Source organism: Gastrolobium bilobum, unplaced genomic scaffold (assembly GCF_033153095.1).
Source record: "Gastrolobium bilobum isolate Gb01-03AN ecotype WA unplaced genomic scaffold, APGP_CSIRO_Gbil_v1 utg1608, whole genome shotgun sequence".
NCBI classification, from domain to species: Eukaryota; Viridiplantae; Streptophyta; class Magnoliopsida; order Fabales; family Fabaceae; genus Gastrolobium; species Gastrolobium bilobum.
The window spans coordinates 331,759-393,304 of NW_026898739.1; the positions used below are offsets into that span (position 1 = coordinate 331,759).

Sequence of the window (61,546 nt, forward strand, 5' to 3'; positions counted from 1 at the left end):
AGTAATATAGAAGTTCAACTTCATCAATCTAGGGTCCACAAACCCATAACTCGGTTCTGTATGAATAGTACCGTTACTATTCTCGAAAACCCAGAATATCCGGATGTATGTCGGGGCCATATCCGGATATGCATATCCGGATGTGATCTTCGGATATCCATATTTGGATATCTACAGAGCCCATATCCAGATATCAATATCTGGATATCTACAGAGCTCATATCCGGATATCAATATCCGGATATCATATCCGGATATTTCACGACAAAATGCAGTTTCTGCATTTCGCGGGATATCACTCTCAAGGTTCCATTTTTAACACTTCTAAACGTTAAGGCATGCATCTTTAAGCCTATTAAGTTCATATACTAGTTGGTTACTTAAACAACTCATTAAACATGCCAAGACTCCACTTTTAACCATTAAAACTCATGATCAAGGTGATGAAGCTTACCCAAGCTTAAAACAGAGCAACAAAGGCTCTTGGAGCTCTCACAACAGCTCCTCAAGTTCTGACTTGCAAGGCAAACGAAAATGGCACACCAAAGGTTGGTTCTTTGCACAAAAGATGACTTTTTGACACCACAATGCCAAGCCAAAGGTGCACACACTCACCAAACTCAGAGGCAGCAACAACAACCCCTCTCACAGCAACCCCAACTCAGCAAGAAGTGCCCTTAATCCTCTCAATCACACACCCAAGTGTTTGCTCATCAATGGAGAAGGGAATCCACAAGAAAGGAGGAGTTTTGTTGGGTTTTCTCTCAAGGAAGGAAGGAATCCACACATAAGAGGCTGAATAATGCCCTAAAAATCTGTGCCATATAGTATATATAGGCAGTTAAAGGTTAATCGCACTTTATTAGCGCAAATAGCTACGCTTAGCATTTTAATCTAAAACTTAGGATTCTGAACCTACTCATTTTTCTCAGATTTTTCATATTTTTATTTTATTTTTCGTAGCACCTTTTTGGTACGCGCTTTTACATAGCCAGTATCTGTTCTGGCACCAGTTCTCATTATTTTCACTTGAAACTTGTTTTACAAGTCCTATATATTATTCTAGGAATATTCATGCACTTATTATAATTTTTCGGAAGACTTCATCGGTACGCATTTATACCGAGGAACAGAACTGGTATCTGCACTATTCATCAAAAAAGCGACTTTCAACATTATTAATTACTTTCTATAATTAATTAAGCCTTCTCATAATTATTAGGGTCAATTATGAAATTATTTCCTAATTTCTCATAATTAATTAATTAACTTCCTTAATTAACGGTGCGAATTCTTACAATTTGTGTTTTACCTGGGATTAATTTTACATATTTTTGTATGAATTGATCACTCTTATAGGAATTTGAGGGTTAGAGTTCACAATAGATATATTGGAATTTTAATCCTGACACAGGTGAAACACCAATTATTACATGATCTAGACTTATGAAGCACCGACACTTCAAAAACCCTGACGTGTCGTGTCCGACACTTCCGGACACTCTCCGACACTCCAAAACGCGTTATAGAAATTCAAAAAAAGATTCAAAGGTTGCATTACGTTGAGTTTTTAGTTCCAACTATTAGGGTCGTTGGATTACACTTTTTATTTTATTAAGTTTAATATAAATATTTGGGATATCTTATGTTTCTTTACAAAATTGATGAATATTATAAGTTTAGTTTCATTTTTTTGTTAAATTATTGAATATTAAATATAATATACACTACATAAATTAAAAATATTATTTAATATCAAAACGTGTCCTAACGTGTCGAAATCTAACATTTTTTAGAATTAACGTGTCGGAGTGTCGTGTCATATCGTGTCGCGTGTCCCGTGTCAGTATCGGTGCTACATAGATCTAGACATAGCCTTGCAAGAATTATTAAGACATTAGGGCTCTAATTGGGTTAAAGGGTTAAAGTCACGAAGAAATTAGAATTTAACTAATTAATTAATTAGAAGATGAATAGTTTGAAATAATTGAGATAGTTTATTATTGAAATTAATTTAAACTACTCTAGAAGGATCAGAGGTGAGCTACAGTCTCCGTTATTAATATCAAACTCAGTTCTAATTCTCTGCGTTTTTGCCTTAGTTCTGAATTCTTTGCAATTGTCTTTATTTCTATTCTTATTTTAATTCAAAATCACTCTTCTCTACACCCATTGATCTATCCAAATTTAAGGGACTAGTGAGAATAGTACTTGGTGCATTTAATCCTCGCGGGACGATACTCTACCCATTCTTTATTACTTGTACGATCGATATACTTGTCGTCATTGGAACAAAACCAAACCTACACCAACATAACTAATTACTAATTGGAAAACCAAGATAGAGGGCAGTTAATCCAACACTAATTAGGAAACCAACACTAATTAATTACACCAAAACTAACCAGAATGATCTGTAATTAATCCTTTTGTTTGTTTGATGTTTTCCTTGTATTTCCAAAACAAAACAAAAAAAATTGGAAAACCATATATATTGCATATTCCATCTTCATGTAATGAGTTTAAAACAAAGATAACAGTGAAATGTCAAAATCAATACCATCAGAAAAGTACTTTCAAAATTTGCAAACTGTGAACTGTCACAAACTTTGCTTAATTTTATAAAATTAATTTTTGGAGAAATATTATATTTACAAATTTTTTGTTTACAAATTATACTATGTCTTACAGGTAAGACACTCTTGAATGAAATTTTACCAGTAAGATATAATGTAACTTGTAAGTTTGTAAAAAAAAAAAAAATTATCAATATAATCCTCTTCTAATTTATATATATCCTTCTCACCAAGCGATATGATTGGTGTAAAGGGAGTGTTATATATAATTAAATTAAAAATAATAATGAATCATATAGCTGAAGTAGTGTATATATAATAGAAATTTTACTTTTAAAAACACCGAAAAGAATTTCTCATTTTCCCTCACTTTTGCGTAGAAATATTGAAATTTGAGATATAATTAAATATTGAAAATTAGTATAACATCAAATCCATATATATCACAAATATTGCATATATTAAAAAAGAAAATGAAATTTTTCATGTATAAATTTCAAAAGACTTGATTATAAATGTGAAAATTTTGGTTTTTTTTTTACAAACATGAAATAAGTGGGACTCTTCAAAAAAATAAAAAATAAGTGGGACACCATCAATATTTATCAATATTCAAAAGATAGAGAAATATATGTAAACTAAAATAAATATATAATTTTCACAAACCAAGTCATATAAAATTTACACATGAGAAATCCATTCATGTGAAAATGAAAATTTATTATCTCAATTTGCTTCAAATCATTTAGTACGGCCAAGCCATACACGTGAAGCACTTTAATTATTTTATATATATATACAAGCACTTTAATGTTATGGTTCACTTTTTCTGCAGTTACTGTATATAAGTTATCTGCAGTAAGCTTAATACGACGTCATTTTGGGACAAAAATAATGTTATTTTTGTAATTTTAATTTATTTCAGGGTTATTATAGTCATTACAATTATAATTTTTTAATCTTTCAATTCTAAAACGATGTCATTTTAAAAATAAACGTAGATAACTTATCTACATAAACTGCAGAAATCTTTTTCTGTTAATTTTATGTACAAGAATAGCATGACTATACATGAAATAGGATAGAAAGTAGCTAACAATCATTTGTTGCATTAATTATATAAATAGAATTTAAAAAATAGCTTAAAAACTTACTTGCACCGGATATTGGACGAGATTTAAAAGCTCCTTATCACAATACCAAATAATTATTACATATATTCTGTCTTCGTGTACTAAGTTTAAAACAAAGGACTGGAAAATGGGAGAGGGGGCTCAATATGTGATGCTCAAATAGAAAGGTCACCACTATCAAGCATATGGATATTATGCCTTAACTTGAATAACTACTTTTCCAATATTAGAGCTAGAAAATAAAGAGCTAAAGCTGTCTAAAAAGCTTTCAATTCCGATATTTATTTTATTCTTGGACTTAACCTTGCCTTCTTTTATGTATCCCTCCATCTCTTTAGAAAAGTCTCCAATGCGAGTCAAATATGTTTCCACCACAAAACCCTCCATCCTCACTTCTTTGCCAACCATATTCAGAAGATTCCTGACGCCTTCTCTTTCAGTCCAAACCTACACCAACATTAACTAGTTACTAATTGGGCAACCAAAATACATATACAAGAAAAATTCTTGGAGTGAACCATGCATGCTAATAGGTTTAAGTTGCAATTCAAGAGAAGATCTAAATAATCACAATATTCTGGACTTTGGAACTAATCCTAAAGCAGTGAAATCAGGTTAGTTTGGTTGAACCACTTCAAGTCGGGCCTAGTATATTTTGTCAAAAATTTATGTCTAGTCCTACTCAATTCAAACTATTAGGTTGCTCCAACCCAAAGACCCAAATATTCTTTTTTAAAAAGCAATATAAAAAATCGAATCTTAAAAAATTTAAATAAATGAGAATATATAGTATAAAATTAGAGTAACTTGGCTTAGGCTAATGAAAATAAATTAGGGAGGAAAATTGACATAGTTGGCTCTTAGATGATAGTTTATATAATAAAATATAGAATAGATTTTTGGCTAATGGGCCCGACCCAAGATGCGTCAAGCTAGAATAAATTGGGCTAGAAAATTTTGGGTTGATTTTGTTAGTCTGACTTACACTTATATTTAAAAGCGTGTTTGGTATATGAATTTTTTTTTTTGGAATACTGTAAAAGTGAGATGGAAAAAATTATTTTCCCACGTTTGATAGGAGGAAGACTAAAAATAATCCCAAAAAAATCTTTTTTCCATGATTTTGTTTTACACAGGCTGATTCCCATCGAAGAATACTGATATGCCTTCAGCATATATATGATTTTAAGCCAAAAAGAGCAAGGATCTTGATTAATCTTGAATGAAAAGGCCCATAATTACCATTAAACTGATAAATCCTAACCAGGTATATTGTCAATGATTTTCTTATATTTTTGTAGGAAAAAGAACGAGAAAGGGGCCCAATTAAGAAGGATAGGAAAACACAAGATTGAATCCACTGCGCTACTAGTGCGGTACTGGCTCTATCAGCGCCAGAATTATCTTTCAGCACAGTGCAACCATGCTATCAGCGCGAAGCTGCTGCCTCCAAACAAAATTCCCAAGCTATCAACGCCATATATCAGTGCCAATATGGCGCTAGTTGCGCGGAAAGCACGTGACAATTTTAAACCCTACATCAAAGGGTATCTGGAGGAGATCTCAATTGGAAGATATGATCAGGATTTCAAAACAAGGGAACAAAGTCTATAAAAAGAGACTAAGCACCCTTAGGCAAGCATCTTTGGCTGGAGAGAATTGTGAGGATCAAGAAATCAACTGAGTTTTTGGAGGCTCACGCTGGAGATTAGAATTTCGTAGAATTTGAAGACTGAAGACAATTGATCTTTCTTCTTCATCTTCTTCTTTTAATTCTTTGTTATGAATTTTTTATTATTTTGAATTGCTAAAGTTAGATATGTCTGGCTAATTTTTTTTGTAGTTGGGATCACGGACCCAATGTGAATCTTTTTTAGTTTTTAAATTGTTTTTATAATTAATTTAATTAATTTAATTTTATTCTACCTGTGTTAATTATTTCTCATCCTTTCTAGAATTGATCGCTCTATTATAGGGTTTTGAGGGTTAGAGCTCTCAATAGGAATATTGGAGTTTTAATCTTAACAAGGGTAGAATAACAATATGTGCATGATCTAAGACATAGGCTTACATAGATTGCAGACTTTTAAATTTATTTACTTAATGCTTGATTCAAGAGGAATTACTAGGACTCTAATTGGGTTAAATGGTTGAATACACTAAGACATTAGGGTTCAATTATTTAATAGAAAAAGAATGAATTGTCGGAGCTAATAAGTTAATTAGTTTTAAAATTCAATTTAGAAATATAAGGGAGGATCGGAGGAGAAGTGCGTCCTAACTGCAGTTTTCTTTACAATCTTAATTACTCATCTTTTTCCGAATATTCTTGATTATTATTGAATGTTGTTGATTATTACTGTCTTTAAATTACAGTTAATAATTATTTTCTCAATTAAACAGAGTTTTCCAAATTAAGGGGAATAATTAAAGTAATAATTGGTGCATTAATCCTCGAGGGAACGATCTTTACTTATCACTTTATTACTTGGAACGAACCGTATACTTGTTGATTTCGCAACAAATTTTTGATTTCTGGCGCTGACAGCACCAATTTGGGAATTGGGGCGCATACCATATGCGATAATTGCTAACTGCGAAATTACACAACAGAGATGTCTAACAGAAGAAGAAAAATTTGTTAAAAAGGGGAGATACTTTAACCTTTTTCTTTTTCGTTTTGATTGATTTTTATTTTATTTTCTCTATAGTAATAGATTTTTGAAAAAAAAAATACAACATTCCTGGGTTTGAAAAAAGCTTAATCAGTGACTAAATTGATTCAATCATAAGAAGTATAGGTGATATTTGTGGAGCAATAATAGGAATTAATGTCATAATCTGTGAGGAATGATTGCTCGTTGAATAACTTCTTTAGCGAGGAATTTTTAAATAATGCTTGATGTGAAATTTTGAAATTAGATTCTAGCTTGAAATTAAATCTGTGAGGATTGAGCCTAAACAGTAAATTTCTTCAAAGAGTCCTCACTGTTTTAGTCTTCTAGAACTTGATCTGTTTCTCTAGCTTGCATGCATTGCTGATATGATAAAGACACATTTATTCTTATTAACCTTGAGCCAAATAGCCTACCTAGAAGAAATTTTCCATTGTCAGCCCTTTTGAGCCTTAGATCAATTGATTCAAAAACTTGATGAAAGTTACTTAACCCTGTTTCAATTGACACACCTTGAAAGAGATTGAAATGTTGATCAAAGGAAAAGTAAGGTACTTCTCAATGAAAAGTTAAGTAAGTGAAAGGGAAAAGAAGAATGGTCTGCAAAAAAGCAATTCAAAAGAGAAAAGAAAGAAAACATCTGCAAACAAGGAAAGAAAGAGGTAGTAAAAAAGGAATAAGAATCCCGAATTGACGAAAAGTGGCAGAATTATGAATTGAGAAGAAAGTATTGTTAGAAATTTCAGTGTTTCAATCTCAAATATTAATCAGCCTCTGTCCAAAAAATTCTTACCCCCAAACCAGGCCAAGATACAACCCTTAAAGACCTTTTTATTAGTTTATGCATGTCAAATGTGTTCCTTAATCTTAGGAACCTGAGAATACGATCAAGCCTATGAAATTACTACTACACTGATGGAATGAGTGTTGAAACCTTCAAACACTAGAGCGATGAGAGTTACATATATCTAGTGAGGAACATTCAAGTTATAATCTGAATTTCTTGATTAAACTAAAAAACATTGTTTCGAGTTCTCAACAGCGAAGTTATACATGCATAGCATTCTGATCTCTTAAGATGTCTGTGTTCCATATTTTTTCTCCACGTAGTTAATCCTTGCTATCTCCTTTTGATCCAGTTTATTGCTGAGGACAGTAATATCTAAATCTGGAAATTGTTTGATATGCCTCCAACATATATTAGATGATAGTTTATATAATAAAATATAGAATAGATTTTGGGCTAATGGGCCCGACCCAGGATGGGTTAAGCTAGAATAAATTGGGTTAGAAAATTTTGGGTTGATTTTGTTAGTCTGACTTACACATATCTTTAAAAGCGTGTTTGGGATATGAATTTGTTTTTGGAATACTGAAAAAGTGAGATGAAAAAATTATTTTCCCATGTTTGATAGGAGGAAGACTAAAAATAATTCCAGAAAAATCTTTTTCCCGTGATTTTGTTTTACACAGGCGAATTCCCATCGAAGAATACCATTGATGGAATGGTATTATTTTTTTCCACCTCGGTGGGAAAGGAGTCACACTTATCTCATACCAAAATACCATTTTGCTTTTTCTCAAGTACCAACTCTTTCTTTTGTTGCATCGTCTATATGTATGAATGATATTTGCATATGCAGATCTTTGTAATTCAACTGCTAAAATTCCTTGGTTCTTGCGGAGGGAATCATCATTCAAAGCATGGAATAATTTGGTTTTCTTTTTCTTCCTCCAAATTAATGCATATGTTGTAATTGCTCCCAATACTACAACACCACTAGAGACAGTTAAAATCACAACTAACCTTGTCTTCTTTGTATTATTTCCAACTTTGTTCAAAGTTGAGTTGAATTCCCATGACAGAAGATTATGGCTTTCTCCATACTTAATTGTTGCAGCAGAAAATTCGACTGTGACCCATTCCTGGTTGTAGAACTGTAGCCAATCCAAACCTCAGTAGTGTCTCCACTGTGTAGACTAGCATTCCAACTATTCAATACTGATGAAGAAATGGAATTATTTCGAGGGTAATTTTGTAATTTCGATTCAGATTCCCAACAATATTTTACAATCAACTACATAGCATCAGCAAAATTAAACTAAGGGTGCGCATGACAATCTTCCCGGAATCAATTTTTCTTAATTTATGTTCCCGGTAACAGAAATGGATAGAAAACTTGTTTGGTAGAACCGATTTACTTTTTTGTTCCCGGGATGAACCGGTTAAATTTTTGTGCTGAAAAATAGAAAAAGAATCAAAAAATTTCTACTTTTTGTTCTCGGACGCAAAATGAGAAAAACTTATTTCTCTTAATCACTCTCCACCACTATCATCATCATCACCACCACCATCATCCGACATGACCATCGCCACCATCGTCGCTGCTGTCGTTGTACCACCAATGTCGTCGTCACCACCACCACTACCACCATGACGAAGCCACCGCCACCATACCACTACCACCACGATGATGTCATCGCCACCACAACCACTACCACCAAGATAATGCCATCGCCACCGCCACCACCACCCCCACCGTCATCACCACCGCCACCACTGTCACCACCACCACCGTCACCAACCACCACCACCATCATCGCAGCCACTACTGTCAACACCACTACCATCGCCACCACTACCATCATCAGTACCACCACCATCATCCCGACATGACCACCGCCACCATCATCGCCTCCGTCATTGTACCACCAATGCCATTGTCACCACCAATGCCATTGTCACCACCACCACGATGCCACACAACCATCACCACCACCATCATCCCGACACGACCGCTGCCAACATCATTGCCGCCTTCGCCGTACCACCAGTACTGTCATCACCACCACGACGATGTCACCGCCACCATCAGCGCCACCTCCATCCATCGCCACCATCACTACCACTATGCCACTGTCACCACAGCCACCACCACCACCACCACCACCACCACCACCACCACTACCATCACCACGCCACCGACTGCCACCATCATCGCAGCTACAAATGTCACCACCACCATCGCCACCACTATCGTCACTGCCACCAACACCACCATTATCGCAGCCATTGTCGTCACCACCACCACCATGTCATCACCATTGCCGTCACCACACCATGTCATCACCATCGCCACCACCATTATTTTTTATTATATTATTTGTTGTGTTATCAAACGCTATTCTCATTTTCGGAATAAAAATAGAACATGTCATCAAACATTTTTTTTCTCCGAAACTGTTCCAAGGCCCAGAAATAGAAAAGAATTGTTTCTTTTCGGAAACAATGCCAAGAAATAAAATGGTTGTTATGCACACCCTAATATTATGGGGGGAATTTTGGCATACCAAACAATTTTTTAGTAACATTCCCGGGAAAAAAAAATTTCCACCATATTTTCAGAAATCATGAATTCCAGGTAAAAAAAAAACTATCCTCTACCAAACACCCCCTTAGATTAATTAGGCTAACCTGACTCATTCCATTTTACCAGTTTTGCCTAATCCTACCAAAACATATGTCTTTATAGTATGAGATTAATATTTCTCATGTTGTAAGAAATAAAATTTATCTTCTACGTACAAGTGTGTGGGGATCACATTTTCTTTTCTTTTTTCTTTATTCTTCTCACATTGCCCTACATGAGCCCCACACACTTTTATATGTGTGTAAGATATAAAATTATCTCCTGCAATATGAGAAACATTAATCCCATATAGTATAGGTTAAAAACTTCTCACGTTACATAAGAAAAATATCTTCTCCTACACACAATAAACATATGGGTCCCATTGAAAAGAGATAAGAAAAAAATTAGTGGGACCCACATATTTGCTGTGTATGTAGGAAAAGAAAGTATTATCATGTAATACGAGAAAACTTCAACTCATATAGTTGTTGGGTATGGCTCATACTACGCATTCAGATAAGGACTCTTGTTGGCGAGGCCAGCAGAAAGTCAACTGGGGTCTCGCTCGTAAAGGCCTGGAACTGTTGTGGGCCTCTGATTTATTATAATTTTTTCCTTAGTAGTTTGGGTTTGGGCTCATCGCTTATTTATATTCCCTTGTAAACCAAGTGACTTGTAATGAGTGGCGATTAGGTGAATATAGTATAAACAAGCTGAATGTAGTCTACATTGGATGAACCAGAGTAAATCACTATGTCAAATCTCTCTTCTCTTTCTCTTTACTAATTTTGATTTATGCGTGGATTTCCAACAATAGTATACACTTATATAATTACCACAATAAATATTGACTTGTAATAACACCAAAAATTGCCACTAATATAGGTTAAGAAAATTATGAATATATCTTCAGAAACCTATATTTATAGAAAGTCACTTTCATAATATTTGATTATTGATACGCACGAGTTTTGTCCAATATTTTCATCCCTTGAGTTAAAATAAGTTCAGATAGAATAAGATCCAGACATTGGACCAAAATAACCGCCCAACCATGAATAAATCTTTAATGTATCAAATGCACTAATTTACTTTGCGACACATCAAAAAAAATATCACATCATCTGAAAAAGTAGATGATGTGATATTTTTTGTCTACGTGTCACAAAATGAATGGGTAGATGTACTGAATTTTCGATGCATCTAATGCACTAAAGATTTATTCCACACACATATAGGAAAATATAAAAATCATGTAGGAAGGAAAATCTGGTTATGTTACAGATTATAACTATGTATTACGCGAAGTATATAATTGCAATATTAAAGTTATTTTTTCTCTTTCTGCCACATAACCCGAAAGCTTTCTGAGAAGAGAAAAAAATAGCTTTTAATATTATAACTATGTACTACTCGTAATACATAGTTATATTTTTTTGCAAAACCAAATTTCTTTTACGTAACATGACGGATTTCAATCCCATATATATATAGGGGTTTACATTTCTGCAGCTGCTGTACGTGCAGCAATCAAATACTTGCCATATATATACTTGAAAGCATTAAATGCGAGAAATTATAACCATACAAAGAATGAAAGCATTAAATGTGAGGAATCATAACCATACACATGTCGTTGTTGTACGTAAAGCGGCTGCAGAAATGATTTTACCATATATATATATATATATAAATATAATGAAGTGCGCAAATATGAGCCAGTTCAGTTCACCTTATTACAGTTCACCTTATTATACTGAGATATCATCCCGCAAAGTGGTATCCTGGCACACTTGTTGACATGGTTAAGTACAGCTTCAAGCATTTTACCTCCAACGTTGTCAAGGTAAACATCAATACCATCAGGAAAGTACCTGCAAAATTTGCATGCTATGAACTGTCACAAAATTTTGCTTAATTTCATACAATATATATCCTTCTGAACAAGCAATGTGATTGGTGCAAAGGGAGTGTTATATATATAGCAATATGAGAGGAAATGATAGTTGTGGGGAGGAGGGGAGAGGTAGATTACTTGCTTAAAGCGGCATCAAAATCTGCTTCCTTATTGTAGTTGAATCCATCATCATACCCAAATTCCTCTTTTATTAGCTTCACCTGAAAAATAGTTTAACGTAATTCAAAAGTACCTATAACTTTACTCAAAGAATAATAATAAGAAAGATAGAAGCATTAGAAATTGAAGTGTAAATGGAACAAACTTTGGTGCAATCGATGCATTAAAGTTCAGTGCCGTAGTTTATTTATCCTAGAATGTATAGGTAAATCTTAAAATTCTAGAAATTCACGCAGAATCTGCACACAGAAACTCTCAGGTTGTTTCCCGTATTCACAAATGGCTTGCTGAAGATTGGGATGTTCGTTGGGTCCACACATTTCGAGAAAATAACAGATATGCTCACTGGTTTGCTTCTAGGCATTTTGAGGATGATAATAATCTTATTGCTTATCATTCTCCTCCTTCTCCTTTGTTAGAGCTCCTTCTTCAGGATGCTTCTGTAGATCTTTTAATTTCTCGCGTCGTGTAATTTTTGTTTTGTTTGGGGCTTTTGCCCCTCTTTATTACAAAAAAAAAATAAAAAAATAAAAAAATAAATGAACTATTAATGTGAACTAAAGCTTGGTTCAACTACCACCTTTGGGAGCGGAGCAGGTGGGGTGAGAGTATGTGTTCGATTCTCCATAATATCACCTTTAAAATCTTAATCTTGAACCCGTCTTGAATCGGACTAGTCGCAAAACGATAAATCGATTGGAATATTTCGAAGAAAAAATGTTGTTCAACTTATCTTATGGATACACATGACTATAAATCATATCAGTCAATCGTACAAGCTGAGACCCGTAAGTTTGCTTTTTTATGATAATTAAGTACACACACATATATATATATAGAAGGTTATATTTATAAACTTTTTGAATTCAAACTCTTACAAACTACATTAAGTATGACTGGTCATATTTTAATCAAGAGTGTATGACCGGTCATACTTACTGTAATTTGTAAAATAAGTTTCTAAACGGATCCTTCCCCTATATATATATATATATATATATATATATATATATATTACTACTCAACTCAACCGTTGATTTCCGCTCATCCAACGGTTATAGCTTAAGAAGTCATATTAATTAATTAATTATTAAATACACTATAAATGACAACCGTTGATTTTCATCCATCAACGGCTGAGATGAGGAGTAAGGCTTAAAATTCTTACTCTGGAGTCAAAAGAACCCTCCCCATATATATATAATCATTGGATGAGCGAAAATCAACGACTAGGATGGGGAGTAAGACTTACAAGTCTTACTCTGGAGTCAAATGATCTCTCTCCATATATATATATATATATATATATATATATATATATATATACACACGCATATATATATACATATATATATATATATATTTGACACCAAATTTTAACTATTGATTTTCGCCAATCAATAGTTATCATTTATTGAGAATTAATAATTAATTAATGAGTTTGATAAGTTTGATTCTCAATAAATGATTACCATTGATTGGCGAAAATCAATGGATAGGATTTGGTATCAAATTTTAAAATTTGACACGGTTCAAAGAATCCTATATATATATATATATATATATATATATATATATATATATATATATTGGGAAAGATCATTTGACTCGAGAGTAAGACTTATAAGTCTTACTCCCCATCTTAACCGTTAATTTCCATCCATCCAACGGTTATAGTTTAGGAAACTATAATAATTAATTACACTATAAATGACAACCGTTGATTTTCATCTATCAACGGCTGAGATGGGAAGTAAGACTTAAAAGTCTTACCCTTGAGTCAAAAGAACCCTATATATATATATATATATATATATATATATATATATATATATATATATATATATATATATATATATATATATATATATATGGAAGGGGTTATATTTACAACCCAAATAGTTTATAAACTTACAATCATATCTTAATAGTTAATTTTCGTCAATCAACGGTTGTCATTTATTATAAATTAATAATTAATTAATAAATTTGATTTTTGAAAATCTTAACCGTTGATTGACAGAAATCAACGGTTAAGATATGATTGTAAGAAGTTTTAAACGAAAATAGGTTGTAAGCATGACCTTCCCCTATATATATATATATATATATATATATATATATATCCCTTTAAGATTTCTATAGTGAATGCAGATAAGTTATATATCCCTTTAAGATTTCTATAGTGAATGCAGACAAGTTATTTATATTTACTCCTAAAATGACGTTGTTTTAAGTTGAAAGATTAAAAAATTATAATAATAAAGAATATTAAAATATTGGAATAAATTATAATTACAAAAATACCTTGATTTTCGTCCCAAAATAATGTCATTTTGGACTGAATGAAAATAACTTATCTATATTCATTGCAGAAAAAATAAATCATAAATGTATATATATATATATATATATATATATAGTGAATGCAGAAAAAATAACTTATTTATATTCATTTTAAACTGAATGAAAATTCTTGGATATAACCGAAAACCCTAAACCGAAAAGCCGTAAGCCAAGAAAATTTTATATATATATAAGGGCCTAATATACTCAGTTCTTCCCGGTCTCCCTCTTTGCCTCGTTCTCAGCTTTCTTTTCAATCATCTTTTGGTAAAAGCAGCATATTAGAACCAGTAAGCACAGATCCAATCTTACCATCTTTGTTGTCTATTCGAAAGACTTGGAACTATTTAAACACTACCAAAGCGAATCAATCATAAAAAAGGAGGTGACCCGGTTTGTAGAGAAATCCGTTCTATCCCGAGCTGGTAATTAGAGTTAGAAGCTTCACAGCTTCCTCCCAATACCAACGAACCATGCGTAGAAAGATCGAATAAGACCTCGTGAAGATAAGAAAATGAGTCAAATCCGTTTTTGCATAGCTTGCATTCTCTTTATTCGCCAATGAACATCTACCTTTCGTCTGTAACGTGCATTTTTTGCTTTATTTAATGGATCACTTGAGTGAAAGCCAATGCGTTTTCCGAAAGGTATATATAAAATTTTCTTGGCTTACGGCTTTTCGGTTTAGGGTTTTCGGTTATATCCAAGAATTTAACTTGCCCAAAGGGATGAATTCATTTTGAGAATTATAATAACCGAAAATACACTGAAACTCAAAATTGAATTTGTTAGTATTTCAAACATCCGTTGATATCTAAAAAAAAAAAGAGTAGCTTTAAAAGAATGTTAACAAAATTATTTCATAAAAGAATTTTTTTTTTTCTAAAACATATTCAAACTCACTCTGAAATGAAAAATAAAAACGAAAGACAATTAATTAATTTTATTTCAATTAATTCTCTTTTTGAGAAAATTAATTAATTTGGTTCTGAATTCTATTCTCGTTTATGAAATTAAACAATATCTATCAAAACTGAAAACATACAAATTTTATATACTTTTTTTTTTGTAACTTACATAATTAATTACAAATTATTAAACTTTAATTATGTTGCTTTTATAAAATAAATTGATCAATTTTTCGTTTATATTGATTTGACGATGTTTTATCGAGTTTTTTAAGTTAATTTATTGTTAATTAAGTTATGAAAAGAAAAACAAAAATCAAGTTGACTATTTTTTAAACAAAAAAGTACTTGATTACGTTTAATTGTATCTGATTCGGTCTTCCAATATATCAAAATCAAGCTGATCTATTCCCATTAATTGGTATAAGAACTGTTTTTTTTTTTTTAGTTAATTTATCATAAACTAACCTTCCATTGAGAATAGCTAAGTATGATTTTATTTTATTTTTTAAAAAGTGAAAAAATAAACCCAAAATAAAATATTTAAGCACTTACTTTTTCGTCGGATCCTGTGCTTCCAATGACCCTACAACCTCTGAGCTTAGCCAATTGACCAGCAATCATTCCCACACCACCGGAAGCCGCAGATATGAACACATTTGAACCAGGTTTCGGGTTTCCCACCACCTCTATCCCCACCCATGCTGCAAACCCGGGTACTCCTGCATTGCAACACACCACAAGACGTTTATCATATATATGTAGGTACTCTTGCTCTCCGCTAATCTTGGATTTCTCATGAAAAAATTGAAATACAATACCCATCACCCAACTATTAAAAATATATAATATAAAATTATTCATGTATCTTTGCATTACAACTTTAGAGCCTTTATAATTAGTTAGTCTAATATTGGATCTATACTGTTTTTTATTTTCTAATAAATATTATGAAATTTCTTAAAATAAAATATGTGAGCGTGCGTATTATTTATTTTTCAAGTCTAAATCACTTTTACACGAGGATTATTTTAGAAATGCATAATGTAAAACGATTCATGTGTTTTCACTAGATAATTAAGTTGTTTTTGGAGAATTAATGACATCACACCTACCTAGGGAGCTTAGATAATCGGGCAATGAAATGCCACTTGCAGCATCGATTTTTCTAGCGATATGAGAGGAGGGCGTGACATAATACTCTGCAACGGGAGAATTTGGATTCAGAACAAGATCCCCCTCCTTATATTTACTGTCTTTTGATTGTTTTACCCTTCCAATCCCAAATGCTGTAATCACCTGCAACATATTCCTATTAATTAATAAATCACATATTCAAAAAAAATTATGTATGTTTGCACATATAAATATAACATATATTATTGGTTCATTTACATATGTATAAGTGGAATGTTATATTTATAAATTTTTTTGTTTACAAACTATGATCAGTCATATTTCAATTAAAAGTATATGACTGATCATACTTAGTGTAATTTGAAAAAAAAAATTATAAATAGATCCTTCTCTGTATATAATATACCTCATTAAGCTCAAATTGCTGAAAGCAAAGTCCGTCTATGGTTCCAGTGAGTCTGCTGCGTAGGTATGGATCTATGGAAATAAGCAGCGTCTCAATGGCAACATGGCCATCAGGAATTGAATCTGCGTCCATTGATAAAATGACAGTGCGGAGTTTAAGATGATCAGAAGTTGGAACACCGTGTGGAGCATAGGATACCATGTACCATTCTCTGCTTTCCACCATGAACATGTTCTCCTTTTCAGCCATGCTTATGCCACTACTACAGTCTATGGTTGTGGAGTTATATATTGATTCAGGTATGAGAACACATCTCCCATTCAACTAATATAATAATAATAATAATAGTACAAATATGCTAGTACAAATTTTGAACACAAAATATGCTTGTACAATTGTCCAAATATGCAGATACAAATATGCAGTTGCACCTAACACCTCTTCTTTAAAAAATTACATTAACATATTTGACCTTTAGTTTTCTTGCACCCTAAAAATCATTTTGTATTTGAAAGTTATTCTCTCTTTCTTTTTTGATGAATAAAGTTATTCTTTCTTTACTTACCTTCCTTTCTTTATGACTTCTACACCATTCCTCTTGTATATAGATTCCAAAATAAGGGGGGGTTCGCAATTTTCCAAACTAGAAGGATCTTATAATGTTGCATGTAATAAATGCTAATTTAAGATGATGTCAATAATATTAACCCTAATTTTGTGACAATATAAATTCAAAACTTGGCCCAAAAGTTTATTCAAGTCTTAAATTACTTGAAGGTCTTCAAATATGTTAGGATACTTAAAAATTTTAATGTTAAAATATTTATAAACTTTAATAAAATTATATATAATAAAATTACAAATTGCATATCTAAAAATTTAATGTTAAAATATTTTTAAAATTTATGTCTTAGCTTTTACTTAAACGGATCTTTTGATAAAGAAATTCCTTTTTTATTTAATAAAGTAGTCCGAGTATGGGTTAGGCAATTTGTTATTAAGAGAATGTTTGGTAGGTGAATTTATTTTAGATTCCTAGAGAATTGAGATTGAGAATGTTATTTCCCCACATTTGATAGAGGAATTTTGAAAATTTTACCGAAAAAATTATATTCTCGGGATTTGATATTACGAAGCAGATTCTCATTTTAAAATACCACTAAAATGGATGATATTCCTAAAATCCAACCGGGTGGGAAAATACATCAAATTTGTCAAGACAAAAATACCCTTCGCTACCGTCATTTTCTCTATGTTGTTCAACAACTCATCACACCTCTGCAATAGATTCTTCCCTTCCATGTATTCCTCCATCTTAAACCTCTACACCGCAAACAAGTTCATCTCATTCTCATTCACAATTGATCATGATCTGTTCATAAATTAATAAAATTTTGCTCTTGATTTTATATTATAAATGAAATCTCTGGGTTAGATTTACATAGGTATAAAAGATAAAACTCTGCTCAAATTTAGTATGAAAGGGAGAGAAGATGTGTGAATGAGACCTGAGAGAAAGGGGTTAGCTTTAGAGAGAGGAACCCCAGACGGCATTGAAGGCCATAATCCCAACCCGTCCATCAGAACAAACAACCAAGAAGAAGGTGCCTTTCCCTTTTATGTTTGATGTCTTGTTTCTTCTCTTTCTGAATAATACATTTATCAATTTTTTTTTCTTCTTTTTCTATTTTTGATATTCTGTAGCTAAATGCTAAGCAAAATTATATTATTGTGATTATCAATTTATCATTATATAAGGTCAACAAGAAATGCAGTATTACAGACTCGAAATAATTGGGAAGGTTAATTTTGTAAAATTATTATATATTTTAAGGAATATTTTACAATCAACCAAACATAGTATTAAAAAAATTGACTCAAATAAAAGAATGATGGTCGCGTAGCCCCACGCGTGCGATTTTTTTTCCTCTGCTAGGGTTTTCTGGTTCAAGACTTGCACTTTGATGGAGATTGGAAAAGAGACGAAGCTGGATTCGATGGAAGAGGATAGTACAAAGGGTTCGAGAGGTCGGATCCAAACTGAAGAGGAGTTGAATCATCGGTGTGAAAAGAAACCTAACGGTGAACCTATGGATGATCTGACCATGGACGAGGAGATGCAGGAGAAAGGGGAGGGAGTTGTTGTTTCCTCTTCGACCTCCCTTGTACTACCAGAAGGGGCAGAGATGGACCCCAAAGGGAACCCCCCCTCCAGGGTGGTGTCCTATAGAGACAAAATACTGCGATTGAACGGGAAAAGAGGTCTATCTGACAACGAAGAAGAAGATTGGATCACCAAGCAAAAAAAAAAAGAGGAGGAGGCAGATCTGATGGAGGGCCTGACTCAGGATCTCCCTGAAGACCCGCTCTGTCCGAGATACACGTTTTCCATGGAGGAACACAAAGCCGACTGTGAGAAATGGAAGAAAGCATTAATTATCAAGATGCTAGGAAAAAAGATCAGGGTCAGATTCCTTATGTCAAGACTGCAGAGGCTGTGGAACCTGGTAAATACTTATGAGCTCATTGATCTTGATAATGGATATCTCTTATTGTGGTTCCAAGACGACGGTGACTACTGTCATGTTCTTGAGGAGGGCCCATGGATAGTGAATGATCACTATGTGGTCATCCAGAGGTGGAGGCCATTCTTCGATCCTTATGATGAAGAATTCAGAAAGCTTGCAGTATGGGTTAGAATCTCGGGGTTTGCCTATTGAATTGTACGCAGCTAGACACCTCTGGAGAATTGGAAATATTTTTGGTAGAACACTCAAAGTGGACAGGAACTCTCTTCGTAAAAGTGATGTTGGAGACGAAGTTATAACTGAAAGAGCTAGATTTGCTCGGATATGCGTAGAAGTAGACCTTAGAAAGAGTTTCCTATCCAAGTTTATGATATGTAATAGAGTGCTTCAAGTGGGTTATGAGAGCCTTCATCTTATCTGCTTCAAGTGTGGCCTGTATGGTCACAGGAAGGACCAATGTCCTGCGGACCAGGGGCCTTGCAAACATCATAAAGGTGAGGGCTCAAGTCAGGGGAAAGATAGCATGTCTAACCCAAGGAAAGGTGTGACGAAGGAGGAGCAGGAAGATGCCTTTGGGAGCTGGATGGTTGTTCAGAGGCAATCTAGAGGACGCAAATTAAAAGCTAGACCAGTTAAGCAAAGTGGGAGCGAAGAGGGGGTGCAGGTTCAATTGGATGTAACTGGGAGTAATTGTGTTATTCCTCCTAGGAATGCTGAAGAGGTGGTAAATGAAAGTCAGCAGTTACAAGCTCAGAATCATACCATTCTGGCTAATCATGACTGTACTAGTATCTCAACTAGTAAGAAGGAGGTGAGATCCCCTAGCAAGGTTAACAAGGAAGCTTCTCCTGCTGGGGGAAGTTCTCAGAGGAAGCTAAAATCCCCAGAGAATTTTTTGAAGAGGAATTATATGAAGGAGGGGAAAGACAAAACTAAACCTCTTACCAAGTCAGTGGTTAAGAAGGCTGGTGTGGAAAATATTTCACCCAACTCTGTCATTGATGGGCCTTCTAAGGGTCTAAGCAAGAGTAGATCTAAAGGCAAATCAACTCCAGAAGTGAAAGACAGTGCCGAGGGAGGGAATAGCTTAAATGCCAAGAGAGGTCAGGGAGCTATTAGTCTGGTTCCTATGGGATTATTGCTCTCTGATCAGAACGAAATGGAGCTTGAAAATACCCTCATGATGGTGGGGGGATCTTCCACTCAGTAATTTATGTGGTAAGGGTTCTAGGGTTTCCCCTTTATTGCCTTTTATTTCCTTAGTTTTATGTCTGTTTTTTCTTGGAATTGTAGAGGTGTGGGGAAGAAAAGTTTCCCCCTCTCCTTAGAGATTTGAAATACAGGTTTAGAGTCAACATCTTGGCCTTGTTGGAAGTCAGAATTGGAGGCTTAAGAGGAGACAAGATCATAAAGCAATTGGGTTTTCCCAATTATTTCAAGCATGATCCTGTTGGGTTTTCTGGAGGCGTTTGGATCCTCTGAGATGATAAGGAGGTGAAGCTCGAGGTTCTGAAGTCCCACCATCAATATGTTCACACTAGAATTCAGTATCTGGATTCCATGAAGGTGGATCTTGTCATTTTTATTTATGCCAGCCCTAGGAGAATTGAGAAGAAGGTTCTGTGGAATGAATTACTCTCCATTAGTCACTCGATTGATGTTCCCTGGCTTTTATTGGGTGATTTCAATTCTATCCAGAATGGTTCTGAGAAGATAGGAGGGAAAGAGGTGTGTTGGAACAGCATAGCAGAGATGTAGCACTGTTTGTTCAATTGTAACATCAATGATTTGGGTTATAAAGGGCCTGACTTCACTTGAAAACGTGGAAGACTTCATGAAAGGATGGATAAGGTTTGTTCTAATGAGGAATGGAGCATCTCTTGGCCGAACAGATTTATCTCTCATCTTCCCTTTTTTGATTCGGACCACAGGCCTATTCTCCTATACAATGATGGGAAGTCCAGACCGCATGAGCACTACAAGAATTTCAAATTCCTTGCAGCCTGGCTAACTGAGCAAGATTTTAGCAACCTGGTCAGAAAAAACTAGGGAAATAATGAGGAGTGGCTTGCGGCTAGAAGGAAGTTTAAATTGGAAGCTAGCACCTGGCACCAGAATGTTTTCAGGAAGAACATCAGGCAGAAAAATAGAATCTACTCTCGGTTGAAAGGGCTGGAAAGTTACAAGTCTGGATTTTATGACCATAACTTGGAAATCTTACAGAGAGGTCTTTGGAAGGAGCTCCAATCCATCCTTGTTAAAGAGGAACTCACTTGGTTTCAAAGATCCAGGGTCCAATGGTTGAAGTATGGAGACAAAAATTCTAAATTTTTCCACTCTTCTACGGTTGCCAGAAGAAGACATAACAAAATAGTTTCCCTTAAGAATGATCAAGGCATCTGGATTACAGATACAGAGGAGCTGGTTAACATGGATGTATCCTTCTACCAGGAGTTGTTAAAAGTTGAGTAGGAAAGGGATGGAGTCTTTCCCATTCAGGAAGCTTTTCCTCCTTTATCTTATGAAGAGAAATCAGTTCTTGCTAGGAGACCCAGAAAGGAGGAGATTAGAAAGACTATCTTTAGAATGGGTAAGTTTAAAGCCCCTGGACCGGATAGGTTAAGTGCCATTTTTTTCAAAGCCAATGGGAGATTATTGGTGACTCGGTTTGTAAGTTAATTGATGAGATTTTTAGCAACCCTGATAAAGTGAGAGACATTAATGGCACCCTTATTTGCCTGATTCCAAAGAAAGATAGCCCAGCTGATATGATAGACTTTAGGCCTATTACTCTAGGCAATGTTATCTATAAAACTGTTATAAAGATCATTGCTGAGAGACTAAGCGATTTGATGCCCAAGATTGTTTCTCCAAATCAGTGTAGCTTTATTAAAGGTAGACAAGGAGCTGACAATATCATTATAGCCCAATAGATCATTCATTCTATGCGGGCCAAGAAAGGAAGTAAAGGGTGGATGGTGATTAAAGTTGATTTGGAGAAGGCTTATGACCGGTTAAGCTGGACCTTTATTCTGGAGACTTTGAAAGATATTGGGTTCCCTGAATCCATCATTCAATTAATTTACAGCTGTATTTCCACTACTTCTATGAATTTATTGTGGAATGGAGTCTCTACTAAAAGTATAAATCCGGGCAGATGAATAAGGCAAGGGGATCTCATCTCCCCTTACCTTTTTGTTCTTTGCATAGAAAGGATGGCCCACCTCATAAATGTGGCAGTTGAAACTAAGGCTTGGAGACCCATCAGGCTTAGGAAGGATGTTCCCTTTATCTCGCACCTGTTCTTTGCTGATGACATTATTCTTTGCACAGAGGCTAGTCTAAAACAAGCCCATGTTATTAAACAAGTATTGAAAATCTTCACTGAGGCTTCTGGCCAGAAGAAGAGCAGTGAGAAAATAAAGGTGTATTTTTCCAAGAATGTTAGCTTTGGAGGGCCAGAGAAATCAGTGATGCTCTGGGAGTTAAGATCACCTCTGACCTTGGTAAGTACCTTGGGGTACCCTTGCACCATAAGAGAATTACGAATAGTACATTCATATATGTCCTTGAGAGAGTACAGAGAAGACTATCCAGCTGGAATCAGTCGTCTCTTTCTCTAGCTGGAAGATCAACTCTTGCCAAAGCTGTCTTGGAAGCTATGCCAGTATATTATATGCAATCAGCAGTGCTACCAAGTGGGATCTGTAATGAAGTTGAAAAGATAACTAGGAGCTTCATATGGGGCTCTACTAGTGGGCATAGGAAGACTCATCTGGTTAGTTGGAGCAAAATTTGCCAACCTAAGAAAGAAGGGGGATTGGGATTTAGGGATCAAAGAAAGGTAAACAGAGCCTTTTCAATGAAGCTGGGATTTCAGGCTATTATCTAACAATGAGGACCTATGGGTCAAGGTTCTTAGAAGTAAGTATAAGGTGGATGTGAACCCTATTCCTCAACTTAATAGTTGCAGAAATATTTCAACTACTTGGAGGGGAATTCAATGTGTCTAGGACCGTGTCCAAGAGGGATCTGGGATAATTTTGGGGGATGGGACCAACACTGAGTTTTGGCTGGATAGTTGGGTCCCAAATGCTGGAAGATTGATAGATATTGTCATTGGAAATATTCATGAAGAAGCCATGAAGTGGAAGGTGGCAGATTGTGTTGTTGATGGTGATTGGAATTGGAGTTTGTTTAATCATTTTCTGTCAAATGAGATTATTTCTGCTATTACTAATATATCCCCTCCTAGAAGTAATGGAGGACAGGACAAAATAATCTGGAACTTATCTAGTTCTGGGAGCTTTTCAGTTAGCTCAGCTTATAATTTCCTTTCCTCGGACCAAAGGAGAACTATTTCTAAAGATTGGGGCCTGGTGTGGAAGTGGGAAGGGCCACAACGCATCAAATTCTTCCTGTGGCTTCTTCTTGGCAATTCCTTACTTACTAACGCAGAGAGATGCAGAAGACATATGGCAGAGGTGGCCTTTTGTCCAAGATGCCACTCTCTGATTGAGAATACTGATCATATCTTCAGAAGATGTCCTTGGGCTCGTGAACTGTGGAGTCTCTGGATAGAGGCTAGTGAATTAAACTCATTTTTAAGCAAGGATATGGAATTTTGGGTCTGTAAGAACCTTAAAAGATGCAACCAGAATGCTGATTAGAGGCTGAGATTTGGAATTATTTGTTGGTCTATATGGAAAGATAGGAACAACCTGATATTCAATGACAAGAGCAGCTCCCCCCGGGAGATTTATTCTCAGGTTTCTATCTTTGCTAACAATGTTAAGATGGCTAATAATATTTTATCCTCTGCGGGTCTGGCTTTGGAGAGTTACAAAGAAATTTTAGTTTGCTGGACACCCCTTCCTAATAGATGGATCAAAATTAATACGGATGGTTCTTGTTAGTATAATGGTGCTAAACTGACATGTGGAGGGGTCATAAGAGATGACTTAGGTAATTGGATCAGAGGATTTGCCAGGAAGCTGAGTAATGGTACGATTTTAATGGCTGAGTTGTAGGGCTTCATCATAGGTTTGGAATGGGCTTGGGAGCAGGGTCTTAGGCAGATCATCTTGGAAGGGGACTCCTTGATGGCAATTCAGTTGGTGGAAGAAGGTTGTATTAATTCTCACCCTTGTTTTACTCTTGTAAATAGGATCAGGTTACTAATCTCTAAACATTGGGAGGTGGTGTTGAGCCATATATATAGAGAAGGGAATCAGGTGGCTGATTGGCTGGCATCTCAAGTTGATCCCCCTGATTGGAGCACCCTCTGGTTTGTTAGTGCACCCGCGGGGTGTTTAGACTTAGTAGCTGATGATGTTCTAGGCTCGGGTGTTCCTATGAGTGTTAGTCTGTAGTTTGTTTTCCTTTCCTCTGTTTACAAAAAAAAAAAAAAAATTGACTCAACATTTCGAAAATATTTTGTCCTACTAAATAATTTTTTGATAATATTCCCGAAAAAATCACTTTCATATTATATTCTTGGAAATCTCGAGTAAAAAAAAAAATCTTCTACCGTTTCTCCTTAATAGATTCCTTGATCTATTCTCACCATTAGACTTGATATTTGTATACTATTTTTGAGTAACTGTAGTAAATAGTTAGAAAAAAATAGTCTTCATATATTTATTAAGGCGGTTTCCAGTATCGTCCTTATTTAAGTATAAGTAAAGTATTTCTTAGATCCTCAGCAAATATTATGGAGTCTAATTTAATTCTTTATAAAGAAAAAAAAAGTTGACTCATGGTTTCTTTGAAATTCAAAATAGACACATATTAGTTCTTTTTTTTTTTTTTTTGATAACATATATTAGTTCTTTTAATAGACACATATTAGTCGACTTTTTTTTCTTAAGGAATTAAAATGGGCTCCATAATTTTTGTTGAGATCCAAAATGCACTTTACTCTTTAAGTATTTAAAATAGGGGATTAATGTTTCTTGTAGGAGCTAATTTTATTTTCTACACATAAAAAAATGTGAGGTTTATATTTTTCTTTTTTTTTTCTCTTCTCTTCACATGAGTTCCACATATTTTTATATATGTATAGGAGATAAAATTATTTCTTACAATATAAGAAATAATGATCCATTAAATTAGTTGGGGTGTTATGAATTAAATATTACAAAAGTAAAAGAATAGTACTTTTGTGGGGGTACAAATCACTTGGGGCAGAAGACCACTGACATGGTAGTTGTAATCGAAGCAATTTTTGTATTTATTACTAGTAGTTTTGTTTTTTAGTTAACTCTGATTATTTCTTTGAGGTGAGTTGACTCCCTTCAATATTTCAATTCTTTGAGCCGGCTATAAAATTAATCGAAGTGCGAAGCGGATTAAAGTTAAAGATATATAACAATTACATATGCAATTCTAATTTAGAGATAGAGAGAGAAAGGAGAGTCTGAGATGGAATCGAAGGACGATGGCGCGCGTGGAGCGCGTGAGCGCACGGCAGAGGAGGAAGATCTGATCCAGAGAAGCACGAAGCCTAAAGGAGAGGCGATGGTTGATGAGACCATGGATGATGAAATGCTGGAGAAGCAGGAAGCTGGAGCTAGTGAGGGCAACAAAACCATCATCCCTGAGGAAGTGGTGTTCATGCAAGAGGTGCCTGGTAAGAAGTTCGTCTCATACAGATACAAGCTAAACAGGTTAAACGGTGGAGGTAATAACTCGGAGAGCGAGGAGAAAGATTGGATAGCGATCCAACGAAGGGAAGAAGAGGAAAATGGAGGTGAGGAGGATCTGGTCCCTCTCAAAAATAACATATAAAAATCGAACCAAAAACTTTTTCTTTTCGCTTGCTCAACTCTCTTTCTACCAACTAAAATATTATATTTACGAGTAGTTTAACTGTTTATTTTGGGATCTGCCTATTCATTATTTAGTGATGATCTAACGTCCTTGGAGGTGCTTCAATTTTTAAAATTTAAATTGCATATATTTATTTGTCTTTTTCCACCCAAGCATAATCTACTCTTTGGTGCAGATACTCTTGTTCACCTCTTAAAACTAAAATACAAGTTTACAGAATTATAATCATGTTTTTCTATGGCATCCTTAAATATTTCCAGAGCTCCTTGTACGAACACTCATCAATGTACTAGTCATAATATATTGAATGTTAATGACATGTAAATTGAACTATTTTTTGTGTCTAAACTACCTCATTAAATTGAACTAAAATACAACTCAGATTTTGCGTCTCCAGATGTATTAATCAAGTGATGGAATTGGAAAAGTAACACAACAATTAGGGTAAAATTATTACATATTAAATCTTCAAAGACAAGTTTAAAACAAAGGATTGAAATATAGGAGAAGGCTTCAACTTTTGATGCTTGAATATTAGGACATCAAGATCAAGCATATTGTAGTTGGATACTATGGCTTAACTTGAACAACAACTTTTCCAATATTAGAGCTAGAGAATAAGGAGCCTAAGCTATCTAAAAAGCTCTCAATTCCAATATTTATTTTATTCTTGGACTTAACCTTACCCTCTTTTATGTATCCTTCCATATCTTTAGCAAAATCTCCAAAACGATGCCAATACGATGCCAGCATAAAACCCTCCATCCTCACCTCCTTGCCCACCATATTCAGAAGATTCCTGACACCTTCTCTTTCAGTCCAAACCTGCACCAACATTAACTGATTACTACTTGGAAACGTATAAAATAAATTCTTAAGTAAAACATGCGTTATGTTTAAGATGCATTTATGTAACGAAGTGTATTATTATATTTTTATGACCCCAATTCACCTTATTATATTGGGATATCATCCCGCAAAGTGGTATCCTAGCATACTTGTTGACATGGTTAAGTACAGCTTCAAGCATTTTACCTCCAACGTTGTCAAAGTAAACATCAATGCCATCAGGAAAGTACCTGCGAAATTCTAGTTGTAATATTAGAAAATTTACCTAATTTCAAACAATTAAATTAGTTAAATATATTGTTATAAGGATTAAAAAAAATTCAATCTCTCTTAGTGCAAATTTATGTCTCATGACTGTTTGTGAAGTATACTAATTACTTGCTTTAAGCAATCTGAGAGGGAAGGATTTGATAAATTGAAAAAAAGAAAAAAAAATTACTTGCTTAAAGCGGCGTTAAAATCTGATTCCTTGTTGTAGTTGAATCCGTCATCATACCCAAATTCCTCTTTAATGAGCTTCACCTGAGAAACCAACCATGTAAGCTAGTTGAAAAGTAAATTGAAAGGCTATAAGGTAAAAGGAGGAGGACAAAAATGATACTATATGTCTTTTTTTTTTATAGATATACCACTAAATATGTTTTGTATCTCTACATCTTGGGGGTGCTCATGTCCATGCAAAATAATTTTAGTAGATAATTTTATCTCATAATTTACAGTTGGATTCAAAATTTCTTATCATTTAAATTATATTTATAGAATATTATATTAATCCAAAATTAATTAGTATTTCATTAGTATACATTAATTTTAATGCAATATATATGTACTTTTGAAATATATTAAAATAAGTCATTTAATTATACTCTTATTGTTGTACGACTTTTAAATTTTTTTGCATAAACAATTAAGATAATAGATAATTACAAATCAACATTTAGATCAATAAAAATCACATCATATACAAAATTAATAAATAGGATAAGAATTGTTAAGCCCTTGTTAATTTGTTTGCACATGGTGTATTGCAAAAAGGAATGTGCAAGTCTAGAGATGCTAATTTATGGGTTTTGAAAATGGGTTTAATATTTGTCTTTTTAAAGCACACAACTTGTGTATTTTTAGTAGGTTTACAGTATGTCTTACCAGTAAGACATGGTTATAATACGAAAAGTTGCTTTTTTCACTTTCCACGCCAAATAATATGACTAAGAAGAGAAAAAAAATCGTATTATAACTACATATATCTCTTACATGTAAGATATAGTATAAAGCTACTAAAATAACATAACAAAACACATATTTTTCCCTTTGAAAATACATAAGGTGTGAGGGAACAATATGTTCGTATTTAAATTTGACCGCGATTGATTGCTTCTGGTCATTGAGCCATATGGAAAATGAAATTGGGCTCGAAACATCTATTGATTACGACAGCAAAAGAGGAATCCTGCAAGTTCCATTTTGTTTCCAGCCCAAGACGGGACCATGCCAGACAACTAGGTGTGGGCTCGGAAGATGGGCTTCGTATCAATAATTTGTTTCAAGTTTACATTTACCGGAAAATAAAAATGACAAAAACTCTTTCAATTGATATAAGAGATTAATACTTCTCATGTTACACGATATAATATATCTCCTATCCATACATAAAAAAGTGTAAAATCCATATTTTTTTTTTCTCTCATCTCTTTACATGGTCCCCACATGGATCTTATACACTTTTATGTTTACGTAAGAAATAATTTTATCTCCTATAACATGAGAAACATTATTCATTTACTATAATTGGAGAAGAGAACAATTAATAATGGCCTTCATATATATATATATATATATATAGGAAGAGATCTTCCGACTTTGGTGTAAGACTTAAAAATCTTGCTCCTAATTTTAATTGTTGATTTCGGTCAATCTAACTACTATCATTTATTTAAAATGAATTAATTAATTAATATAACTCAATGAACTATAACCGTTAAATTGATGAAAATCAACGGCTGAGATGAACAATAAGACTTCTAAGTTACACTGAGTCAAAAGATCCCTATATATATATATATATATATATATATATATATATATATATATATATATAAGGATTTTAAACAATATGTTTTGATTGGTTTAATTAATAAAAAAATTCAGTTATGTTTTGGTTTAATTAATAAAAAAATTCAGTTATGTTTTGATTGATTTAATTAATTAATTTAAATATTTGATTATTTAAATGAAGTTAACCGAACAATATATGATAAGAAATAAGGAAAAATATTTGTCCTTTTAGAGGATATAAATCCTAACCGTTGATGACGAGAATTAACGGTTAGGATCTAAAATGACACAAAGTTATATCCTTTAAAAGGACAAATATTTTTCCCTAAAAAATAATAAGAACAAAAAAAAAAGTTTATAACATGAGCTATCTTAAATTTTTAAAACAAGAGGTAAGATATTCATACTATCACTTTTTCTACTACCATCATCTTACTACCACTCTCGTTATCATTGGATTCAAAAGTTATTTTTCTTTCCTATCTCTTCATTTAACGTTTTCTCTAATACAACGGTTATTAGAATGGTAATGGAGTGGTAGAAGAAAAAAAAAGTAGTATGAATATTTTCACATTAAAGAGATACTGAACTACATTTTCTCATATTAAAATTTCACATAATGTGAAATTTTTGTATTTATCTTTTTCTTCACATGTAATAAATAGGTGTGGTTCAATTATCATTAATGAAGAAATTGATAAATTTAAAAATATCACATTACCATATTATACCAATTTTTTAATAAATGATTATATTAAATTTTAGGGATAGGGTATTCTACATATCCTTATTTTACCTACATTTGTCTACCCCTCTCAACACCATTAGATTATAATCTCATATAACGGTGGAGATTTACGAGATAAAATAAATTTTTTTATCCCTTTCTTTTTCCTTACTGTCTCGCACCCTTTCTCTCTCCTGCCCTTTCTCTATCGACGAAAGACAGATGATGAATTAAAACTCGCAACAAGGTTTTATGTTTGTTACTAGAACTTCTGAAATAAATCTTTGTTTGTCAACAAAATGCAAGAATTATTTCCAACAAAAATTTATTTGACCCTTTCTAAGTCATACTATTGCTGAAGCGTACTAACGTTCGTACAATTTTAGTTGCTGAAGCGTCATTGAAGAGAGAGAAAGCTAAGGATTTGGTATTCGAATCACTGTCATACTATTGGCATCTTGGACATCAACCACGTTCAACAAAACTATTTTACAAGAGTCGTAAAAATAGAGTGAACAAAAAATCAATTCAAACTCACAAGGAATTTTGATCCTATGTGCTTCTCTGTCATTGTCTTCGTCAATAGAGAAAAAGGATGGAAGACACTGAGGGGGAAGAAAGATATAAAAGGACTTATCTTTTCTCGCGAATCTCCTCCGTTGAAGGAGATTATAATCTAACTATGTTGAGAGGAGTAGGCAAAGGTAGACAAAATAAAAATAAATAGAATAACCTATATCTAAATTTTAACATGAGAGAATTTCTTTCTACAAATACAGTGCATGTAGGGCCAACAATGAAAAGGGAGTAAAGAGAAGAAAAAAAATGTTGATATGTCAAAAAAATAATTTGTGTAAATAACATTGCCAATAAACAAAGAACAAAATATCTCAAAGACTTGTGCATTTATTTATGGATTTTAATTTTCTCATGTCATATGAAAAAACTCTTCTCATGATGTGATTCAATTTGATGAGTCTTACATTTATTAAAAAAAAAAAAAAACTTTACACACAAATTGAAGGGTCATAATATAAAAAATATCTTCTCATGCAATATGAGAGTATTTTTCCCATTATTTATTTGTTATTTATTAAGAACTAAGAGCTGTTTTTGTCCGCAAACTGCACGTTGCCAGTTGACATAGACTCACATGCTTTCAACGTGCAATGTGAACAAATAAATAATGTGTGTTAGCCATTAAATAAAAGTATTGAAAAGATACCTTCTCATCTGAGCCAGTACTTCCGATGACCCTACAACCACGGATCTTAGCTAACTGGCCAGCACTCATACCAACCGCTCCGGACGCAGCAGATATGAACACATTTGAGCCAGGCTTTGGGTCTCCCAGAACCTCTATCCCAACCCATGCTGCAAACCCTGGTACTCCTGTATTACAACAACCCACCACAACATGTATCACATATATAATTTACATGGTTACATTTGTTATCCACTAAACAATCTCATATTACTGTGGAGCAGAAGTTAATCTCATGCTACTTCTCACATAGAAAAATGAGTCTAATTTTTATTTTATTTTTTATAAAAAACGGTGAAGCACACTATTATTTGTCTTAGCAGAAAACAATTTCCATTGCACTAACAGGAGAAGTGTGTATATATATATGGGATATATTTTTTTATGTTATAAGAAAAAAAACTATCTCATGTTATAGAAATAAAAGTATAAGTGGAACCCACAGGTAAGAGGAGAGAGAAAAAGAGTGGTGAGACACAACCTCTTTTTGTATGTGTAGGAGAGTTGTTTATCTCATATAAAATGAGATAAACATAACCCTATATATATATATATAAAGGATATTGTAACAATTAATTAATGTTACTATCGATGTTACTACCAATTAATTTTACCGTTAAACCGATTATATTAATCCAACTGTTATATTTATTTACATTTTTGTATGGTTATGATTCCCCGTATTTAATACTTTATATTTATTTTTACCTTTGTAAGGTTATGATTTTTCATATTTAATGTTTTCACATTAAATATATGGAATCAAAATTATACAAAGATAAAAATAAATATAACTGTTGGATCTACATAATCAATCTAACGGTGAAATTGATTGATAGTAATATTAATAATAACACTAATTGATTGTTAGAATATCTTACTTCATATATATATATATATATATATATATATATATATATTTATTAAAGACAAAAAATAAGCATAGAAAACCAACCTAAAGAACTTAGATAATCTGGCAATGAAATCCCACTTGCTGCATCAATTTTTCTAGGTATCTGAGAAGCGGGTACGGTACAATACTCAGCTACAGGAGCAGATGGAACCAAAACAAGATCCCCCTCTGTATATTTACTGTCTTTTGATCGTATTACCCTTCCAACTGCAAATGCTGTAATCACCTGCAAATATTCCCATATAATAAAAATAAATTAAAAAAAAAAAAAAAGTTAGGCATGAGTATAAAACATAATTACTTGTGCCACTGTTGTGATTAGTACATAAATATAAGTATGTAGAATAAATAAATATACCTGATTAAGCTGATATTGTTGAATGAAAAGGCCGTCGAGGGTGCCAGTGAGCATGGTACGAAGGTATGGGTCAACGGAGAGAAAGAGAGTCTCAAGGGCAACATGTCCTTCAGGGATTGAATCAGAGGCCAATGAGAGAGTCACCGTTCGGAGTTTGAGATGATCAGAGGTTGGAACACCCTCGGGGGAATATGCAGCTAAGTACCATTCTCTGCTTTCAACCACCCACTTGTTATCTTCAACTACGCCTGCCATGGTTTCTAGTTTTAGTGCTACTACTTCATTCAACTGCAATGATTTGATTCACATATGAGTACACTTCTTTTATAAAGGGTTTTTGTTAAATTAAAAGCATAAAACAGATATTTTTCTACCTCTGCGCCAATGGTTGATTGACATATGGTTATAAATATTGAAAAATATCACGTTTGGTTCAGATTTTTTCAAAAAATACTAGGCAAATAGGATAGATGGAAAAATGAATTTTGTGTTGATTTTTGGATGAAATTCACTGTTACAGAATACCACTTGAGATGTGATATTTTGAGATAACTAGGGAAGTGAGAAAACAGGTGCAAAGTTTTTCCCGAACGTAGATTTTGCATATTTAAATAAATTTCTCTGGTAATATTTCGGTCAACCAAACAACTTTTTTTACATTTTCCTACCAAACTCACTCTCCAACTATTTTCCTATCAATTACATTTTCCTAGTAAAAAAAAAAATTTCCCGAACCAAACACTACCTTAAGCTATTCACCAATTTTTTTTTCAAAAGAAGGCCTAGTCAAAAAAATAGAATTATATTTTTCATACGCTAGAAGGAGGGCTTGAACCTCCGACCTTGTGGTTAACAGCCACACGCTCTAGCCAACTGAGCTATTCCAGCAACTGATACCTTCATTAATAAATATTTTATTCAACATTTAATGTATTTGTACAAACCAATTTGTCCAACCCAGCCATTGACCTGGTTGAAGTAATGAGTCACTAATCAATCGCATGACTCAATAAGTATATGCAAGTCTATAATTTATACTCAAATACATGTAAGAAAAATAATACCAATTTTAATATGAAAATATAATAAATCACATATCATTGTTCAATAAAAGATAAAAAAAAAAAAAATACTTGTGACTAGGGATGTAAATAGGCTAGGCTTTGGCTTAAATATGTCAGGCCTGTGCAAAAAAACATTGGGTATGGCCTGGCCTATTAGCCTGTGCAGGCCCCAAATCACAAGTCTGGCCTGACCTATATTTAAAATTAAAAGATTGGCCTAGGTTTGTTAGCCTGTTTAAGCCTATTAAATATTCAACAATTAAAATAATAACTAAAATAATATTATTTTATTATTCAAAATTATTAAAATAATAATTTTATTATTATATCTTAAATAAATAATATGATATAGGCCGGCATGTAGGCTTATAGGCCTGACAAATACAAAAAAAAAGTCTATGGCCTGTTTTCTAAATAGGTTTTCTTAAAAGCCTATGCCTATTCTATTTTACTATTTATAATAGGCCAAACATGGCCTAATATAGGCTAAGTCATAGGCCCCTGTGGGCCGGCCTAGCCCATTTACACCCCTACTTGTGACACTGATGCTTCAGGTTTAGTAGACGACATCTCTATGCCTATAAATTAGATCAAAATTTCTTGCATAGTGCATAACCAAGATAATATTAACGTTGTAGGTAGATAACATATGTAAGTCAATGAACCATAAATCACACAAATATTTCAAAAGATAACAAGTCATCAGTGAATTTAAAAAAATATCGTTTATGATTTTTTTTTATGAATTGTGTCGGGTCATCAATTTTCTCAAAAAAATCGACCGGATCGCACCGATTCTATTACTGGACTGATTCAAGATAAAAGTCAGACTGATCATATAATCAATTTACCGATTTTCGAATCAACCCGACCGATCTGATTTTTTCAACATTGCTACAAAATGTTTTCCATAAAGTTATATGGTCAATTCCAGTTTAAAATAGCATGCTTGCTACTTAGATGCCATTGTGATTTTTAGGCCCTTCTGCAACATTAAGCTTCATTAGAACATAGTGGTAGCCAAATTTTGAGTTTGGCCAATGAATCAATTTTTTTTAGAATAACAAACTTTCTTGATTATGTTCGGAAAATGACCAATGGAACCTGGAGCGTTGAAAAGCACATTCGTTAAGTTTCATAGTACTGCCACTCCATTCTAAAGTTAAACAAAAGTAGAGTTGAGTTAATTTAATTATTATTTTTTTAAATGTGAAGTTATTTTACTAAATTAAAAAGTATACTAATTTTTAAAGGAATTTTTATAAATGTCAATTGTTGAATAAATAAAGTACATATTGGCAACATATGACCCACATGAAGCGACGCAGTAAAACTAAAAGCACATATAGACAACATAAGGCAATTTAGATAGACACAAGGCAATTTGCACCAATCATAAGGATTAACTTTAACCGAGAGATTGTTCAAACGACAGAATTAAAGAATTTACAGCTAAGTTGATTACTTCACAAAGGTTATTTTTAAGTTCTATTCACATGGTTGCCGTTTGTGAATATTTCACACCAATATCCCAAATGTGTTCTCCCCGCTGTAAGTCATATACAGGAATCCATCTTCATCCTTATTTTCCTCATATATTGCAGACATCATAGCCGCTGCATGAACAGAAAATCCACAACTCAATTCACAAAAATTAGATACGAAGTTAACCACTATAAAGCAAATAATAATAATAATAAAAACAACAGTAATAATAATACATATATATTACCTGTAGGCGGTAAAATGTTCTTGACAAAAATGAAGATGGCCTTCTCAGGACTCAGTTTGATTCTCTTTCGCACCACATACACGAACTGGCCAACGGTTAGATCAGCAGGAACCAGATACCTACATTTCATCCAAACAATAACATATATCATAAATAAAGAGGGGAAAAAAATAAACACATGAGTGGAGGAGAGTAGTATCAGCAATTGATAATAAATAGAACATTCAGAAGCTTGTCCGCATTCTAAGTAGAATAATAATTTCATGCATCTAAAATTACTGTTGTCACAGGCAAATGAAAGCATAGACCATATTAAATATGCCCATATCCACTAAAGAACCATGTTCCACAGCCACTTTTGCTACTTATTTTCTCCACATTCAAAAAGCATTTTCCAAAATCAATTTTTCTTTAATTTTGGGAGGGGGTGTGAACAGGGCAAGGGAAAGTCATCCAACCTCCTATATTTAATAATGAAGGCTGTTGTACTAAAGAAAAAGGCTGTTGGAGAACAATAAATAATAAGCATATGTAAATCCAATCAGAACAAAGACTGCATGTATACGTAACTTCAATCCATATTTTCAACATTACCTTCAATTGTTATCACTGAAGCCTAAACCAAAATCCTAAAAAAAAATCCCTCTTTCACTGTTAATCAAATTAGATAGTTTTTACATCTTCCAGTGATGAAACCTATAAGTGGGATTTCACATTAATAGAACAATAAAAAGCATCTACCAATATAATCAGCTTAGTATTTTTTCGAATTTGTTTTATAATTGGGTTTTGTTATATTCTTTAACGTAATTAACCAAAAAAAAAAAAAGAACACAAGGCTTCTGCCTCAGTTTACCATGTTAAAAAATAAAAATTATTCAACAGTTTGTCCATCTAACTTTTATCCTCAATTCAACCAGATAGAAGTAGAAGCCATAAGGTTTGCAAGTTCAGGAACGATTCAGTTAGACGCCACAAATGGAAAAGCAATTAAAATTTAGCAGTCTCCAAATACATTCCATCCCAACCCCAACAATAATATGACCACAATGGCTCAAGTCCAAGTCAAAATAAGAGTCAATGTTTTCAAACTTCAATGAAAAAACGTAACTCACATCAAAATTTCAACCAGGTAAAGCATGATAAACTTAATGAAGAAAGTAATTATCGAAACAGATACTAATTCTTGAGAAGAAAATCAGAGTTCATAAACTAAGCCAATATTCACGATTTCTATGTAGGAAAAATAGAAGAAACTGACTTTTTCTTATCAATATCAGGAACATCACTCTTCTCAGCCCTTTCAACAATTACCTACACCCAAAAGATCAACCAAATTAATAATCAATAAGCAAGATTATCATGATATACACACACAACAGGGAGAAGAGGGGGGATCTTACTGGAATTCTATCAGGATACTTTTCTCTTATGCGAGCTGCTTCAGCCTGCCTCCTTTCTGCCACATAAAGTTTGTTATACAAATAAGAGAACATAATTTGTTAGTAACAGATACAAAAGTACGAGTTTATGTGCAGTAAGGCATGATGTTTAGCTTTAGCGGATACTTTTTAACAATGTAATAAACAAATCAGATCAACTGTTAAAAAAGAAAACATTGTTTTAAGTTATAACTCACGTATCAACAACTAACCCCCATTCACAGGAAGTAACACATTTGATCAGCCAACCAAAAAAAAAAAGAGAGAGTAATTTTTAAGCTATATTCCTTAGGTCATCATTATTTACACTAAGGTAAATGGAGAGATTTTTTTTTAATAAAAAATAAAAAGGCACAAGAAATTACCACTTAAATGAACAGAACTTCGTATCCTTTTTATATCCCAAAATTACAACAAAAATAAAACAAAAAAGGTGTCTTGACATTTCTCTGATACCACAAAATTCAAAAGCCCTTGACCATTACCCAATAATCCGAAGCATAAAATCAAGTAATTGGCGTTATAAAATATACTATTCAAAGCAAACCAACAAAAGGAAAATTGGAGAAACAGGAAAAAAAAATAGAAGAAAAATGGGAGAAACCAACCAAGAGGGTGTTCCATCTTGAATGAACTCTTAGCCATGGCAATAATTCTGCAGCAGAAAACAGGGGAGAAAAAGTCCTAATTAGGAAGTTAGGGTTTGCTGCGAGGGGCAACGATGATCAAACAACGAAACGAATTAGATTCAGAAAACGAAAAACGGAAAGAAATTTGAAAGTGACAAAAGGAAAATAAGAGATTGCTTACCAAAGTGGTGGAAAGAAGAGCGAAGACAAAGAGAGAAGAAAGGAAAGCAAAGGAAAACGTTTCTTTTGTTCCGTGTTCTTTACGCTGGGACACTTGCCCTGTAATTGAGAATTGGGAAACAGGGAAAGGCCAAGTTAAACAACACCGTTTCTTAAAACTTTTGCCAACAGATTATAGTTAAAATGTTGGGAAATGTGAGTGTCATGTTACATGACACATCTTGTGTCATGTAATAGGCACAAAAAGGTGTGGATCCCATTAAAAATAAAAATAAAGAAAAAATAAAATTAAGGTGTGGATCCTACATTTTTGTGTCTATGGTATGACATAAGATGTGTCATGTAACATGACACTCACATTTTCCTAAAATGTTTATTATTTGTCACATCATATTATAACGGAGATTATACTTACTACTTCTTATTCTTACTACATCATATTATTGGGTCATAGTTATATTAATATAAAGTTGTTTATTGAATTTTGAGTAATGACTTATGTGATATTTGTTATATATACAAATATAAATATATATATATATATATAATTTTATTTCTTGACCTTAAGTAGTAAAAATTTTATGTTTTATCTCGTTTCTTCGATTTACGTTTCTATCATTCCCTTACATTTCTACGTAAAAACTCAATTTTAACAACATTACTGATAGTTGAAGACTAGAGGCGGGAGATCACATCTAGTAAACCTCTTCCAACAAAGTCTTCTTCCTACACACGACTAGAGATCAAACCTCTATCAACATACTTAAGAAACTCAATTATCTACCCACTATGCAAGACCGACATAAGAATAATAAGTCTTATATCAAATTTTAATTATTGATTTACTTGTATCTAACAATTTATATTCTAATAAATTAAAATCATTAAATATAAATAAAATCAACGATTAAGATTACAAATATAATTTACACCGATATAAAATGTTTTTGTGATCGAGTTTTTTCAACTAACCAAAATTTGAATACCAATCATAAACAATTTTTAAAAAAATATATATAAAAGAATTCCAAATACATGTAACAGCAACATTGAAATTTAATTGTAATATCAATAATATACAAGATTTTTTACATTAATAAAAAAGTTTACTCAACTGATCCAATAAAGTTTTGTATTTGCGTATGGATCTGTACCTCTACCTCCTACATTTTAAGACGATGCTTTAAGATGTGGGAATCAAATAGTTTATCTTTCCTATCATTTTCCCTCACCCAAAAAGAGCTTGACTCTCGTAATAACCCTTATCTGAACAATTACATTCTTTTAATAAGTGGCAGACCTCCGACTTTTTAGGATCAAGCGAAAATAAAATATCAAAGTAAGTGTTATTAAAATTAATAAGAAGGGATAACTATTACAAGTGTTTTTGAAAGAGAGGTTAATTATTAACATTAATAGTCTATAATCATTAAAAATATCAATTTATATATAAATAAAAAAAATCGAAGTTCCTCCTCTTCGGTTCGTTGTTGCTTTTAATAATGTTTATAATATATGATTGAGGGATTTAACATTATATTAACAATGGGTCAGAATTATTTTATACCAATATAAGTTATATTTTTAATTTTGATCGTTAATTTTATTTATATCTAACAGCTCTGATTTATTAGACATATTATCCATTAAGTGCAAGCAAATCAATGGTTAAAATTTAATATAAGACTTGTTATTCTTATATTTGTGTTAAACGTGAAATTGCATTTTTTTTTAAATTAAAAAGCTATGTTAAATATGCTTGATCATTTCAATGTTCCTTGTCCATATGTATCACAGAATAATCATTTACGTCTCCTTCGAAGTTTGTTTTGGCTATACCTGCAGGAAGTTTTACGAGTCACAACCTTCTTCTGAAGAGAATAATTCCAGAACAAAAATGGCAATAATTGCTTTTCCATTTTTTCAGTGTTTTATCTTTTTACGCAATTTCCTTCATTGGTTGCTTTAGTCCAGTTTCTTCTTGACTATGAACTATTTTTGTACTCAACTAAAGTTAAACTCTTAAACATAAACTGTATTCCACAAGTATGGGTGTTAACGGGCCGAGCCGAACCGAACTTTGGTCTTAAAAGGTTAAGTCTGTGATTAAATGTGTCGGCCTTACCAAGCCTGTTACCTGTTACAAATATAATTATCGGCCTGTGGCCTGCCTTATTTACAAAAAATAAAAGCCTAATTTCACCTGTTAGCCTGTTAGAAAAAAATAAGAGAATAAAAATTTATCCAAACAGAATATACAATCAACAACACTAGTAATTTCATAAATATTCATAAATTCAATGTATATCGAAACAACATAATCTAGAACAAAATCATTCAAAAAGTATGTTTAACTAATAAAATAGGAGTGAAATGCATTGAGAGGAGAGAGAGGACTATTATAAATAGTATAAAAAATATAAATACAAATAAAAATTAATAAATGAGTTTTTGAATTGGAGCCTGAGGTCTTTTTTACTAAACGAGCTTTTATACAAGTCTAAACTTAATTCCAACAATCAATATTAAGCATATAAGCATGAGCCTTCACGAGCCGAGCCAAAGGCCTCTGAAAGACTGTAGCTCGTTTATCACCCATATTCACAAGGATAAGTGGGTTTTATTTCTTTGTTGGAGGATGGGAAATTGATCGAATGTTTGGTGAAAGGAGAGTGGGTTGTACCTGAAACAACTCGAAATTGTGTGTGTGTGTGGTTGTGGGGAAGGGGGTGGATGGGCTCAACCTTGAAAAACAAAAAAAAGAGAGGAGAAAAACTCCTAAATACGACATTAATTCAATTTCTTATATATCAACTACCGTTATAATTATTTGATTGAGGATGGGGAACGGAATTGAACTAGGTTGAGACAAGTTTTTTATGAAATAGACGAGCTGTTTTTAGGGTTGTGCATGGGTCGAACTGAACCGATTTTTTTGAAAAATTGAACCAAATTGGTTTAAGAGGTTTGGTTCTGTTCAGTTCAAAACTGGTTCGGTTCGAAAGTGATTCGGTTCGGAACCGGTTCGGGTCGACCCTCTTTTGAAAAGAAAAAAAATTAAAATTTTAAAAACTAACATTATAAAAATCAATTTGGTTCGGTTTGAAAACGGTTCGGTTCGGTTCGGTTAGGTTCAAAATGGTTCGGTTCTTAAACTGGTTTAAAAATCGGTTCGGATCTTGAACTGATTCTAAAAACCGGTTCGGTTCATGAACTGATTTTTAAAAATCAATTATTTTAAGGGGCGGTTCGGTTCGATTCATGGTTCGGTTCGATTTTTTTGTTATTTTATACATCCCTAACTGTTTCACAAGTTTAAAATCTCTTGACGCTGACACATTTATTTAATATAACTTCATTTGGCTTAACTATTTTTCAACTTTTCGTCTCCTAAAACAAAAGAACCCAAGCTTAAAACAAAATAACAGCTTTTTTTAATGGGAAAAAAAACATTAAAATAATTTTATGAAAAGTTCCCAATTGGAGCTTCCAGGGTTTAGCTTTTAGCTTATTTAAAAGAAATACACATATCACTCATTTTATAATTTTTTTTTTTTGGGTAAACCATTCATATAATCGTCTTTCCCAGTCAAATGCAACTCATGTAGGCCTCGGATTTTTTTAATATGGCCCCGCACCACGATGAATTTGGTGGTCTTTTACTAAAACAGAAAATATTTTCTTTCATTTATATACTTATTTTTCTTTTAAATTCTCTCTCAATTTTTTTTTTTCTCCTATTTTTGAAAAGGGAGCACAACCTCCCGGTTCACAAAACAAAGATCGTAGGCCTCATGCTCAAGTTATTAAAAATATTTATTTTTTAATACATTAGTATGTTAAAAAATTTAAATTTTTTTGTTTATATAGACAAATTTTTAATAAATACAAAATTAGTATATTTATAAATATATAATCATATATTGACATATTAATAAATATTTTTATATTTATTTTTAAATATATTAAAAAAGTATTTGTTATGTTTTTCAGAATTTTTTTAATTTTTAGTTATATTTATGTTTATACAAAACTTCTTTGGCACTATAGACATTTGTAATTATATAAATTTTTGATAATTTTAATTAAAGTTAAAGTTTATATAAATTATTTTATGAAACAATTTATTGATAATTTGAGTTTCAAAGATAAAAAATTATGTGATCGTCAAATAGTTTTATTATAAATTCGTATTTTTAGTTTTAACTTTTTACTAACTTTTAAGTTAGAAAAAACTAAGTCAAATATAATTTTAATCCTTTTAAAAACTTAACACGACATAATAACTTATTTTAAATAAAATAATATTGTTTATCATGTTGTATATTATCCATCAATTTATTAGTTATTTGATTAATCTGATTCGAGACAAGTAGGATTATATGAAAAGTAAAGTTTTCCTTATTATTTTTTAACATAATTGCATTCCTAGAGACTCAAATTCAATTTCATTGATTAAGCCGAAACAACTCCTTACTAATTGATTCATATCCCTTCTGATAATAAGTCTACCTTTAAATTAGTTAATGGATGTAAGTTCTTTTAATATTAACTGGTCTAAACTTTTATATAGGTTAATAAATGTATAACATTACAAAATTAAAATTAAAATTTAATATTATAATAATAACAAAAACTCTGCCCATGTATGCTTGCATGCATGGCCTGTCCCAAGCCAGGATAAAGGAGGAGGGTTGGCGTCAGGTGTTGCGAACCGGCCGTAAAAAATAGCTATATTTTTATGTGATGACCACCGACCCCAATTAATTTGGGATAAAGGTGTTGTTGATGTTGATGATATTGATATTGATGTATTATAATAATAACAAAATATTTTTTGTAAACAAAAATGTCAGGTCTATAGAGGGTTTTAGATAAAGAGAAAAGTTAGCCTCACTTGCTTAATAAAAAGGTAAGGTTAGACTACATCTTTGCCATTTTTTCAAGACCTCCGCTGCCAAAGTCCCTTGTTCGTCTGACTTTTTCTTTTGCTGCACAAAGAGAGAAAAGGCATAAGTTCTAATATAAAATTATTGAAAGTTTATCACTAAAAAATTTAAATTTTTATGTTAAAATAGTTCTTTATATATAGTATTAGAGCTTATGTGGCCGGTCGAGAGTTCAATTTTCATCATCTTCATTCTATTAATAAAAATAAATAAATATTATGAATAAATATTATGAAGCTTCTTAGCACTGGTAGGTTGAGTCTGATACGTTATTTACCCTATAAGCCCAATGGACTCTTGTGTGAAGGGGCTTGTTAAAAAAATATAAAAATTATTAATGTAATCTCACCTAACAACTTAGCTTTTGGGTGCGTCATGAAATTGATCATCACCACCCCACTTTCTAGTTAATTAAGTCATAGAATAGAAAAATTGGATTATTCATGCTTTAAACTCAAAGGGCTCTTGGATGAGGAGTGTGTTAGATAGAAATAATATAAAATCATTGAAGATCCATTACTTAAAAACTTAGGTTTTTGGACCAAAAAGATTCTTTACAACAAGCAACAAGGAAAAAAATTCAGCCAACAATGGAGTTATAAATTTTTACAAAAGTAGCAAAATTTTAAGTATAGGATTCCTCATAAGTTATAACTACTTATATAATAAAAAATAAAGATAATGTTCATAACTAAAAATTTATATAAATTGTTGGGTCCTACATCTAGTCTAGTTTTGATAATAACAAATAAGTGAAGCCAAACTATCAAATAGTTTGTTGCAAGATTTAATTTGTGATGAATTATGAAGAAGTGAATGCAACACAATTGTCATTAAATCGTGAAGACCAAAGTTGCAAGATAAAATCTTAGACTTCGTGTAATGGTTGGATGAGGTGAACCCTGATCATGCTTTAGGTTACATTATTTTATATTTTTGAAAACTAAGAAATGAAGATTTAAAAGTTTTATTTTTAATCTAAATAGATTTTTAAGATTTGATTTTTAATTTGAAAAAGAAAAAAGTTAATTCGATATTAAATTTCTCTTCATAGATTTGATTTTATTTAATTTAATTTTGGAAAGTTAATTTTTTAGAAAGTTAATTTGAAAATTTTCATTCTATTTTTAAAAATAAATGTTGGCAAGTTTTTTTAAAAATCATGATGATATTGAGAACCAAATTTAGGGCAAAAATTTAGAGATTTTTATTTTGAGTCTTTCTTCAAGGTGTAGGTAAGCATTCAAGAGAAAAAGTGCAATGAAAATGTTATGAGTATTTCTTCTTAAGGCACATTCAAAATAATTTGAGAACCAAGGCATTACCAAATTTATTGAGTCCACCATTTAGGGCAACTCTGTACTTTTTTGCTTATTGATTAGAAGTGTGTAAGTAACTTTTCTTTTGTTCTTTGTTTTAGCTATTGCCGAGTAGGCAATAGGGGATCAATTATCTAGTGATAATTGGGATTTTATTTTTTTGCTTAGAGTTAAGCTGAAAGAGAGTTTAGCAAAAAAAAAAATAAAGGGTTTGACAATTGAGGCGCAATTTACTAAGATAAATTAGGCTGCCTAAATTTAGAGGTAAGTTTATGTAAATTCTGGTATAAGGTTAAAATGGGTTATATTCTTGTACTTTGAATTGAATGTGGCTTACAATAGTGAATTTGTCTCCCAATTAGATACCTATCTAGGTTGGGGTCATGATTTTTTTTTTAATTCTTTTGGAGTTTTTTCTCGTAATTATTTTTGTTATCTCCTTGCTATTTTATTTATTCATCTGAATTATTATTGAAATATTGACATTGATTTAAATTCATGAAGTATAAATAACTCAATCCAGCCCCTCAAAAGTTCATTTGGGACTAACATAAATTTAAAAGGAGCAATCATTACTAATATAAAAAAAATCAAAATTAAAGACTTGTATTGACTTAAAGCACCATTCATTCTAATCCCTCCCTCACTTCACCATTGTTGTCAGCCAAATAAAGCATTATTTTAGTCTCTACACTCCTAAAAAGTAGGAATGTGTAAAAGAACCAAAAAACTAAATTGAACTGCACTTGAAATAACTGATTTTCAGAAATCAGTTCAAGAACTAACCTGGTTTTTAGAAACCAGATTATGAACCGAACTTGTTTTAAAAAGTAGTTCATAAATCGAATTTTCTTTTTCTCTTTTTTCTCTCTATTTTATTTATTTATTTATTTATTTAGTGCCTTCTTTTATCTTTATCTTTATTAATTTTTTTCTTTAATTTTTTTCTCTTATGTATTTTTCTTTTCAACATATATAAGAAGGTATGTCTTTAAGGAAAGTCATTAATAAATATCATTGATCTTTAGTACAATAGAACTTCATGCTTTTTGGTATTACTGCACCCTGTTATAAATGGTGTAATGATCTTCAACCAACTTTTATGATATATCAAATAAAAAGACTTAAGAATTATGCAATTCAAATTAGTTCAGAATTGGTTCTAGTTCATAATAGGTTCAACCTGAACAGGTTTTTGAACTAAACCGGTTTGGGGTAAAAAAAAATCGGTTCTTTGAACGGAATTGGTTTAAACCAGTTCGGTTCAGTTATTCAAAAAAATTAGTTCAATTTTACCCATGCACACCACTACTAAAAAGTTGGTTTTGGCGTGAAATATAAATACAGGAAATGATATGGCCAAAAACAATATACTACAAGGAGATCATGATGGATTTGTGCTCTTTTAGTTAAGCCTAATTGGGTTAAGAGTATAAGAAGAGTCCAAGTGCTTAGGGATAGGATTTCTTAGTACCCATATAAATAATACCACTTAAGTCATCAGTCTCCTAGGTTAATCAACTAAAGATGTAAGCTTATATCTGAAAAAGTGTCCACACACTTCCCTTTCCATTTCTCCCTTGAGGATAGTCTGTAAGATTTACCATAAACATGTGAGGTCTGATCATGCTGTGATGCAAAGAAGATCAGTTCGTGAGTTCGTGCTGTGACACAGTGGAGACCAGTTCGTGAAGGGATACATGAGATGGCTCTATGTAGATCTACGCGTCAAGAGGTAAATATGAAAAACGATGATGATCCGTTGCATCCCAACAGCAACGGTCTAAACGCTTTCACAGATCCAATTGCGCCTACAGATCATACACCAGAAAATATATACATGGTAAAAATAATTATGCATAATGGTTTATCTAGTGAATAGAGATGTATAGTCAAAGACTAATGAGTTTATTTTGAATTTTTGTGCTGTCTTAGATATCTATGGAGGAGGTACCTTCAACGGTAAGCAAATCATTGTGCACAATTGATAGCGGCATAGCAAGGACATGGAGTATGTGTATGTGTGCGCGCACACAATGACAACAAATAGAGATAGTAAGTGACATACATATAAAATTGACCTCTTATTTATAGAGTTTACTTGTGTGTAGTGAAATTTTGACCTTTTGGTGGCTTTTTGGGTGTCCATTGCTTGATCCATTGTTGTCACACTATGATTATTATCAATTAAAGAATCTTTTCTTAATTTCCTCTTAGTTGTTTTCCTTTTTCGGTCTTCTAGTATGTGGGCCTTTATGTCAGGTCCATAACACATAACCAATTTATTGCGAAAATACGTCCCAAAATATAATTTTAAGAATACTTTGTTGTTTATTGTTAAGCCTTTATAGACAATCATGCACGATTTAGTTGTGTACCTTTGTGAAGAAAAGGAAATGCTTTTGATGAGATCATGTATTATGATTTTGAAACAATTGATCGCCCTGTATAATCTGTCAACAATTTGGTCATATTTTACCACACAAAAAAGTCAAGGACAACTCTAAAAATCTTTAAAGAAATCTACTTATTGTTTTACAACAAAATGAATTATAAAAGAGAACATATAAGACTATGCAAGCACATAATTAACACGAGAAAACTTCAAAACTAAAGCACATATTAAAGTTAAAAGAAACCCTTTTAACTACTCAACTCTCACGACTTTATTTTATTTTATTTTATGTCTTATTATTTTATTTCCTAATTTTTTTGTACTTATTTATTTGTTTAACTCTGAGATCTTTGATCCTTTGAGTTAGTATCAAAAGCAAACCCAAGCAAATCCAAGGGCTCTGATACAATTTTATAACACCCCCAAATTTCTAACAATTTATGAAACATTATTATAATAAAGAAATTGCCACAATTCACGTTTTATTTATTTATGATCATAGAAATATTGCGGAAACTAATCTAAAACTAATTTGGAGAAATGTTACCGCCGCACCTATACATGGACAAGTGCAAGGCTTACTCTATTACATTCATAAATATTAAAATAAAATCAGAGACTTTGTTTTATAAATAAAATTTAGAACTAGCTGGAAATTCTCTGAGTCATTATCCTCACTGCCCACTGCTAGCCCCATCTTTTGCAACCTGCATCACTAAAAATATGCTCCCCATTAGGATCATTGCAGCAAAACAGTCACAAACACAAACAGTCAGCAAAGCCGGTAATCCTAATCAAAAACACAATTTATATAACTCAAATATAGTAATCTAATTAAATATATAACTTCATAATAATTGAATCAAATATCAACTTCATCACATATATAAAATATTTGATGCCGAAAGCGCATAGAAAAGTGGCTAAACAGAAAGTTAGGATTTCACAAATGAGTAACCCTCTGGTTCTCAAATTCTATATTCTCAAATAACAAAATTTAACTCCTAGAATAAGGGTCATAAGCACCCTTTTATAGACTAATTATAAATTGATTTAAAATTCAAAAATCTAAAATTCTAAAAATAATAAAACTTCCTAAAATAAATAAAAGTAATTAACATCTAAAAAATAAATGAAAAATTACAAATAAATAATTCAAAATACATCTCAAATCTTTAATCTCAAATCATTCCAAATATGTTGTTTTCCTTTTCTTCCCAAACAAATCACAATCACACCTGCTGCTTTATTGAGACTTGGATTCGATTGTAATTTGTTGTATTCCAAATCATTGCCTCTTTCAACAATTGAGCCATATTTATTAGGCCACAACTCTAGTTAACTACGAGCTTCTTCAATCAATGGTTGAGCCATGTACAATGGGTCAACTGTAAGTGCATCATTCTCCTCATAATAATTGAATCAAATATCAACTTCATCATATATATAAAATATTCTCATCATAATCAGATCAAATATCAACTTCAATATTCATCATATGTATTCTCATCATAATCACATCAAATTATCAGCTTCAATATATATTCACATCGAATCAAATATCATTCATAATCTTTATTAAGTTTATTTAGTGTAGTAGTGGGAAGAGAACCATGGTAGACCCGGGAAACCCTGTTGCCAGCCACGTATAATCAAAATTGACCATCATCAAAATATCAAATCCTAGTGTGCACACTTCCCAAAGTTGCTACTAGTACCCCGGGAAACCCTGTTGCCAGATACCACTTTGGGAAGAACGAAAACATCATTGTCACGTCAAATAAATATCAAAGGCATAAAGCCCAAAAGGTTGTGTTCATCACTTTCAGGAGGTACCATCCCAAAAGCTATTTCCCACTATTATTTATTACAATCATACACAATCAATAAAATTCAATCTTGTCACAATCTTTATAATTGGAAAGTTTTCTCAAATATTTTTCATAATTTCCACATCAATTTAATCAAGAGTATAATTTCCAAATTCAATTTCAATAATATCATAATTTCCAAATCCATCATAATTTTCAAATCTATTATCCAATAATATAATAATTTTCATATTCAACATCTATCAGAGCAAAACCCAAATCCAATCATCATATCATAATTTTCCAAATCAGAATTTAAATATTCACATCTATTAGAGTAAAGCCAAAGTCCAATAATTAATTCAATTAATTTCTAGATTTTAAAATAATTTAATTTATATACCCTAAGGGTTACATGTAATATATGAAAACATCCAAAAACTCCCTAAGGATTAAGATTACATTTAACGAATTTCATATAAAACTAACCTAAGAGCACCTAGGGATTAGGATAAGTAGGGATTAGGATTATATAAATTTCAAATAAATTAATTGATTATTCCATGAAGATTAGAATCACATCTAATAAATTTAATAGAAAACATAACTTTAATCAAAAATTCATATAAAGCTAACCCTTGACTCTCTAGGTATTATGATTACATATAAGAATTATGCCCAAATTTCATATAAAATAGATAACATACAAATACTTAGAGATTAGGATTACCTGGTCTCCGTGTTGGCTACCTTCTAGAAAAAAAGTGATTTGGGGAAGAAAAACGGTTGGTAACCAAAGGAAAATAATAATAAAATAAAATAAATAAAAATTTGAAGTAATAAGAGAGAAAGTGGAGGAGAAGAAAAATGGAGAAATGCTAAGGATTGGAAGTGATTTGGTTTGGTTAGATTAAGGTACTATTTATAGCTGTAGTTTTGAAACCGATACATTAACTACAAGTAATACCAAAAGTCATATACTTATTTCAATTATTGAAATTGAAAGTAATATCAATAGTCATCATAATTATTTTAGCTATTATTAATATATTAATGGTTACAAAATTAAATAAAAATAATTGTTGGAATTTACTAATTAAATGATAACCAATCATAACTCTTGAACGTTACAACTAAAACCACCACTAATTAAGGTTACAATTTTACAGTCAAATTATGACATACTATTAGCAATAAATGCCTATAACACTATAAGGGTATGCACTATTATTATTATTATTATTATTATTATTGTTGTTGTTACTATTTTTCTGGGATATTACAACCCGGCTCGGACCGGCCGGGTCGGCCCGAGACTCGGTGGCCCGGTGGGTTCCCCGGTCCGTGCGGGTAGTTGGACCGCTTTTGCAGTCAACCCGGATTGGACCGATTGACCCGGGTTAGACCAGTTATTCCTTTTTTTTGTAATTTTTTTTTTGTTGATAACAACTCTTGAATTAAATCATATTTATATTTATGATGAATATGGTTAAAAGTAAGGTGAAAATAATAAGGTATTTTAGATTAGTGCAGTTCGTTTATGTAATTTAGTTGCATCTTATAATGATCTCATGAAGTCAAGTGGTGATAAACACTGATGGTCTCATGATCTCATCTCAACGGTGGACACCTTTTTTTAGTGTATATTTCATGCATACTATTTGTTATTATGATAACGGTGACCCTTTTTTCTTAGTGTATATTTCATGCATATTATTTGTTAGCATGATTTAATTTATCCGTATCATGTCAAGCACAAAAGGTGCATTTAACTTATATTACAATTTTAAACCAATATTAAGATATGGTCTAGAGCTAGAAGCTTAAAAGTATATAATATTTGTCATCATTGAAAATCAATTTATTTTTGAAGCTCATTGATAGTTTCTTATGTGAATTTTTATTAATATAAGTAATATTTTTATATTTTTATATTTTTAATATGTGAACAGTAAATCCGGTTCAACCCGGTTGAGCCAATGACCTAATACCTCGACCGGTTCGATGATCGGTCCGAGTTTTAAAACACTGATTAAATCTCGAGTCAATCATTTAATCGATTAAATATTCAAGTTAATCGATTAAAGAAGGACAGATTGGTGGATAATTTTGAATTAGGAGCAAAATAGTTATTAATTAATTAACGAGTGGTAAAAAAGTCAAAAAGCCAACATGTTTATGTCGTTTATTTCTTATTTTTATTAAAATTAACGTGTCTTGCAAACAAAGGATCAAATTTAAAATTAACGAATAACGATTTTCATCATTTCTACAAAAATTAAAAAAAAAAGGCGGTGATAATGTTGTATCACAGCCTTTTTTTTAAAATACTTTTTTCAGTTTTTTGTTCTGAAACAAATTAATTTTAATAACAATAAGAAATAAACAACATAAACATGTTAATATATTTCTCAAACAGAACCATCCAAATGAAAGCTCTGTTCATTTAAGAGTATCTTTTCCTGTTCTCTTATTTGTTTGCTTCGAAATTCTCCAGAACTCCAGCCAGGGTCAATGTATGATTATTCTCGCGCGTATACATATATGTGTGTGTGTTTATGTGTGTGGGGTAACTTGTCAATTATTTATTTAAAATTAGTTATATTTGAGAGACTCTACGTATTTATCGTGAATTAAATAACCGATGAATATTTAACAAAATAAGTCACTAGGGACTATAACAACTCTCCTAAGACATCAACATAGAAGCCCAAGCCTGTCGGAAGTGCCACGTGTGCGGCCATGTTCGAAGAACCGATACAGCACGGAAACAACAATGAAAGAAGCTGCCCGGTGTGCATGATTTTTCTGTACTGTCACCCCTCAAAATCTCTTTTTTACAAACACAAGTCCAAATATGCCAAGTGTTGGGCAATTTTTCTGTACTGTCACCCCTCAAAATCCTGCACCTCACGCGTCATCCTATAGTCCTTATAGCAACACGTCTTATAATTGTTCCCTTTTCTTTTCATTATTTCCATCTAAACTTATGATGTCATTTTTAAAATTTATTTCATAAATATATTAATTTATTTTATGCACGATTCATAGACAATCTCTGTGTATTAGAGAATTTAAGTGTGAGTGAATAAAATTTTAATTAAAAATAAACTGAATATGTATTATATACGTGGAAGGACACATATATCTAATATTTAAACTCGTTTAATATCATTTTTCGTTTAATCCATAAATAATGATCTCTCCCTACCGACTCATTTTTTATTTTTGGAATAGAAATATAATTATGCCACAATTTTAGTACTGCTTTCATTGAGTAGGCCCCAGGAACCTTCTATATAGTTCTATGTGACATGGGTCGGAGTATTTAAAAAATCTAAACGTGCCTCATGAATGTGTGTTTTCTATAAAAACCTGCAGGGCATAGCAACTATATCACGTAAGCAAGCAAATTAACACAAAAGCTAGCCACGAGAGATTTTGAGAACCCTTTCGGCTTTGGGGGAAAAAGATATGGCTCAGTGCCACTCAACAACAGCTGAGAAAGACAAGCAATATTCGAGCTTTGGAAGGAGATTCTCTGCCACGTTGAAAGAGTATAGAGGCAGGTTTTACATACTCAGAAGATGCATAGGCATGTTACTTTGCTGGCACAAGTATGGATGACTTGACTTAAACTAATTGTATTGGTTCTTTTTTTTTTTTTCTTTTTTTTTGGTATCCAATTGTGTTGGTTCTTTATCATCACATATTTGAACTTTGAAGGTTGGAAAATTTTATTCCCCCCTCTCATTTCACGTGATGTATGTGCATGCTAGTGTAAAAGCTCGCAGCACTATTTAATGGTGTAGTGTATAGTGCAGTTATTCTCACATGTATAGTACCTACCTGCTATCATATATCTTTGTATATGTATATATCAATCTCTCGTTTCACATAGTTACAAAATATCAAGCATAAAGGTCTACTGTTTACTGTTCAGTTACAATAACTATATGCCCAACTCTTTATTTATGGTTATTTTTCTGTTTTGCACCATTTTCGTCTATTCGTCTTTATTGTATCAAGACAATATTGTCAATCTACGTAACTTGACAAATTTATAAGAATGAACCTTAAATTAGTCTTCCAACATGATATTATATATAAGTTTGGGTTGTGTCATTTAATTAAAAGGAATTATCAACTATAAAAGAAATATAGTAATTAAAAGTTAATAAATCATAATTTACATCACAGTAAGCTCCTGTTTGATCAGTCAAAGTTAAAAGGCTCGAGACTTTAGTTCTTTATAGAATTTTACCATTAATATAGTTTCTTAATCTTAATAAGTTATATTAATTTAGTATTTCACAAGTCTTGTAATCATGTGCAAAAGGACGATTTTTATGTTATTTTCATGATTAAGTAATTAATTAAATTGGTATTAATTTAAAAAAAAAAAAAAAAAACTAAAGTGATATCACGTTTATCTTTACAGGATTAATTAGAAGGCGGTTTATTCTATATCTTGTTAAAGGGATATGTGTTAGTCAAAAAACTTCTTTCCCAAACTTATGAGTGCTGATTGGCTGAGTTTAATTAACCCGATACAATATTTAAAGGGACACGATCTGTTTACAAACTTTTTTTGCAATTACACTAATGTAGGACCGGTCGTACACTGTGTGATTAATGTAGGACCGGTCCTACATAGTATAGTTTGTAAAAGTTTGTAAAAAAAAAATTTGTAAATATAACCTGCCTCATATTTAAATTGAATTAATTTTTCAAACCTAGACCAAACCCAATTCTGGCCTAGTTAATAACTAAGTTAAAATTAGGTCGAGTTAAGTTTCAAGACAAAAGGAAAAAATTATATAACTTTTATAATTAAGTCATACAATTTTAAAAATTAAAAACTAAAATTGAGGAATGTAACGTAATATGTATTGTCGAAAAAAAAATCATTATTAAACTATTATATATGGTGCTGCCTATAATGTATTAATTCAAATTAAAAAACCTTATAATTTATATATTAATTTGGAGAAAAAAGTTATACTTACAATCTATTTTTGTTTACAACTTCTTACAACCATATCTTAACCGTTGATTTTTATCAATTAACGGTTAATATTTTCACAAATTAAACTTATTAATTAATTATTAATTGACAATAAATGATAACCGTTGATTAACGGAAATCAACGATTAAGATATGATTATAAAAGATTATAAACAAAAATAGGCAATAAGTATAACTTTCCTCCAATTTGTATTAATATTATAAATGTTAAAGTATTATGTTATATCGAATCATCTCGAAATATAACTGATTTAAAAATTAATTGAATCTATTATATAAATCTCAAACCTCAGATTGTTCTCGAATATTCCTACCGAGCCCTACATGTTCAATATATCATGAAAAAGCAAAATCAATTATTAGACAAGCTCCAACCCCCTCCCTCTTCCCCTTCACAATTGTTCTCGAATATTCCTACCCAGCCCTTCCCTTTTTAGCGAGTGATATTTTCACAATTAAACAAACATGGTAATCCCACTTATTTAATAATCATGAGTAAGAAAAATAAATAATTAGACACGGTCACTTTTTTTTTTAAGGGACAGTTCTATTTCTACAATTAAACAAACAAGCTATAACTTCCTGCAGGATATTCTGTACTGAAAATGCTAGTGTTTATAAATTATAAGCATCAATGCCCTTGAACATTAGTAATTTTCAAAGGACTTGAGCCGTACATGAAAAGCCTGTGCAATTTGTCATCTAACCACACAAATGCGGCCATTTGAGTTCTTTTTTTTTAGTAAAAGGCAAAAGAATAGTTCGCTCTGTGCTCACCAGTCACCACACAGCTCCGTATTTGAGTTCTTTTAACTCAAGCCTAGGTAGTAACTAGAAGTATGGTCAATGTGTTTCCCAATTTAACACAAACAAAATTACGTAAGCAAAGTTTTGCAAAAAAATAAAAATAAAAATTACGTAAGCAAGGAGGCTTAAAACGAAACAAAAACACCGTATGTTGCTTGATGAAGATTATATTTACAAATTTTTTGCTTACAAATTCTTACAAATTATATTATGTCTGACATGTCATACACTCTTGATTGAAGTCTGACCAGTCATACTTAATATAGTTTGTAAGTTTGTAAGAAATTTTTTTTGTAAATGTAACATTCCCCATGTTACTTTGCTAGTTTTGGTACACCGTTGACTTGTCCCTTGGAAAAGAATGGGATACGTGGAAAAAATCTTAAACCAATTTAATTAAATTAATTTTTTGATAATATTATTTGATTAATTTGGTTTAAAATATAAATTTGATTTATCTTAAATTGATTAATTAGTTAACGTTGGAGAAATATAAAATTATTAATATAAACTTACTTAATGCATTAAGTTTTGGATTGAAGTGATTATTATATGGTATTAGAGGTAGAGTGACCAAGTGATTACGTGTTCAATTCTTATAGCCCCCCCCCCCCCCCTAACTTTGTGTTGAAATAAAGTAAAAGGTAAACCAAAAAATGGACAGGTGCAACACAAGGCAGATAAAAAAAAGGGGCCTGTGCAATATTCACTCTTCAAACCCAAATGGCTCTTGCATGAGAGAGTGTGTTAGAGAGATATAAAATTATTAATTTAGCCTCACTCAAAGTCTTAAGGTTTTTGGATTAAAGTGGTTCTTTATATAATATCAAAGCCTCGGTGGCACCTATTCGATCATCACCATGGAGTTTCTTAGTGTTGGAGTATTCAAGTGTGATGAGTCTCACATTAATTGGCAATGGACTAAGTGAAGTCTATATAAGTTTAAGGACCCATGAACCCAATATCTTAAGGTTTTGGGCTAAGATGTGGTGTTGGACCCACTTGATATGGTGGTGTAGTTTAACGCATTGGTGGTGGTCCTCCACCACGGGCTCCCTCTTGGGCCCGCTTGACAGTGGTATCAGAGTCGGGTTTGAGCTTGGACTAGCCTGGTGATTGGCTAGAGGCGAGTTGAGTACTTGGGCCCTAGGGTACTCAGTTGAGGGGGAGCATACAAATGTTGGGTTTCACACTTGAGGGGGAGATTGTTGTAATATTCAAGTGTGATGAGTCTCACATTGGTTGTTAATGGGCTAAGTGAAGTCTATATAAGTGGAAGAACCCATGAACTCAATGCTTTAAGGTTTTTGGTTAAGATGTGGTGTCGGACCCACTTGATATGGTGGGCTAGCTTAACCCATTGGTGGTGGTCCCCCGCCACGGGCTTTTCCCTGGACCCGCCTAACACTTAACAAACGTAGGTTGTGCCTGATGTATCATCCACCCTTCAAACCCAATGGGCTCTCGTGTGAGGAGGCGTGTTAGAGAAATATAAAACCATTAATGTAGTCTTATCCAATAGCTTAAGTTTTCGTGTTGAATGAGTTCTTTACATGTTAAAGATATATAAAATCATTAATGTAGCCTCATTCAAAGCCTTAAGATTTTGAGTTGAAGCAGGGGCGGACCTACATGGGGGGCTAGGGTGGGCCTATGGCCCCCTCTAAAATATGAAAATATATTCTACTATATGATATGCAACATGGTCTAAAAAAGCAAAATTTTGAAAGTGCTTTTAAAAAGTGAAAGACAAGTAATGCTATTCATAAGAAAAATGTTTCACCTGTTCATTGCACCCAATTAGAGATAACTATTATTTACCATATTCAACCTGTCAGTATATATGACAGTTTTGTTCTTGGTCTGCTACCCTCCCCAATCAATGTGGAAAGTTGGCTTTTTCGTTGTATACAAAGAAGAGTTCAGTTAGTATGCATATTCACTCTACCTGTCAAATTTGTCTAGAATTTGATTTTATATTGATTGATTATCTAATTTTCTTTTTATAATCATTTAAAATTTGTACAGATTGTTATGTTAGAACTCAAGAGAAGAGTATTTAAGTTTTGACTTTGTTGGCAAAGAAAAAAGGTCAATAATAATTATCAATTATTAGTTGGGACCAAATGCTAAAAATAAATAACACATTAATTAATTTAATGTGTCTTCAGCTAAATAACAACTAAGGGAGAAAATAATATTATAAAGAAATAAAAAAAAGTGCAATTATAACACCAGAAGACATGAAGGTAAACAATAAAAAATTGATCTTACTAACAAAATATAGGGTCTTAAGGCTAGTTCCTCATTGAAATAGAGGGTGCAGTGGACCACTGTCACTGGAAACAAAAAAATTGGCAAAAAATTCTGTAATTTTATTAGGTTCTTGTTAATAGGTATTTTTGTATTCTTAGCATGATCATCCAACCAAAACTGACATTACCTTTTTATAATAGTAATATAAATTTTCATCCCCCGTCATATAATTTTCTGGGTCCGCCACTGCGTTGAAGTAGTTATTTACATGAAATCAAAGTCTTAGTGTTACGGATTCGATCCTTACCACCTCATTTAATTAATAATTAATTAAGTCGTGTGGAGTTTTTTAATATAGGTAGGTGAGCTTGTGTATTATTCACACTCAAAGGCAACTAGGCTCTCATGTGAGAGGGACATGTTGTGAGAGGGACATGTTAGAGAGATATAAAAAATCATTAAAGTAGTTTCAGCTAACAGCTTAAGTTTATGAGTTGAATTGATTCTTTATATGGAATCAGAGCTGTAGTGACCAAATGGTCGCAAGTTCGATCCTCACAAATATGCCGGTGTCGCACAAGGTAGACTAAAAAGATGAGTCTGTGCAATATTCACGCTTCAAGTCCAAATACCTCTTATGTGAGAGTGTGTACATGTTAGAGACATATAAATTCATTAATATAGCGTATTAAAATCCTAAAGGTTTTGGATTGAAATTATTTTTTACTTTACATTATTTTATACTTATTTCTATCAAAGAAGTGGAGGCTGCTAAACAAGTGAGGAAGCAATAGAGATGCATCAGTTGCATAAGATATGGAATCACTGAACCTACGAAGTGCCTGATGAGAGGTTCGGTATGATGCCTATGAGTCTCAGAAGCCAAAACCAAGAGGTAAAGGTTCTTTTTTACTGTTTGATATATAAATGCCGATTGAACAGAACCAACATCCCTCTCCCTCTGCCCCATAATCCATAAATGCCCACATTAAAAGCGACAGATTTGTCTCCTCTGAGCTTTATCACGATTCCTGTACCTCTTTAAATTAATATTCCAACTTCCTCAGTTAATGGGTTGTTGGAATTTTAATGCAACTTCTTCAATGTTACCACTACCAGCCATGTTTTGTGGTCTCTCGTGTTGGGCTCTACCTTCTTTAATACTTAATTTCAGAGTATCTCTCTCTATTTTGCACTTGAACTCCACCCATTATATTATCATGTTTCTTCTCCATTCATAGATCACTTTCAGTCCCTTCCTCACTCTCTAGCTTCAAGTCATTTAAATCAAGGGTTATATGAATTGTTACATTCTTAGCACTCCCTCCAAAATAAAAACCTAAAGGGCACCTTATGAATTTTTCTTTTCAATCGATTAGCATTTTCAAATTTTGTTATCATATATACTCTGTTGGTTATGTTTGTGCTTATCTTACAGCAGATGGGTGCAAAAGAAGTTTTAAGGCAAACATAGCGAGGAGGGGTATAAGGAACCGGTTCAACGGGATATTGGTCCGGTTCAATGAGAAAGCAATGCTCAAAATGTCTCAGGCCATGCTTTTCTATTGAGCCGTGCCAATATCACGTGCCACTGCTCCTAAAATCTCTGAAGAAGCCTTCTGATCAAAGGTTTAAAGGTAGTTCTTGTGTTTGCTTCTCGTTTTTCTTTCTGATTGCAATGGCACACAAGTTCTGCATCATGCATTCATAATTTATGATAGCTCACTCTTAGTAAAACATGCCTCTTGTGTAATTCTTTTAAGCATTGTTTGTCTCTTTGCTTCTATCTCGCTCATTCTCTTTTTTATTGTGTTTTTCTTCCTAGGATGAATTTCTTTCTGCATCTCTAAATACTCGCATTTCATTTTATGTATCACAAATCCGTTTCTTAGTTTCTTCACATATAAACTCATAGATACATAATATGCATGTGCACATTAAAAGACTAAGGATATTTCAAAATTATAATCAAGTTTGAATATAGGCAGCAAGTGCTCCAAAAACAGAGCCGTTTTCAAAGATATGATGTTATTTTCTTACTTGAAAAGATAAAAAAAAAAAAAAAAAAAAAGACGAAAAGAACTCCTTTACAATAAGAAATAAATAAAATATGCATATATACTTGATATATTTAATTGCTAGAGTGACCACTGACCACTGACCATACTATTATGATTACATTTTTTTTATGAGAGAAAAAACATCAATTAATGATTTTCCTTTGTCTTTTTACTTATTTTGAATGGTCTGGTAGGTGAAGAAGTGAATAAGCCAATTCTGGGTGTGTAAGGTAGGGGCATCATTAAAGTAAAAATATGAAGCCCAAACTTTGTGAAAGATCAAAAGCAATTCCTCGTTTTAACATTCTAGTCTTAATTTTGGAAACTGCTTTTCCTGTTAGTCTGGAGGAACTATATACAATTTAAGACAAGATCTGTATTTTTTTTTCGTTCTTTTTTTTCTGGTAAATAATTTTTCTTTTTTTGATAAACACTTTTTTCTTTCTTTCAGTTTAAAAGAAAGGGTGTAAAATAATTCAAAACAAATTGTCTCTCATTCTCATGTTTACTGAAAAGTCTTCTTCTTCTTCTTTTAACAATTGTGACTTAGTTACGAGAGTAAAAATTGGATGGAAGATTTATGGATAATTTTCTTATGGAAAAAATTACTCTTATGCAACATAAGAGTAGTTTTATCTCCTACACACCCATCAAAAGTCGTGACACTTTTTTTTTTCTTTTTCTTTTTTCTTTAAATGACGAACCGCGCCATATGTATCTCTACAACATGAGAGAATATCTCTCATGTAACATAAGATTAAATAAATCATTTTCTTATATATGCAATCCTACTAATAAAACTTAGGGTTTTATGTTTATCATTTAACATAATATAACTTCACTTTCCTACACACATATTAAAGAAGTGGGGTCCACATATTTTTCTTTCTCTTTCATCATTCCACTTTCTCTCTCCCTTTTGATGTGAGAGTTGAAAACGACACTTACATTATGTTACATAACACTAATAAAACCTTAAAACTTATCTATGAATTTCTTACCCTTATTTTGACCAATCGCCAAACTGACCCTAGGACTTTATGCCTACAGGAGTAATAAAGATTATTTGTCCATTACCTTTACCTGAACTTACCCTCATTTGGCAGTTGACTTCCTCAGTTTCCTCAGCGTTGGACACTGCGAACTGAAGTTACTTCAAAGGATGCATGTGAACATAAATTCTTTTTCCAAATTTTTGTTATTTTTTTAAAAGTATTTATCCTTTTAGAGAATATAATATCATGTCATTTTAACTAAAGTTATTGTATTTTTTTTTACACTATAAAGTTATTGTATTTTATGATGAGAGAGATAATTACATAATAAAATATCATGGTAGGAGAGTGGGAAGTTATTAATAGATTTTTTTAATTTAAATATTAAGAAAAATATTATTATTTCACTTAAAATGACATCACAATATTATATTCTTTAAAGGATAAATATTTTTCCTTTTTTTTTTTGCAGCTCATTATTTCTTTTTATTTTATTCAAAAAATATTAATTAAAAACAAATAATACTAGCTAGTACCGATGTATGAAAGGGAAATTCATTCTTCTCAGCCTATAATAAGATTCAAGACCACTGTTTTGGAAGAAGAAAAATTCAGAGAGCCTGAGATTTATCATTGATTTTAGCTTAATTTAATACAAAAACCAAACAAACAAAATACAAATACAAATCTGAAAAAAAAAAAAAAAAGGAACGCAGTTGAGCCAAAAATAACAAGCATATGCAATATTGCTATTACGTGAAAATTTCACATTATAAAAAAATCTCAATTATTTATTTATAGATTAATGGTTAATAATTAAAGTGATAATTTCCACTTCCTCAGTTTATGACATTCTTCATTAAAATTATAATGAATGATTAAAATCTTTATATGTCACGTGAAATTTTCACATAAGAGAAGAGAATGCACTCTAATGTCTTTTTGCATACTCACGTACACCCACCTCTGAACTACATATTAGCTTTCTGCACACACAAAAGGAATGTCCACTAATAATTGAGAGATAGAGCTTCAAAAAAATAAAAATAAAAAACGGATAAAAGAGAGAGAGAAGGGATTTCTTTTGGGTGGAGAAGAAAATAAAGAAAATAGAGAAAGTGCTGGGAGAGAGTTTGGCAATACAGTAAAAGGTAAGAAAATTTTATTATTATTATTATTATTATATATAATAATATTTTTATTATAAGATAATGAATTATTAATTTTGATAATTAATCCCTTCCTAAAAATTTTATAATAGTTTCCCTTTTATATTAATTTTAATAATACTTATAACTTTAATATTTTATTTTTGTACCATCCAAAAATTTTCTGGGTCCTGGAATAGAATAGAGTTAAGTCCTTTAACTCGTCCCCTTTTTTATGCTGCTGCATAAGTTTATGATAAATATACGCATGAGGTATATTCGAAACATGAATCACTTAAATGTTTTTGCTTGATCTACTTGTGTTCTTATTCAAGTGAACTATATTCCCACTCATATAAGACACAGTCATTCATTAGCCAGCCACCAAGTCGCTTCCGTACCCCTCCAACCATCAGCACCATTTATTGGGATGCTATCTACGGGTGCATATTGGAATAAATCTTTAGTGTATCAAATTACTGAATTTAATGTATTTACCTATTTATTTTGTGATATATGGATAAAAAAATATTACACCATCTAAAAAAAGCAAATGATACTATGTTTTTTTGTCCAAATGTTATAAAATAATTGGATAGATACACTAAATTTTCAGTACATCTAATACACAAAATTTATTCTTGCATATTGAGTTATATTTTTTTAAACACAGTTTCTTTTATTACTACATATAAGCAAAATTAGAATTAATTGCTTGTTTTGATTATGTAGGATTATTTTTTTTATTTGATTTCTCCATCATGCATATTTTATATAATGGTATAGTTTTTTGTCTAGTTTTGAAATACTGGTCTTCATTTTTCTTGTTACAAACAAGCTCTTACTTTTTAGTGATGAATGTTTTTTGCTTTAAAAAAGTCCTTTTGTCTTCTATAATTGTTTAATAAAATTATTAAAAAAAATTGTCTTTGATACAATTACCAAATCATATTGACGGGGTAGTTTGGTGTTTGATGAATGCTCTATAGAGTTAACTGGATTATAGTGTAATAGTAAATTTGTTTGCTAGAAAAATAGTATAAAAACCTATTTTTATAATTAAATTAACTAACCTATAGGATATACCTTTTTAAAGATAATTATTTCTTGCTTAAGAGGGATTAAGTGAATTTTATAAATGTCTTTACCGTTTAGTAATTTGCACAATTATTATCTTAAAAACAAATACACCAAAAGTATAATAAGGTTAAACCATTTTATTTTTTTGTGCATAATTAGACTCATAAATGTATTCTTTTTAAATATTGATTTTTAAATATATCTTTCAATTATTTTCTTTAAATGGAAATGAATAATTATTACTATTATTTTAAGGGTTTAGCATCTATCATTTAACATGACCACAAAAAATTTCCTACACACACAACATTTTGTGAGGTCCGCAGCAAAAATAAACTTCGGCACGCAAAACGAATCTCTATAACATAACACAATTACTTTTCCTACGACATAACTCTTATAAAACCCTTATTTTAATTGTATTTCGTCCTTCCCTCACGCATCAACATGCACA

The 61,546-nt window shown here is 32.1% G+C and overlaps 3 protein-coding genes and 1 non-coding gene across 6 annotated transcripts; all 4 read right to left on the reverse strand.

Annotated features, from left to right (window-relative positions):
* Positions 1 to 3,901: 3,901 nt before the first annotated feature.
* On the reverse strand, positions 3,902 to 16,920 carry LOC133283760 (2-alkenal reductase (NADP(+)-dependent)-like). Its single transcript, XM_061480673.1, has 6 exons — positions 16,672 to 16,920; positions 16,244 to 16,427; positions 15,684 to 15,850; positions 11,833 to 11,915; positions 11,545 to 11,671; positions 3,902 to 4,156 (listed from the first exon to the last, which is right to left on the reverse strand). The coding sequence occupies exons 1-6, from the start codon at positions 16,918 to 16,920 to the stop codon at positions 3,902 to 3,904; spliced, it is 1,065 nt and encodes a 354-aa protein (XP_061336657.1).
* A 9,556-nt stretch (positions 16,921 to 26,476) lies between these two features.
* Positions 26,477 to 32,473, reverse strand: LOC133283739 (2-alkenal reductase (NADP(+)-dependent)-like). Its single transcript, XM_061480648.1, has 6 exons — positions 32,197 to 32,473; positions 31,881 to 32,064; positions 30,887 to 31,053; positions 27,319 to 27,401; positions 26,983 to 27,109; positions 26,477 to 26,855 (listed from the first exon to the last, which is right to left on the reverse strand). The coding sequence occupies exons 1-6, from the start codon at positions 32,449 to 32,451 to the stop codon at positions 26,601 to 26,603; spliced, it is 1,071 nt and encodes a 356-aa protein (XP_061336632.1). The 5' UTR covers positions 32,452 to 32,473; the 3' UTR covers positions 26,477 to 26,600.
* A 537-nt stretch (positions 32,474 to 33,010) lies between these two features.
* On the reverse strand, positions 33,011 to 33,084 carry TRNAN-GUU (transfer RNA asparagine (anticodon GUU)). The gene has a single exon. It is a non-coding gene; the product is annotated as a tRNA-Asn (tRNA).
* Positions 33,085 to 34,631: 1,547 nt separating this feature from the next.
* LOC133283740 (autophagy-related protein 8C-like) lies at positions 34,632 to 37,384 on the reverse strand. 3 transcript variants are annotated; one of them, XM_061480650.1, is made up of 6 exons: positions 37,245 to 37,384; positions 37,043 to 37,089; positions 36,396 to 36,451; positions 36,254 to 36,306; positions 34,993 to 35,111; positions 34,632 to 34,876 (listed from the first exon to the last, which is right to left on the reverse strand). In XM_061480650.1, the coding sequence occupies exons 2-6, from the start codon at positions 37,077 to 37,079 to the stop codon at positions 34,779 to 34,781; spliced, it is 363 nt and encodes a 120-aa protein (XP_061336634.1). In that variant the 5' UTR covers positions 37,080 to 37,089; positions 37,245 to 37,384; the 3' UTR covers positions 34,632 to 34,778. The 3 variants fall into 3 exon arrangements, with proteins under 3 accessions (XP_061336634.1, XP_061336633.1, XP_061336635.1); XM_061480649.1 differs by having other exon boundaries at positions 37,043 to 37,140; XM_061480651.1 differs by having other exon boundaries at positions 37,043 to 37,118; positions 37,245 to 37,373.
* Between the last annotated feature and the right edge of the window lie 24,162 nt (positions 37,385 to 61,546).

Bases quoted from the DNA above. Each gene is read 5' to 3' on its own strand.
- LOC133283740 (XM_061480650.1), bottom strand. From the start codon at position 37,079: ATGGCTAAGAGTTCATTCAAGATGGAACACCCTCTTG. The intron at 36,452-37,042 runs GTTGGTTTCTCC...TTTATGTGGCAG, and splicing joins CAAGATGGAACACCCTCTTG to AAAGGAGGCAGGCTGAAGCA. The intron at 35,112-36,253 runs GTCAGTTTCTTC...GATGAAATGTAG, and splicing joins CCTGATATTGATAAGAAAAA to GTATCTGGTTCCTGCTGATC.
- LOC133283760 (XM_061480673.1), bottom strand. From the start codon at position 16,920: ATGGCTGAAAAGGAGAACATGTTCATGGTGGAAAGCAGAGAATGGTAC. The intron at 11,672-11,832 runs GTAATCTACCTC...CAAATTTTGCAG, and splicing joins TTTGATGCCGCTTTAAGCAA to GTACTTTCCTGATGGTATTG. The intron at 4,157-11,544 runs GTGAACTGTAAT...ATGTTGGTGTAG, and splicing joins TGATATCTCAGTATAATAAG to GTTTGGACTGAAAGAGAAGG.
- LOC133283739 (XM_061480648.1), bottom strand. From the start codon at position 32,451: ATGGCAGGCGTAGTTGAAGATAACAAGTGGGTGGTTGAAAGCAGAGAA. The intron at 32,065-32,196 runs GTATATTTATTT...GAATATTTGCAG, and splicing joins AACAATATCAGCTTAATCAG to GTGATTACAGCATTTGCAGT. The intron at 27,110-27,318 runs GTAATTTTTTTT...AGAATTTCGCAG, and splicing joins TTTAACGCCGCTTTAAGCAA to GTACTTTCCTGATGGCATTG.